The sequence below is a fragment of the Vipera ursinii genome (assembly GCF_947247035.1).
Source record: "Vipera ursinii genome assembly, chromosome: 3".
Lineage (NCBI taxonomy): Eukaryota > Metazoa > Chordata > Lepidosauria > Squamata > Viperidae > Vipera > Vipera ursinii.
The window spans coordinates 171982616-172054704 of record NC_139516.1 but is presented as its reverse complement, the minus strand read 5'-3'; the positions used below and the strand labels follow the sequence as shown (position 1 = coordinate 172054704).

The 72089-nt window shown below is 40.0% G+C and overlaps 1 protein-coding gene across 1 annotated transcript; it reads right to left on the bottom strand.

Annotated features, from left to right (window-relative positions):
• Nucleotides 1–37056: 37056 nt before the first annotated feature.
• Nucleotides 37057–41263, bottom strand: PPDPFL (pancreatic progenitor cell differentiation and proliferation factor like). The gene is made up of 5 exons (XM_083357958.1): nt 41097–41263; nt 39952–40044; nt 38994–39086; nt 38690–38789; nt 37057–38378 (listed from the first exon to the last, which is right to left on the bottom strand). Exons 2-5 carry the CDS (start codon nt 40004–40006, stop codon nt 38366–38368), a joined length of 261 nt encoding a protein of 86 aa, XP_083214084.1. The 5' UTR covers nt 40007–40044; nt 41097–41263; the 3' UTR covers nt 37057–38365.
• Nucleotides 41264–72089: the final 30826 nt, after the last annotated feature.

Sequence of the window (72089 nt, the reverse complement as noted above, 5' to 3'; positions counted from 1 at the left end):
CTTACCATTTAAAAACCAAGTTAACTGCTTCAATACAAGAATGATTCTAAGAATTCTGAGGGGTATCGCTCAATATCTACCCACCTGCAATTTTTGGACTACCTGCAAGAGTTGTCTCATGAAGAATTCATTACAAGTTTGAAATTACCAGAGCATGAAACACTGCATCTCCCAGAATCATCAATGACTCTATCTTGTCCATATTTAGTTTCATTTTTTTTCCAGACGAAAGCCTATAATTTAGAGACCCTCAGTAGGCCCTGAGCTTACAAGGAAGACATATCATTGAATATTATTAGCATACTGAATACAATTAACTCTAAACTTGCAAAAAACTCTTTCCCGTGGTTCATATAAATATGAATCAGTCTAGATTATAGTATTGAAATGGCATTGGTTGCGCTTGTTAATGATTTTGAGAAGATAGGAATTGTTCGTATAACTGCCCTCTTTCACATTTTCAATTATGATAGCTTCCTGAACAAATTGCAGGGATTAGGAGTAGGAAGCAAAGTATTGAGATGGTTCCCTTTTCTCAAGTTAACTACGCTTAATGTTCTTAGGAAAAAGAAGTTGAAGCTGAATTCCTGATATTTGAGTGCCAGAGAGCTCAACATTTACACTCTCCTATTTAATATCAACATTGAACCATTACATGTTATGGACTGGCAAAAGGCAATATCAATATGATGGCGTTATCCAGTTGTACATCTTGTCCCCCAGTCTCACAAAGTGAAGTTCTTGAGATCTTGTCCCAGTGCCTGAAGGATGACAAGAAATTTGAATGGGGAAGAATGGAGGTGTTCCTGATAAGGCCAAGTGGTTATGTGTTTTCAGTTCTACTTCTGAGTATATAAAAGCATACAGTTCTACCCTGAGCAGAACTAATGAGCAATTTGGGGGCTCCTGGACTTGTAACTCCTGCTCAAATAGCAGATGGCAACTGCGGTCTGGGTGCCTTTTGTCTAGATTCATAGGGTGCACCAGATGAAACTTTTCATCTGAGCACCCTGAACCAGGACCCTCTCCTCACTGTAGTCTTCTTGCATATGGACTAATGCAATGTGTTCCACATTGGATTGCCCTTTCGGAACATACAGAAGCTACTGTTGTTCCAGATGCAGTGGCACAAGCGGTTATAGGCAAACCTGAAAATGCTTATGTAACACATCTCCTATGGAAGTTGCCTGGTTTCCAGTAAGCTTCTGGATGGCATTTAAAGAGCTGGTTGAACCTATAAAGCAATTCATGGCATGATGCCTGGTTAAGCTTAATTTTGTTTGAGATTCCTTTGCCTCACAGATTTTCCTGCCTATCGTTCCTTCCAAAATGCAGCCATCATTTAAATTTCTTGTTTTGTCTCTCTCTTTTTTTTTAATTAGACAAACAAAGTTGCTCTAGGAGCTAGAAACTGCCATTATTTGTTCTCATTCCACAGAAGAGCAATACTAACATCTGCACTCAGATTCTGGAAACATGATACAAACTTGGGAAAGTTAAAGAAGGGTGACATTTAAAACAGCATTGTGATCTTCCAAGATACTCAACAGGGCTATCTTTATTCAGACCAAGATACAAAGCTCCATATGATTCCATTGAACACAAAAAAGTGTGCATGTGGAAGGCTTCACCCATTTTGTATTCAGTTCTACTTTGAACAAATACATTATCTTCTGACACTGAAGAAAACAAGAGAGCTTCTGTTTGTGAGGCTACTACTAGCACACTAGAGAGAGTTCAGAAAGCGAAACCTAAGGTCAACTCTTCAGAATATTCTTTTGTTGTTTTCAATTTTTCCTACCTTTTTCCTATCGCCTAGAAGAAAGTTATTTATAAATACAGAACTCTTAAGCCTTTATTGTGTTCACCTCTGCACCCATGATTTATGAAGGCGAAATGGCTAAAAAGAAATCTCAAGCTATTTATAAACTATGCTCAAGATGTGCAACGTCCAGGTTACATCTAAATGCTCTTCATAAAAGTAGTATTGCAATGGAACAGAACTTTATTTATGATCCATTTATTTATTATTTGAATCAGAACACTAAAAGATATATTTAAATACCTTAGAAATGACTTGCAACACATTCAGTCACTGATTAGTAAGGCCAAAAGATTAGATGCATATATATATATGATGAGATGAATAGAAAATATGTGAATTAATTAATTAATGAGAGAGTGAATGAATAAATGTGTTGGGGGTCAGGTATTTGCAATAAAAGACACGTGTACCCTAATATGTTTCCCCAGAATCAGTTCAGATCCCAAATCAAGATATATAATTAAATCAATAAATTTAAAAAGTTTTTAAAAACAGATAGAAGAGACGTTGCACTGGGTAACATCTACCGATGCAACAAGTGCTAGGCAGAGAAATTCTGAAACAAGTAGCAATAAAGTCTAGTTATTTTTTTATAACAGTTCTTATACAATATGATGAGAAATTATTGATTTTAAAAATTCATTCAAACAGAAGGTAAATTTAGAGATATGAATGGGATGTGATTTCTTTCTTTCTGTTGCACTTATTTAGCAGCAAGGTTTCCAAGACCATGTGCTAACACAACCTCCCCAGCTTCTCTTGCTTTATTTAAGGAAAGACACAGCGTTGGGATTCAGCCAGTTCGCACCAGGTCAGCAGAACCGGTAGCTAATTTTTTGTTGCCCAGGCCCAGAATGGACTTCTGGAAATGGCATCCACACAGAGAACCAGTTGTTCACATATTTGAATCCCAACACTGGAAAGACGCCATGAAAAGTTTTGCCCACTGAACTTTTTTTTTCATAATCCTGCCCTTAAGAAATTGTGGGTAAATGTCTCCTTTCCCCTAGAGAAATTCAGAAAAACTGTACAAACATTTCCTCTGCCACAAATTTTCTGAAAGAATTTGGAAGACCACATTTTTAAAAAATAAAACAAAAGAGTTTTGAATAATACTTCAAAAATAGCTGCCCTATTTCTCTTTGTTCATTTTATTCTTAGTAGCTAGCTGAAGTATGTCTCTTTTATTATAAGGGAAGTTCATGGTTATCCATCTTCACCTATTTTTCCAGATTACTTATGAATTTCACATAAATACAGTATCATATGATGCAGAATGCCAGGGTCCTATAAATAATGGCTACAGAAATTTTAATTATAGTAATATAATTTTTAATTTTGTTTAGCATATTTTTCTCTGTTACAATAAGCTTGCTTAAGCTGAATGATTAGCATAGAGATATTTATATAGCAGAACAACAATGCATATAATTTTAAATTTCATTTAGGCAAAGTATCTTTATATATATGTGTGTGTGTGTGTGTAAATTACTAACAAAGAATTAAGGGAGACTAAGATGCATTTCTGACTCTTTAGTCTTCATCAGTCAGTCATACCCTTCTGAGATTCGAACCTCAGAAGGGTATGACTGACTGATGAAGACTAAAGAGTCAGAAATGCATCTTAGTCTCCCTTAATTCTTTGTTAGTAATTTACACAAATATATGAACTGTCCGGTGTGACTACAGCCTGTTCGATGGCCTTTGAGATAAGGCTGAAAACAGGAAATAAAGATTTGCCCTATGTTTGGGGCCTAGCAAGGTAATCTAAATAGTTAACATTTGACATATATATATATATATATATATATATATATATATATATATATATATATATATATATATATATATAAAAGTAAAGGTTCCCCCGCACATGCGTGCTAGCACTTGCGTGCTAGTCATTTCCAACTCTAGGGACCGGTGCTCATCTCCGTTTCAAAGCCGAAGAGCCGTTATCAAATCCCAACCCACAATGATAACGACGCACAACCACAAAACAGAAACCTAACTACAGCTGCAACATCAGCCACTTTAAACCCCTCCAAACCACACAATAAGCAAACTGACACCCACTATAAAAACATGGCACCACCACAAACACGAAGCCGAACAAAAGCAGCACAACTCACCAGCTCAGGTCTAAGGCTGGCAGCTGAGACCAGCCCATCCACTCAAAACACACCCCCACCCAATCAGAACACACCCACCATTCAAAACACACTCCCACCCAATCAGAACACACCTCCACCCACAGAACACACCCCCTTTGGCAGTTTAAAAAAGAGGAACAAACAGCCACTACCACATGCTTCTCCCAGAAGAAGGAAGCTGAAGCCACCAGCCTGATGATGACGGATGGGATTCCGTCGAAACATTGCTCCTACACCTTTAATTCTACGTGGGGAAAAACCCGAATGACCAAAGATAGATATAGATATATATATATATATATATATATATATATATATATATATATATATATATATATATATATATATACTCAAATCACATTTCAAAAATATGCAAGCTTCTACTCATTGTCCTAAAGAAAGTGTCAGCCTTTATTTGGTCCAAAGAATTCTACTTCTATTTGCAGGTCTTTCTTGTTGTTCTTGATAATTATTTTAATACCCAGAAAAGAGGTTTCTTTTTAAAAAAAATGAACAGACAGGCTCCTGCTAAGAATGATTGCTTGTTTCTCCACAGCAGATGTAGACCAAATAAAGAATAAGGTGCTGTTTAATGTTTACTTAAAATCCATCATTTCAGATTATACAGTACTTATGTCTTAATATAGGTGTGGTATTGTTAGAAGGCTTTGGGTTACCTTTTCAAAGAGTTCTTGGGGATAGATATAAATCTTTCTAGGAACAAAAAGCAGCAGTAGTTTTTCATATCTGAAATCTGAATGGCAGTAAAGGATTTGGGAGCTTTGCCTCGGTTGTGTAATATCATTAAAATAGGTAAAATTCCATTATCTTGGATAATGTGCAGTAGGGGACTTGCAGAGAATGTAAGTTAAAATGAAGTTTGTAGAGTAATGTGTATTGCAGAGGGGCTACATTATTATTTTGTTTACTCACCTTAATAGCACATAAGGGTAGAACACAACTGGTGCACACAGTCCCAACTCTTACATTTATTATGTTTTTGGTAAGAGTGAGGCCTCCTATAAACAGCCACAAATGGAGGGAATAGGGGGGCTGGTTACAGCTTGAGTTTCTGAAAGCTTCTGTAGAAGTAATTGTTTATGGCAGTTTATACTGGTGAATAGCACAATCCTCTGTAATTGCAAAGGAGAAGAAAGAGATGTTAGACCCTCTCTTGCCATTCTTATATAAATTTGCCCTTTTGTTACTTGCTCCTAAGGTAGGAGTTTGTACCTGACTGCTGGCAGACTAAACAAAACAAAACAAATGCCACTGCAAATAAAATTAAACCACCACAGTGTTTAAAGCTCAACCTCAGCTTTGCAGGCTTTATTTGTTATGGAAATGCTTGAGGAAGACATTATGTACACGATTTAGAGGGACTTCCTTAAGTATTCAGATTCAGTATGGCTAATTCGTCCTGAAATACTGGGAGAAAAAGGAAGATAAGGAAAATTGCCAGTGACACGAAACAGGCGGAAAGAGGTGCATATTAGCAAATAAAATCCCACATTTGCTGAAAAAAGGAAAAATTCTATATGTGTCTCTTTATAATTATCCATGCAATTTATGCAAATCTGTGTCATTTGATCATGTGCCCTAGAGCAAGAAAGTGATTTAAAAAGCAGGAACTAATGTCATTAGTTATCCTCTGTCCTCTGCCAATTCCTTATTTTGGTGTTCTGGAAGACAGCCAAAGGGGGAAAGAAAAAAAACTCCACTGCCAGCAATTACAATATCACTTTCTACCCTAATCAATGCAAAGTCTATAGATTTCTGAGAAAAGAAGAAACCTGTGGTAGTTGACAGAATTTGAAATCAACTGAGACCCTCAGAAGAGATAACTATCCCTCAGGAAGTTTGAACGATGATAACAGAATACTAGAAATTATCTATCATTTTTAATTTGTTGCATAACAAATGCAAATGTAGTTTAAATAGCATATTCAAGCCCACATTTTATTTATTAGGAAAAGAATTATACTGTATGGTTTACTGCAGTATCAGTTTTTGAAGGTGACCATTTCCTTATTGATAGGTTTGGATGATGGGGAGGAAATATATATCATATCCATTTCTATATACAAAAAGGGTTTTTTTTTAAATTCCATTTATATCCCGCCCTTCTCCGAAGACTCAGGGCGGCTTACAAGCTTAGCAGTAGCCTTCATTCTATGTATATGCCTGCTTATTAGGGCTTTCACATACCCCCCCCAAGCGGCATTATTACAGAGTCAGCTTAATTGCCCCCAACAATCTGGGTCCTCATTTTACCTACCTCGGAAGGAAGGAAGGCTGAGTCAACCTTGAGCCTGGTGGGATGCGAACCTGCACTAATTGCAGGCAGCTGGTGTTACTTAAGGAGGCATTAGCCCCCTGCTCCACCAAGGCTCTTATCCTATACTTTTTACCATATACCTTTAATTTGATGCAGAATTTTATTTTATTTTATTTTGTGTGTGTGTGTGTGAACTGGAAGGCCACCTGTTAAGGCTGAAGTGAGGAATTTGTTCCCGTTGAGGAGGTGCAATTTGCAAAAGATTCAACATCAATTGTAGGTTAATTAACTTAAATTTATTATACACCCTTAAGTGATTTCTATTGAATGGCCAACCCTTAATAAGGTTACTGATGTCATTTAGACGAAATTTTGTTATTTCATACTCCAAAAATTCACTGAATATTATAAGTTATCTTAAGTGGATAACGTATAAATACTATTATAGGATATACACAATACATAATATTAGCAATGAAATACATGCAAAAGAAACAGAATATCTTTCAAGCACAAAATCAGAAAGTGATGAGTTTATATTTTAATTTTATATAGTTGTTCATGAGGTTGATTGCATGAGAAAAACATAAACTGGCAAAAAAGATAATTTTAGAAAATAGGAGCATGGATTGGATTCAATTGTATTCTGAATCCCCAGTCAAATTAGGTTGCTATGGACTGATTTATACGGCAAAGCAGGATCTCTACAAGAGTTACTCAAGTAAAATCTGTAGCCTCCAGGAGGTTTGATGCACAAGTTCAGGCTTCTAAATCCTGCATATAAAAAAGCAGATTTTTTTTTCTGCTAGAAAAAAGCTGCATCCAGAAAACTTACAGTTGTCTTGTAAATACATGGAGAGTGAGAGCAATGGATGTGTAATGAGATGAATGATGAACAGGATACCTTTGAATCACAGAAAATATCAAATGATGATCTCTTTAATCACTGAACTTTCAGAGTTCATTTGCCTCCAGTAAATGACATTTAATTTTGTCAGAAACATTTAATCCTGTTGATCAAATGTAAAGAAATATATCTCTAGGTACAAATTCTATGCACATGTTGCTAAAGGATAGATTGACAAGGTTTTAGTTTACATTGTCATTGTCTACCAAGCGACAACAGAAATTAATGCTTCTCACTTTTAAGATCTCAATTTGTTTGACATTTCCCTCTGGTCCTATCTATTTTGAGATCTGGCAGATTAACCTCCCAAAGAGATCATATGCCAACAGATGTTAACTCGTTTTGTCTAAAACAAAAACTTTAGGTATCTTCTATATATATTTTTTCTAAAAAAAAAAAGTTGGGAGGGAGAATTGAAGACCCAGATCCAAATCTGTGGCTCCTGGTTCTTCCCAGACCTGCTTGTGGTTCAGAACTGACAATTACTTTACATGAAATTATAACATGAGGGAGTTTCTTCCTGTATAGTTAACATATATTCTTTAATAATATATGAATTAATTAAGCTATTTCTTTTTCACTTCTCAAGTTCCAGCCTCATGTTTAGGCTTCCATATTTTCATTTGCATGAATATCAATAACTTCTAGTACATTTTGGACCTGGAGATGGGATAAGGAACAATCCCAGTTCCAACTCAGTATTGACTGAAAGATGGAAAGTTATTTACTAAAGTTCCTGAAGAGCCATGGGCATGAATTGCTGAAGTTGAGAGAATTTTTGCACATTCAAAAATTTCCTTGGCACTGATTGGTCAAGGTTCCTGGAATATTTGCTGAGAAGCAGACCATATGCTCCATTCCTGAGTTACCTTTCCAATGGCAGGAGAAGATAAAGGCCTGCCAACCACCCTTTGAAATTTATCCCTGGAGATCAATCAAAACTTGCAGTTCCCCTGAGTATACCTTCTGTCTTCTGGCTCACTATGCATACAAACATGTATCTGTTTGTAAAACTATTTCCTCCTCTTATTTTGCCTATTGAAACTTTTCATTACCTGCTTCTCATTAACCATCTGGATTATCCATAAAAGAAAGCAGATACTCACTTACAACACTCTAAATTCTCTTTTCGTCCCTCTTGATTGTTTAATGTCTGTTAAACAGGCTCAAGGTTGACTCAGCCTTCCATCCTCCCGAGGTAGGTAAAATGAGGACCCAGATTGTTGGGGGCAATAAGCTGACTTTGTAATAATGCCGCTTGGGGCCCCCCGAAAGCCCTAATAAGCAGGCATATACATAGAATGAAGGCTATTGCTAAGCACATTGATTTGTGCTTTAAATTGTAAGCCGCCCTGAGTCTTCGGAGAAGGGCGGGATATAAATGGGATTTTAAAAAAAAGCTGTATGTGCAGTGTTGGTGTCACTTCATTGCTATGTACTTTGTTAAAGCTATACAAATATTATACATAAGTATTATCCCCCTGACTGTCATCTCCAGTCAGACAGTTGAAGCATGGTCATTCTGCACACTATAGCATAGGATTATATATAATAGAATATATTTACAGATATCCTTATTGTTTCATGTAATTTTGCATTTCTGTCAAAATTGCTTCAGCTCCACAGTGCCATGGCTGACCACCTAGGATGCTGATAGGTAGAGTGGACTGCTTCACTTGGACCTCTGCAGATATGTTCCTTTTTTAAAAGGCAAAATCACACTCTGAATTTCTGCACTGGCTGTCTCTGTGTGAAGTCTCACTTCCACAGATATCACCCCAGAATCCGTAGTTAAAATGATCCATTGTGGCAGTTTTTGTGCTAACAGACAAAATTATCTTGTTGACAAACAAGGGAAGGAGAATGGAATGCAGCAAACAAAATAAAATTGAACCAGTAAAATAGCAGCCTTGTTAATGTTCAACTCTTTTGTGTCTCATTATAAAAACCCCATGCTTGCATATGTTGGCTAATTTTTCTAAAGCCTTCATTTCAACTAATTCAAAGCAGAAAGGGTGCAGAGAAGAGCAACAAAGATGATTAGGGGACTGGAGGCTAAAATATATAAAGAACAGTTGCTGGAATTGCACATCTCTAGTTTAATGAAAAGAAGGATTAGAAGTGACATGATTAATCAGTGGAACAACCTGCCTCCAGAAGTTGTGAATGCTCCAACACTAGAAGTTTTTAAGAAGAGATTGGACAACCATTTGTCTGAAATGGTATAGGGTTTCCTGCCTGAGCAGAGGGTTGGACTAGAAGACCTTCAAGGTCCCTTCCAACTCTGTAATTCTGTTCTATTCTGTTCTGTTCTGTTCAGAATCATCAGGTTTATCTCCCTGATGATTTATGGGGAATAGAAGTGCATTCCGTTTTGTTATCTTCTTCTGTGAACTCTTAGAATGCAATCATAGAAAAGCATGCCAACAGCAAATCAGGAATCTTTAATTTCCTAATCACCAAAGGTTGGTTAATGTTGTCTCTTTCATTCTTGGCTTCTTTCTTCCTTTATTTTGCTTTTTTTTTAAATTGGTTTAACAAATGTCTAGATAATAGTAAAAACTTCAACAGGTGGCAGCACCTCATTGAGTTGGCCTGGATTCAAAAGCTAAGCAATATTAAAAGGTAAATGTAAAGGTTCCCCCACACATGCATGCTAGTCATTTCCGTTTCAAAGCCGAAGAGCCAGCACTTGTCCGAGGACGTCTCCGTGGTCATGTGGCCGGCATGACTAGATGCCAAAGGCGCACGGAACACTGTTACCTTTCCACTGTAGTGGTCCCTATTTTTCTACTTGCATTTTTACGTGCTTTCAAACTGCTAGGTTGGCAGAAGCTGGGATGAGTAACAGGCGCTCACTCTGTTACGCGACACTCGGGATTCGACCCGCCAAATTGCCAACCTTCTGATCAACAAGCTCAGTGTCCTAACCCACTGAGCCACCTCATCCCTTAAGCAATATTAGGTTTTGTTTAATACTGGAATGGGAAATGCTTAGGAAAAAGTAGGGTTGTTGGATAGATTGGGAGATTAAAAAAAAGATTGTTCCCAAAATCCTGCATAGATGTGTCTACCTGGGTACTAGGGGCTGAGCTGAACTGCATGAAGAGCTTATATAATGAAAATCAATAATGGAAGCATGCAGTAGTAAAATAACAAAGTAGTGTGTCTCTCAGTTTCACATATCTTATTTTTTGCTGATGTAAATTCACAAATTACCCACAGTTTTTTACACTGTTTATTATTAAGGATTTAAGTCACCCACGGTCACTTGACATCAAGATGGGCTGCACATAAATTTAATAAATAAATAAAATTGTTGAATTATTTTATATTATTGTATTGTATTTATCATTATGGAGTTCCAAAGAATACCTCTTTATTCTTTCTCAATTTCTCCAAGTTGGATAAAATAAAATATTCCGATAGGAACATGACTGCAACTTTCTTTTCTAGTGGTTATTTTATTGGCTAAAGCTTACTTACTTACTGCTAAGCTTGTAAGCCGCCCTGAGTCTTCGGAGAAGGGCGGGATATAAATGGAATTAAAATAAAAAATGATGCAAGGGTTTGATAGTTCACCCATTTTAGAATTATGCTAATGAGAATGAAAGCTTCTGGGACAGGAAAAATGAAAAACAGTTGACATATGGGTAAAGGTTGATATAACTCTACATGTGTGAGGGAAATCAGGAGAATAAGAAGAATTAGAACAAGGAGCTCCATTATCAAATCCAGAAGACAGAAAACAAAGCACTTTGGTCTTGATGCCATGAAAACTATACAGAGAAAGTTGTAGCATTTAAACAGGTTTGGGTAGAACAGAATGCTATGCTCAAGTCAGAAAGCATTCCTTTAGGATTTCCCCCCCCCCCCCCGCTCTGGAGGTGATATGCTAGATAAAACTGCAACGAAATCTGCTCACTGTCAGTCCTGATGTAGAATGAGAAGTTTCTTACTTACAAGGACATAGTCAGTCAGAATTCAGAATGTGAAAAGCATGAACCAAGAACAACTTGAAAGTGTCAAGGCAAAAATGAAGGGCACTGAATTGGATGTTGTAGGATTAAGTAAATTTAAATGGACCAGAACAGGCTATTTTTACTTAGATGGTTAAATTATGTCTTATATAGGACATTAAGCCACATAAAGGAATGGTGTGGCAATAATATTTAAAAAGGATACCAATCTTCTATAACACATCGTAGATATAATAGGATAACAAACCAAGAAATTTTATGACAAATTATGAAAATTGCCAAATGAAACATGAACATCAAAGATCCTGGAGCACTGGGGAACTACCAGAGGACTGAAAGAGAGCTGATGTAGTTCCCATCTTCAAAAAAGGGAAAAAAATAGATCCAGGAAACTACAGACCTATCAGCCTGACCTCAATACCTGGGAAGATTCTGGAAAAGATAATCAAACAACAAATCAGCGAACACCTTGATGCAAACAAAGTCATCACTAAAAGTCAACATGGGTTTGTCAAAAACAGATCATGCCAGACAAATCTTATTACATTCTTTGACCAAGTGACAAAATTAGTGGACCACAGGAACGCTGTAGATATAATTTACTTGGACTTCAGTAAGGCATTTGATAAAGTAGATCACAACTTACTAGTTGATAAGATAGAAAAATGTGGGTTAGATAGCATTACCACCAGATGGATTCGTAGCTGGCTGACAGGCCGTACTCAGCGTGTGGTCCTCAATGGAACCGCATCTACATGGAAGGAAGTGTGTAGTGGGGTGCCCCAGGGCTCTGTTCTGGGCCCAGTGCTCTTCAATATCTTCATTAATGATTTGGATGAGGGGATAGATGGGGAACTCATCAAATTTGCAGACGACACCAAGCTGGCAGGAATAGCCAATACTCCAGAAGATAGGCTTAAGATACAGAAGGATCTGGACAGACTCGAACACTGGGCACTATCTAACAAAATGAAATTCAATGGTGAAAAAAGTAAGGTTCTACATTTAGGCAGGAAAAATCAAATGCATAGGTATAGTATAGGTGGCACTTTGCTCAATAGTAGTAACTGTGAGAGGGATCTCGGAGTCTTAGTAGACAATCACTTCAATATGAGCCAGCAGTGTGCTGCAGCTGCCAAAAAAGCCAACACAGTGCTAGGCTGCATTAACAGAGGGATAGAATCAAGATCAAGTGAAGTACTAATACCACTTTACAATGCTTTGGTAAGGCCACACCTGGAATACTGCATCCAGTTTTGGTCACTACGATGTAAAAAAGATGTCGAGACTCTAGAAAGGGTACAGAGAAGAGCAACCAAGATGATTAGGGGGCTGGAGGCTAAAACATACAGGGAACGTGTATTATATGTAATAGTTCCATTTAACGTGTTAACTTTAAATTCACTAAAACTATAACGTGAGGTAAAGAGTTTGACAGCCGAAGACGCGGGAGTTTTGACAGCTGTCAAAACTCCCGACAATACGCAGGCGCAACCGGTTGACAGCTCTCAGCTGTCAAAGCAACACAAAGCCGCCCAGCCACGAGGAACCGAGCTGTCAGACGTTTCGCGAAGCTGATTGGAGCGGGAAGCAAAGCGGGAAAAGACCGGCCGCTGATTGGACCAGACGGCCGGGTACAGACTATAAAAAGCCGAACGTCTCTGTTATCTGTTGCTCTGTTCTAAATAAATCTGTTGAAGTTACCAGCTGTCTTGAGTGGTCTGTCCAGCCACTTCACTGGCGACGAAGGTGGGATCCGCTTCCCAGAGTTGAAGTCACGGCCAGGAAGAGAGTTCCAGGCCGGCGGAGCTAGTCACTGGAAGTTTTAACTTCCTTCGCGAAGCGGACCACCAGGCCCAGACAGCATGGCCAATTTTGGACGAGTGAGGGAGTTTGACACCCGCCACCCCGAGCGATGGGAGTCGCATCTGGGGCAGGTCGAGGGATTCCTCCTCGTCAGCAAAGCCGCAGCGCTCCTCTACATCAGCGGTCCACCAGTCTACGATGCTGCTGTAGGGCTCTTCAGCCCCGTGCCGATCACCGAGGTTCCATACACCGAGCTCATCGACCGGCTCAACAAACACTACATGCCGGCCCGCTCGGAACTGTACTGGCGGGTACAGTTTGCCCAGCGAAGACAGCGGCCGGATGAAGCTGCGAACGACTTCATCGCAGGAGTCCAGCACGCCACGCGGAGCTGCAACTTTCCTGACCTGGAAGATCGGATCCGGGACCAAGTGGTCATCGGGTTGAGGGACGAACGCCTCAAGAAAAAAATCACGTCTAAACCTGATATGACTCTCGCTGAGGTCTCCCGGGAGATTTGGCATATGAAGACAACCACAGGAAAACCCTCGCCCGAACTATGGCTGAACCCCAAGGAAGCGTCCATCAGGACGAAGCGTTCTTCAGTGACGAAGAATCCATAGATCTGACAGACACCGATGCAATACAACGCCGGATGGAGAGGAGGCAAAATAGACAAAGTGACAACAATGACCGTCCTAAACCTAGAAATTTCATTCCAGCTCAAAGAGAACAACGCAACTACTGTGCCAGCTGCGGGGGCAACCATGCCTGGGCCAACTGCCGGTTCCGGAGCGCAAAATGCCACAATTGTGGTAAGACTGGCCACATTAAATCCGTCTGCCGAAGCCGTCCCCGCGACAACCTGCATGAAGTGGAGGCTAACCCCCCAGGTACGAACACCCACCGAGCCAGTAAGGGAAAGTCCCCAGAAGGGTTAGTGGAGGCGGTAGACAGGGTGCATCACTTAAGCCCTAAGGTAAAAATTAAAACAAAGCTTAAGGGAGTCTACTGTGACATGGAGGTGGACTCAGGTTCAGCAGTAACCCTAATTTCGTTAAAAACGTACAGGGAAATTTGCCGGCGCAGTAAAAAAGCAATACTGTTAGAACCCCCACAGGTACAGTTAGCAGACTACCAGAAGATGCCAATACAGCTCAAGGGAAAAGCCAAAATTTGGGTGGAGTATAAAAAATTCAAGGGGCCCCTAGAGGTAATAGTCACCCAAGGGGATCGCACTAATCTAATAGGGTTAAATTGGTTTAGCCCCTTAGGCATTGCCATTACCGGCGTCAATGCAGTGCAAACTTCAAACCTCGAGGCCGTCTGCAGAAAATATGCAGACGTCTTCGATGGTTCATTGGGCAAATATACAGGTCCTCCTATCGCCCTTAACTTAAACCCCGCCATACAACCTGTCAAAATTAGGGCCAGGAGGGTTCCCTTCGCCCTCAAACAAAAAATTGAGGATGAGCTGGAACGCCTTGTCAAGCTGGGAGTTTTAGAACCTACTGACGGGGGCAGCTGGGAAACCCCCATCGTAACCCCTGTAAAACCTAACGGGCAAATTAGATTTTGTGCTGATTATAAAGCGACCCTAAACTTAGCGCTCAACGCTCATTCTTACCCCATTCCAGCGGTGAGAGACGTCCTCACCTCCATCCGCTCCGGCGCCATTTTTGCAAAATTAGACCTCACGCAGGCGTACTTGCAATTGCCTGTGACCGATGACACCGCGGTCGCCCAGACAATTGTCACACACCGCGGAGCATTTAAAGTGACAAGACTACAATTCGGCATATCGGCAGCCCCAGGCATATTTCAAAGCATCATGGAAAAAACCTTAAAAGGGATCCCCGGGGTTTCCCCGTACTTTGACGATGTACTCATCGCCGGAGAAACAGAAGCCATTCTAGCTGACAGATTGTCAGCTGTGCTAGAGCGGTTCAGAACAGCTGGGTTTAAACTAAAGAGAGAAAAGTGCTCCATAGGAGTTCCCTCTACGGAATTCCTCGGGTACAAAATTGACGCCCAGGGCATCCATCCTACCAACGACAAACTTAAAGCTATTCAATCAGCCCCCAGCCCCAAGAACAAACAAGAACTCCAGGCGTTTTTGGGGCTATTAAATTTCTATCACGCCTTCCTTCCCCACAAGGCTACAATCGCAGAACCACTACATAGATTATTAGATAAGGGCAAACCCTGGACCTGGACAAGCACACATGAAAATAGCTTCCAGTCACTTAAGAATATCATTTGCAAAAGCTCCACTGTCACCCTATTCAAGGAGGACGCCCCTGTCTGCATCGCTTGCAATGCGTCCCCGTATGGAATAGGAGCTGTCTTGAGCCACCTAGACCAGGACGGCACTCAAAGACCTATCGCATTTTATTCCCGGACCCTGACAAAAACTGAAAGAAATTACGCTCAAATCGATAGGGAGGCACTGGCCATTGTCGCCGGGGTGAAAAAATTTCATGACTACCTGTATGGTAGACCTTTCACTATCTTCACAGACCACAAACCCCTATTAGGCATATTTACCTGGGACAAAACAACCCCTCAAATATTATCCCCTAGAATCCTGCGCTGGTCCACCTTTTTATCAGCATACTCCTACAAATTAGTACACAAGCCAGGCAGGGAACTAGGACATGCAGACTGCTTAAGCAGGCTTCCTATACAACACTACGACCCAGACCCAGACCCCGCTGGCAACATACTTGCTATCGCTGAATTACCAGAATGCCCCCTCACAGCAAAAATCATTGCTGACAACTCCGCTAAGGATAAAACTCTTAGCAGGGTCCTGCGATGGGTCACAACGGGATGGCCACATAAGTGCCCAGAGGAAATGTTCCGGCCCTTCTTTACCAAACAATCAGAACTAACATCACATTTAGGCTGCCTCTTATGGGGAAACAGGGTGGTGATACCACACAAAAACATACAACAAACATTAAAAACCCTTCACGAAGGACACCCGGGAATGGTAAAAATGAAGCTACTTGCTAGAAGCTATGTGTGGTGGCCAGGGATTGATAGGGACATAGAAGAACACGTAGGGGGATGCTACACTTGCCAATTAACCAGAAGCGAGCCGACACACGCCCCAGTCCACAAATGGGAAACTACAAAAAACCCATGGTCCCGCATCCATCTAGACTTCGCCGGACCAATACGAGGGCAAAATTTCTTAATAATTGTCGATAGTTATTCCAAATGGCTCGAGGTGATACCCCTCAATAAAACAACAACGAACTCCACTATACAAGCACTTAGAAAAGTTTTCGCAACACATGGCCTTCCTGACGTCATAGTTTCTGATAATGGCCCACAATTCACTTCTCGTGAATTTCAGATGTTCGCTTCGAGGAACTCTATTAGACTGGTGACGTCAACGCCATTCCACCCATCGACTAATGGCATGGCAGAAATAATGGTAAGGTCCACCAAAGAGGCACTTAAAAATTTTTTAAAAGGAGACTGGCACCGGCGACTCAGCCAATTCCTCCTGGCCCAACACACCACACCTGGCACCACCACAGGTAAAACACCAGCGGAGCTACGGTGGGGCAGGAGGCTAATAACAAGGTTAGATCGATTACACCCAGATAGAACATCAAATGACCAAGAACCACCAACACCATCACCACGAACCTTTTCACCGGGCCAAACCATCTGGGCCAGAAGTTATTCCGGCAAACAAAAATGGATACAAGGGGTCATAATAAAACAAACAGGACCCATTTCATACCTCATTCATTCAGACACGGAAGGACAACTACGGTGACACGTCGATCAGCTACGGAACCGCAAACCGCAAAACACCCCCCCGCCAAACCAACAACACTTTATACCCCCCTTCATACCAGACGACCAGCCCCAACCCACGACGAGGCTAGACCACAACTACCGCAGGAGGAAGGGGAGCCGGAAAATGAGACACCCCCTGGACGATCCAGCCGAACGAAGAAAGCACCTGCCTACCTACAGGACTATGAATGGGGAGGCAGCAACAAACAAACACACGGGGGTGAAAACAATCCGGGGGAAGGGTAAGGGGTGTATTATATGTAATAGTTCCATTTAACGTGTTAACTTTAAATTCACTAAAACTATAACGTGAGGTAAAGAGTTTGACAGCCGAAGACGCGGGAGTTTTGACAGCTGTCAAAACTCCCGACAATACGCAGGCGCAACCGGTTGACAGCTCTCAGCTGTCAAAGCAACACAAAGCCGCCCAGCCACGAGGAACCGAGCTGTCAGACGTTTCGCGAAGCTGATTGGAGCGGGAAGCAAAGCGGGAAAAGACCGGCCGCTGATTGGACCAGACGGCCGGGTACAGACTATAAAAAGCCGAACGTCTCTGTTATCTGTTGCTCTGTTCTAAATAAATCTGTTGAAGTTACCAGCTGTCTTGAGTGGTCTGTCCAGCCACTTCACTGGCGACGAAGGTGGGATCCGCTTCCCAGAGTTGAAGTCACGGCCAGGAAGAGAGTTCCAGGCCGGCGGAGCTAGTCACTGGAAGTTTTAACTTCCTTCGCGAAGCGGACCACCAGGCCCAGACAGCATGGCCAATTTTGGACGAGTGAGGGAGTTTGACACCCGCCACCCCGAGCGATGGGAGTCGCATCTGGGGCAGGTCGAGGGATTCCTCCTCGTCAGCAAAGCCGCAGCGCTCCTCTACATCAGCGGTCCACCAGTCTACGATGCTGCTGTAGGGCTCTTCAGCCCCGTGCCGATCACCGAGGTTCCATACACCGAGCTCATCGACCGGCTCAACAAACACTACATGCCGGCCCGCTCGGAACTGTACTGGCGGGTACAGTTTGCCCAGCGAAGACAGCGGCCGGATGAAGCTGCGAACGACTTCATCGCAGGAGTCCGGCACGCCACGCGGAGCTGCAACTTTCCTGACCTGGAAGATCGGATCCGGGACCAAGTGGTCATCGGGTTGAGGGACGAACGCCTCAAGAAAAAAATCACGTCTAAACCTGATATGACTCTCGCTGAGGTCTCCCGGGAGATTTGGCATATGAAGACAACCACAGGAAAACCCTCGCCCGAACTATGGCTGAACCCCAAGGAAGCGTCCATCAGGACGAAGCGTTCTTCAGTGACGAAGAATCCATAGATCTGACAGACACCGATGCAATACAACGCCGGATGGAGAGGAGGCAAAATAGACAAAGTGACAACAATGACCGTCCTAAACCTAGAAATTTCATTCCAGCTCAAAGAGAACAACGCAACTACTGTGCCAGCTGCGGGGGCAACCATGCCTGGGCCAACTGCCGGTTCCGGAGCGCAAAATGCCACAATTGTGGTAAGACTGGCCACATTAAATCCGTCTGCCGAAGCCGTCCCCGCGACAACCTGCATGAAGTGGAGGCTAACCCCCCAGGTACGAACACCCACCGAGCCAGTAAGGGAAAGTCCCCAGAAGGGTTAGTGGAGGCGGTAGACAGGGTGCATCACTTAAGCCCTAAGGTAAAAATTAAAACAAAGCTTAAGGGAGTCTACTGTGACATGGAGGTGGACTCAGGTTCAGCAGTAACCCTAATTTCGTTAAAAACGTACAGGGAAATTTGCCGGCGCAGTAAAAAAGCAATACTGTTAGAACCCCCACAGGTACAGTTAGCAGACTACCAGAAGATGCCAATACAGCTCAAGGGAAAAGCCAAAATTTGGGTGGAGTATAAAAAATTCAAGGGGCCCCTAGAGGTAATAGTCACCCAAGGGGATCGCACTAATCTAATAGGGTTAAATTGGTTTAGCCCCTTAGGCATTGCCATTACCGGCGTCAATGCAGTGCAAACTTCAAACCTCGAGGCCGTCTGCAGAAAATATGCAGACGTCTTCGATGGTTCATTGGGCAAATATACAGGTCCTCCTATCGCCCTTAACTTAAACCCCGCCATACAACCTGTCAAAATTAGGGCCAGGAGGGTTCCCTTCGCCCTCAAACAAAAAATTGAGGATGAGCTGGAACGCCTTGTCAAGCTGGGAGTTTTAGAACCTACTGACGGGGGCAGCTGGGAAACCCCCATCGTAACCCCTGTAAAACCTAACGGGCAAATTAGATTGTGTGCTGATTATAAAGCGACCCTAAACTTAGCGCTCAACGCTCATTCTTACCCCATTCCAGCGGTGAGAGACGTCCTCACCTCCATCCGCTCCGGCGCCATTTTTGCAAAATTAGACCTCACGCAGGCGTACTTGCAATTGCCTGTGACCGATGACACCGCGGTCGCCCAGACAATTGTCACACACCGCGGAGCATTTAAAGTGACAAGACTACAATTCGGCATATCGGCAGCCCCAGGCATATTTCAAAGCATCATGGAAAAAACCTTAAAAGGGATCCCCGGGGTTTCCCCGTACTTTGACGATGTACTCATCGCCGGAGAAACAGAAGCCATTCTAGCTGACAGATTGTCAGCTGTGCTAGAGCGGTTCAGAACAGCTGGGTTTAAACTAAAGAGAGAAAAGTGCTCCATAGGAGTTCCCTCTACGGAATTCCTCGGGTACAAAATTGACGCCCAGGGCATCCATCCTACCAACGACAAACTTAAAGCTATTCAATCAGCCCCCAGCCCCAAGAACAAACAAGAACTCCAGGCGTTTTTGGGGCTATTAAATTTCTATCACGCCTTCCTTCCCCACAAGGCTACAATCGCAGAACCACTACATAGATTATTAGATAAGGGCAAACCCTGGACCTGGACAAGCACACATGAAAATAGCTTCCAGTCACTTAAGAATATCATTTGCAAAAGCTCCACTGTCACCCTATTCAAGGAGGACGCCCCTGTCTGCATCGCTTGCAATGCGTCCCCGTATGGAATAGGAGCTGTCTTGAGCCACCTAGACCAGGACGGCACTCAAAGACCTATCGCATTTTATTCCCGGACCCTGACAAAAACTGAAAGAAATTACGCTCAAATCGATAGGGAGGCACTGGCCATTGTCGCCGGGGTGAAAAAATTTCATGACTACCTGTATGGTAGACCTTTCACTATCTTCACAGACCACAAACCCCTATTAGGCATATTTACCTGGGACAAAACAACCCCTCAAATATTATCCCCTAGAATCCTGCGCTGGTCCACCTTTTTATCAGCATACTCCTACAAATTAGTACACAAGCCAGGCAGGGAACTAGGACATGCAGACTGCTTAAGCAGGCTTCCTATACAACACTACGACCCAGACCCAGACCCCGCTGGCAACATACTTGCTATTGCTGAATTACCAGAATGCCCCCTCACAGCAAAAATCATTGCTGACAACTCCGCTAAGGATAAAACTCTTAGCAGGGTCCTGCGATGGGTCACAACGGGATGGCCACATAAGTGCCCAGAGGAAATGTTCCGGCCCTTCTTTACCAAACAATCAGAACTAACATCACATTTAGGCTGCCTCTTATGGGGAAACAGGGTGGTGATACCACACAAAAACATACAACAAACATTAAAAACCCTTCACGAAGGACACCCGGGAATGGTAAAAATGAAGCTACTTGCTAGAAGCTATGTGTGGTGGCCAGGGATTGATAGGGACATAGAAGAACACGTAGGGGGATGCTACACTTGCCAATTAACCAGAAGCGAGCCGACACACGCCCCAGTCCACAAATGGGAAACTACAAAAAACCCATGGTCCCGCATCCATCTAGACTTCGCCGGACCAATACGAGGGCAAAATTTCTTAATAATTGTCGATAGTTATTCCAAATGGCTCGAGGTGATACCCCTCAATAAAACAACAACGAACTCCACTATACAAGCACTTAGAAAAGTTTTCGCAACACATGGCCTTCCTGACGTCATAGTTTCTGATAATGGCCCACAATTCACTTCTCGTGAATTTCAGATGTTCGCTTCGAGGAACTCTATTAGACTGGTGACGTCAACGCCATTCCACCCATCGACTAATGGCATGGCAGAAATAATGGTAAGGTCCACCAAAGAGGCACTTAAAAATTTTTTAAAAGGAGACTGGCACCGGCGACTCAGCCAATTCCTCCTGGCCCAACACACCACACCTGGCACCACCACAGGTAAAACACCAGCGGAGCTACGGTGGGGCAGGAGGCTAATAACAAGGTTAGATCGATTACACCCAGATAGAACATCAAATGACCAAGAACCACCAACACCATCACCACGAACCTTTTCACCGGGCCAAACCATCTGGGCCAGAAGTTATTCCGGCAAACAAAAATGGATACAAGGGGTCATAATAAAACAAACAGGACCCATTTCATACCTCATTCATTCAGACACGGAAGGACAACTACGGTGACACGTCGATCAGCTACGGAACCGCAAACCGCAAAACACCCCCCCGCCAAACCAACAACACTTTATACCCCCCTTCATACCAGACGACCAGCCCCAACCCACGACGAGGCTAGACCACAACTACCGCAGGAGGAAGGGGAGCCGGAAAATGAGACACCCCCTGGACGATCCAGCCGAACGAAGAAAGCACCTGCCTACCTACAGGACTATGAATGGGGAGGCAGCAACAAACAAACACACGGGGGTGAAAACAATCCGGGGGAAGGGTAAGGGGTGTATTATATGTAATAGTTCCATTTAACGTGTTAACTTTAAATTCACTAAAACTATAACGTGAGGTAAAGAGTTTGACAGCCGAAGACGCGGGAGTTTTGACAGCTGTCAAAACTCCCGACAATACGCAGGCGCAACCGGTTGACAGATCTCAGCTGTCAAAGCAACACAAAGCCGCCCAGCCACGAGGAACCGAGCTGTCAGACGTTTCGCGAAGCTGATTGGAGCGGGAAGCAAAGCGGGAAAAGACCGGCCGCTGATTGGACCAGACGGCCGGGTACAGACTATAAAAAGCCGAACGTCTCTGTTATCTGTTGCTCTGTTCTAAATAAATCTGTTGAAGTTACCAGCTGTCTTGAGTGGTCTGTCCAGCCACTTCACTGGCGACGAAGGTGGGATCCGCTTCCCAGAGTTGAAGTCACGGCCAGGAAGAGAGTTCCAGGCCGGCGGAGCTAGTCACTGGAAGTTTTAACTTCCTTCGCGAAGCGGACCACCAGGCCCAGACAGCATGGCCAATTTTGGACGAGTGAGGGAGTTTGACACCCGCCACCCCGAGCGATGGGAGTCGCATCTGGGGCAGGTCGAGGGATTCCTCCTCGTCAGCAAAGCCGCAGCGCTCCTCTACATCAGCGGTCCACCAGTCTACGATGCTGCTGTAGGGCTCTTCAGCCCCGTGCCGATCACCGAGGTTCCATACACCGAGCTCATCGACCGGCTCAACAAACACTACATGCCGGCCCGCTCGGAACTGTACTGGCGGGTACAGTTTGCCCAGCGAAGACAGCCGCTGATTGGACCAGACGGCCGGGTACAGACTATAAAAAGCCGAACGTCTCTGTTATCTGTTGCTCTGTTCTAAATAAATCTGTTGAAGTTACCAGCTGTCTTGAGTGGTCTGTCCAGCCACTTCAGAACGGTTGCTGGAATTGGGTACGTGTAGTTTAATGAAGAGAAGGGTGAGGGGTGACATGATAGCAGTGTTCCAATATCTCAGGGGCTGCCACAAAGAAGAGGGAGCCAAGCTATTCTCCAAAGCACCTGAAAGCAGGACAAGAAGCAACGGATGGAAACTAGTCAAGGAGAGAAGCAACCTAGAACTAAGGAGAAACTTCCTGACAGTTAGAACAATTAACCAGTGGAACAACCTGCCTCCAGAGGTGGTGAATGCTCCAACACTGGAGGTTTTTAAGAAGAGACTGGACAGCCATTTGCCTGAAATGGTATAGGGTTTCCTGCCTGAGCAGGGGGTTGGACTAGATGACCTCCAAGGTCCCTTCCAACTTTATATTATTATTATTATTAACATGAACAAAGGACACAGCATTTTTAATAGCCAATTATAATGCAAAACCTTCAAGACATATAGGAACTTGAAATCACACAAGAATATGATAACATAATAGCAATATAACAATAGTGGATTATGAAGATAATTGTATTTATTTTAACAACTACTTAAAACAACACAAACCTAGACTCCATACATGGATATCACCAAATGAAGAATATCAGGTTCAGTTTAAATATATAGAAGGAAATATAATATGGCCATTGAAATCTAACCAAACAGGATTATTCCAGCTGCTGATGGACCAACCATTATTGGTGGATTGGTGAATTATAAAATACATAAGTTAAACCTGAAAACTAAAAAAAATGACATGAGTCAACAGAATATAACTTGAAAAACATACGGTTAAAAATAAAAAATACATGTAAGAAGTAGTTTTATTGAAAAGTTTTAAAATACAGTTTTCCTTTAAAAAAAACCCCTTCCCCCTCCCTGCTCCCCCCCTACCTCCCCCCAACCTCCCTCCCTCCCCCCCTCCCTCCACCCCCCCCTCCCCCCCGACTTCCCAGAGCTAAATACAAGGTATATATATATAAAAAGGCAATCATAAACAACCATATACTAACAACTATAAATTCTAAAATCCATCACTCTCTAGCTTATATAGGATAAGACACACCTTAACAATATTAAATATATATAAAAAAACTAGAAAAAAAAAAGAAAAAAAAACGAAAGAAGACTTATTCGAATGCTACATAAAACTTCTTAACCCTATACTTGTTCTGGATAAACTCAATCCATTTTCTCCATTCCATAATATAACGTTCTTGCGAATGATCTTTCAAATAGGCCGAAATCTTCGCCATCTCTGCCAGGTCGGAAACCTTTAAAGTCCACTCTTCTATGGTCGGCAGTTCCTCTTTCTTCCAATATTGGCCTATCAAAAGTCTTGCCGCCGTAATTAAGTTCAACATCAGCTTGGTGTCCACAACTGTAGCGTCTGCAATTATTCCCAACAAAAAAAGTTGCGGACAAAACTTTATCCTCTGTTTAAAAATCTTCTGCATATTCCACCAGATTTTTATCCAAAAAGCCTTAACCTTCTTACATGTCCACCATATGTGAAAATATGTTGCATCTTCATCACCACACCTCCAACATTTAGGCTGATAATTCGGATACATACTTGCAAGCTTTTTAGGATATAGATGCCATCTATAAAACATTTTGTAAAAGTTCTCTCTTAGATTTTGAGCTTGAGTAAATTTTACGTTCCTCACCCAAATCTTTTCCCACGTGTCCATTGTAATAACTTCCTGGATGTTTTGGGCCCATTTTATCATACAATCCTTAACAAGCTCTGTTTCCGAGTCAATCTCTATCAATGCAAGATATATCCGTTTAATATGTGCTGGTCCCTGATTTCTAATCTGCTTTATCAAATTTTCATCAGTCATTGTAAATCCATTTTTCTGGTCTTCTTTCCACCTGGCCCGTAATTGAATATATTGAAACCAAGTTTGAACAACCTTCTCTTCTCGCAAGAGGCTATATGATTTCAAACACCAAACATTCCTTTCCAGGCTTAAAATTTCCTTGTACGTAGTCACATCATGTTTGAAACCAGCATGTATATTTTCTATTGCGTGTTTTGGAATTGCCCACAATGGTATCTTGCTGCTTAGCTTATGTCTATACTTCTTCCAAACTCTCAGCAATGCCTGTCTTAAAATATGCATCCTAAACACAGTATCTACCTTCTTATCATACAACAAATATGCATGCCAGCCAAACAACAAATCATGGCCCTCAAGATTTAATAACCTCAATTGCGTAAGAAGTAGTTTTAATATGCTTGACTTCTGCAAAAATGAATGTAGGTTTTGTGGAACAAGTAAGAGTTATTATAAAACTGAAGTAGAAAATAATATTCCTAAAAGTTCAAAGAGAAAAAAACTCAAGTTGGTTTCAGAATGAGCAATTATATTCAGGGAAGGTTGGAAGATGAATGCCAGGGCAACAGGAAGATTGTATGACTTCTGAATCCAGATTCGAACATGAAATCTGAAAGGATAAGGAAAGGTATATCTACAAGCATATCAATAAAGGGAAGAATATAACAAGAAAAGGAAAGAGAGGTCCTTTAAGAAAGCCCAAGAAATCATTTAAAAAGTTACAGATAAGGTAGAAATGTTGAGGAGTAATCATGAAAAAGATCTGATAAACATAAATGAAAAGAAGAGGCCTGCCAGTGGTGAGAGATATTCTTCTTCCTAGATTTTCAAAATTATAAAAAAAAATTTTAATCAGTATAAAAGTTCCTCGAATAAAAGAGTTGATTAACATACGGATTAGTAATTGTAGCTCAAATATAGGTAGATTAAATTCTGGATAACTTTGAAAATACATGTTAATTTTGCTGCTTACCTGATTATACCCATTATCTGATAAAGATGTTTAGTCTTTCTTATAAATTCCTAGAATATCTTAAAGTCATGCAGATATTGACAGTAAATAAATTTAATTTGCCACCTACATTTCAAGCACAGAGGTATGCTTTCATCTCATGTCCTATGTCCAGTTGCCTCTGTCTAATGGCTAAGAAATTTTATTGTCTATAAAACAGGAAGGCATTTCTAATTTCCTTCTGACAAATCATTTTATTAGAGCTGCTTTTTATGTTCACAACTGGCCTCCTTTTTGACTTTTTTGACCACACCTTGCAAACAGCCCTGGAGGCCTTCATGAAAATGAACAGTTATAATCTGGAAATGGCTTCACAATTTAATCTTAAGCAACTGCCACTTCCTTCAGAGCCTGAATGAACTCCAATTTTTCATTCACCATGAAATAACAACTGCTTTGAGGCATACTTAGATGTTCAGTGATGACTACAAGTAGCCCTTGACTTACAACAGTTCATTTAGTGACCGTTTAAAGTTACAACATCACTGAAAAAAGTGAGTTATGACCATTTTTCAAAATTACGACCATTGCAGCATCCTCATGGTCACATGATCAAAAATCAGATGTTTGGCAGCTGAACTCATATTTATGATGATTGCAGTGTGATCCCCTTTTTCAACCTTTTTACAGTACAAGCAAAGTCAATGGGGAAACCAGTTTCACTTGACAACCATGTTACTAATTTACCAATTGCAGGGATTCATCTAACAACTGTGGCAAGAAAAGTTATACAATGGGGCAAAACTCACTTAACAAATGTTTCACTTAGCAACAGAAATTTTGGGCTCAATTGTAAGTTGAGGATTACCTGTATTAACTCAAAAAATATGAATTAAGCAAACATTTTTGACTTATTCAAATAGTCATATGCACATTTTCATAACAGTGATGACAACAAACAGGAAGTAATTCATAATAAATCAGAAAAAAATATTTCAATATAACGCACAGTCACTCATGCGCTCGTGACCTCCCGTTTAGACTACTGCAACGCTCTCTACATGGGGCTGCCCTTGAGGACCACTCGGAGGCTTCAGCTGGTGCAGAATGCAGCCGCGCGAGTTGTGATGGGGGTTTCCCAATACTCCCATGTAACACCTCTACTCTGCGAGCTGCATTGGCTTCCGGTTGACCTCCGGGTGAGATTCAAGGTGCTGGTGATGACCTATAAAGCCCTAAATGGCTTGGGTCCGGGATATCTGAGGGAACACCTGCTGCCAGCATCAAGTTCCCTTCGTCCAGTGCGCTCCCATAGGGAGGGTCTTCTCAGGGTGCCACCGGTAAGAGATTGCCGGCGGGTAACACCCAGGGATAGGGCCTTCTCAGTGGGGGCGCCTGCCCTTTGGAACCAGCTGCCAGTGGAGCTGAGGACTGCCCCCGACCTCCGGTCATTCCGCCGGGGCCTGAAGACCTGGCTCTTCGAGCTCTGGCCCAGGCTGAGGATTAATCTTATTTTAACTGGGGTTTTATTTATGCAGGGACAAATATAATTTTTTTAAAATTTGTTTTTAACTTTTGTATCTTGGTTTTTTAATCACCCTGTAAACTGCCCTGAGTCCTTTGGGAAAGGGCGGTATATAAATGTAATAAAAATAATTAAAAAATAATGAAATTTATTTTACTGCACTTTGCATGATGCTGCTCATCCCAAAGGAACAGCGTGTTGTTTGTGCAGAAATGAATTTCAGAAGAAGAAAAAACAAAGAAAGAAAAGCTATTCATCAAGAGGCAAAAAAACTGTTAGTAATACTTTGCAAGGCTAATCCTGTTAAGTAGGAGCAGAGGACAGAGAGAATGCACTGCAACCAAGATGGAAATGATGCAGTCAAACTCTTAACAGCAAGGGAGGGAGGGAAGGAAGGATTTCATATACTATTGCTACACTTCTGTACTAAATGGGGATTGTTATGAAGTCCACCGAGCCCAGATAGTGACTATTAATAACTTTTAATAATAAAAGTTGGCAAAAGTGAAAGTGAAATTAATTCCATGCTGAATCAGGAACTGTGTCTACGCTTATGCCTTTTAGCTTCTTTCCTGTGAGATGCTTACTATACCCAAGAGAACCAACTATATTAGGGCCTTATTGTTATATTAAGAGGTGTCTAGATTTTGATAACTCTATGGCTCTTTACTTATTACTTCTTTACTGATATTTATTTAAGATACTTTCTACTTTTTACTTATACTGGCATAAGATACTTTCCGCCCTAGTTGCTTGAAGACGAGGGAGGGGTTATAACCTGAAGGTTTTATGAAAAACGAAACGGGCTTATTAAACCCTGTACCAAATTGTTTATAAAGAGTGGATCGAATAAAAGGGGAGTGAGAAATTAAGTGGGAAGATTTCTTTTAAAAAATTCTCTGCAGAAGACAGGAAGAGAAATCACCTTACTTTGAAGGAAGAGTCTAAAAGGAGAAATATTTTCCTTTAATTAAAAAAAATGATGGATTTGCTCACTTATATTAGTGATGGAGACAAAGGTTCTCCTCATTCTTGCAGATGTTTCTGAAAATGATTACATGGTAAATAAGCATGGAATTGCTATTGTTGCCTTTTAAATAAGCTCCCACACTGGCCATCTTCTATAAAAGAAAAAAATCCTCTCATCTTCTCATCCAATTTGTAAACACCTTCTTTGAGGCCATCAAAAAATCATGTCTTTTTTTGTGAAGAGCAAAGTGTTTCCTCAGGACAGGCAGGATTGAGATCAGTACTAGCTTAAAAAGAATTGAAAGCATCTCTTCTTTGTTCTTGTAGAATAGATTTTCTGTACAGCTGAATAAATAGGACAATATGAGAAAAGCATTGAGAGAAACTATTCCCCGATTTGTTACAGGGTTTTTTCTTTTGGATTTGCTTTTCCCTGCATTTTATTTTTAATCATTTTAGTCATGTAGCTTAGGAATTAAAATGAGGAAAATCTGAATCATGTATCTAAATAACTTTTTAATAAGCGTTTTTTTGAAAGGAAACCCTATTTTGGCAGGGAATTTGTTATCTGAATTCTTTAAAATTAACTGAGAAAATATCTGTTCAGAAACGATTCAAGTCTGCACCAGAACAACACTGATTCTCAAGCTGAGCAAGGTTAAGACATTGAGTAACAGGTGAGTAGAAATGCATTATTTCACAGCCAGAGTGGATCAGCCTAATAGTTTTTAAATGTAATGGAAAATTTACCAGCCATATTTGAAGAAACTCTTGATGTTGCATATAGCAGAGTCAAGAAAAATGAACACAGTACTTAATCTGCAGGTACTTTGCCAAAATGCATACAGTGATGTGTCATCATTTCTATATGGTGCATATATGCATATATTTGAATAAATAATTGTATGTCAGCACTGCTTCTCCCTTAAATACAGTTTGGGAAAGATCTATCCAACTCTTTCCACATTCATATATGAGTCTATAGGATAGAAATATCATCTTTATTGGATTCTATGCTATTAGGTATGAATATGATGAAGGCAGAATATAGAAGTCATGCTGTGTAGCAAATTTTATTTGCATGACATAAAATAAGTAAAAGGAACTTTTGACCTCCAGGTGTTACTTCAGCCAGAATGTAAGCAACATATGGAGAATTAAAGGTTGACATGCTTGATATAAACACTTACAATTAGCATGTTGCATTTTATAGGGAAAGTCAACATGGAATTGTTCCATGCTTACCAAAGACTCCCAGTTTAGGTTTCAAACTACTAAACAAATAAATGGGAACTACATTTATCAGCCTGATTTTAATGTGCATTGAAACGAATGAAATGTACTCAAGCGGATTAGACCTCTCATTTGCAAAACAGCAGCAAACAATTTTCTGATACCCAGAGCCTTTACATATTTTTCTAATCTATACTTGTTCTGTTGCTGAGAAAGAATGCTGTACAACACACTTTATTAAAAACAAAAATAAAAGTGAAATTGCTATAGGCATTCCACTTCCTCAGTGAATTATACTGAGTAAGCACTATTGTCAATATTATGTTTATATGGTTAGGGGGGAAAAATTGCAGTTCAACCATTATTTAGTTTCATAAGCTGGATCTTATTTAAAGTACAACATTTAAAGACGCATGGTTTATAAACCTAGAATTTCAAAAATAGTAATTAAAAAATAATAATTACAATCTCAAATGATATTATTGCTTGTTTTAAGCATATTTCTATTTCATAAAGCTACATTTACCTCCACCGAAAAACACTGTTTGAGAGACATAACAAATAGTTTACACAAGCTATATCCACATGATAAATTCTACGGGGAAGAAGCAGAATAACAAATAGAGATCCTCTTAAAAGCATCATAAAACTGCCAAAAGACATTATCAAGCAGCTACAGCTTAATTGTAGAAACCTAAAGCAAAAATTTTAAATGCATCCAGTATTAAACAATAACGGCAACAAGAGAATTGCAAGAAATAACACAAACTGCTATGCTTGGTAATTTTTTTTTGTCCCTGCAGCACTTATGCGGGATTCTGTACCCTGCTCTGTGCAGTAGCACTGCTTTCTGTTCTTTGCTATAGAAAGACAGGCAACATTACATCACTATGCAATGCAACTGTGATTTTCTGAGAAAGATAAAGGCTGAGCTCTTCTCCTGGGGACTACGTGGACGCCTCTTTTCAAAAAAAAAATTAGTAATAATATGGCAATCATTTGTCATTCTCTTCCCCCTCCCCTTGAAGTCTAGCCTATGAACATGCATACCGTCTTTGGTGGTGAATATTAGTCACTTTATTCATTTCCCCAAATGGAAAGTGACTGACCTTGTCAATGCCATTAAAATAAAGTTGAAATACTATGTATGGTTCATATCCATTCACATTGCTAAAGAGAAGAGTGCAAATTGATGCTGCTTTTGCTCCCAGTGCTGAGGTATTTTCAGATTTTCTTTTCTGCCCGAGTTCCTAGAAGTCATTGGTGATACAAAACCATTCTAGCTGCAGCACCAACATGTTTATTGTAGCACACGTTTTATGAGCCATAGATCACTTCCTTAGTTGAATACAATAATTTAATGTTAATTATCTTTTGAAATTATAGGGTTGTTTTTCTTCAGTAAAGCCATATTGTAAAAAGAAACAGTGCAGAAGTCATGAACAGCACAGCCAAATAATTGGATCTTAACTTCTTAAATACAATTAAAACATGATTTTTATACATGGTTTAAGCATTGTAATATTAGTTCTTTTTGCCTTGTACTACACACTGAACTTCAGTAAAAACCATCTCCAGCATTGTTTTAACTGTAGCAAACAATCCATTATTACAGAGATTAGTCAAAGCCACAGGAACCTTGGGGGGAAGTGATCATGCAATATTGGAATTCAACATTATGGAAGTAAAAGCAATAGAATACAGCCAAACTAGAGTCTTGGATTTTAAAAGAGCTAATTTCAATAAACTTAGAGAGACCTTGGGAAGAATTACATGGATGAGAATCCTAAAGGGGAAAAGAACTCAAGAAGCTTGGGAAATTTTGAAAAATGAGATAATAAAGGCCCAGTCCAGCACAATACCAACAAAGAAGAAAAATAACAGCTTTCAAAGGAAACCAGCATGGCTGCATAAAGAACTCTCTGATAAACTGAAAGATAAAAGGGACAAGTATAGGAAGTGGAAAGAGGGGCACATAACTAAGGCAGAATATCAGCAAACAGCCCGTGCCTGCAAAGATGAAGTGAGGGAAGCTAAGGCTCAAAACGAACTAAGGCTTAAAATCAAAGTCAAAAATAATAAAAAAGCTTCTTTCAACATATAAGAAACAAGAAAAAAGTTAAGGAAATGATTGGTCCATAAGTGGGGGAAAGTGGCAAGAAGGTGACAAGCAACAGGGAGAAAGCAGAACTATTTAACTCTTTTTTGCATCTGTCTTTACACAAAGGGAAAAAACAGTCCAACCTACCAAAACCAGTGCCATAAAAAACAGAATAGAAACACAAGTTAAGATAGGCAAGAAAATGGTAAGTGAGCACCTGTCCAGCCTAGACAAGTTCAAATTACCAGGACCAGATGGATTATTTATTTTTTATTTTACCCCAAGGTTCTCAAGGAACTGGCAGATGTGATCTCAGAACCACTGAACTATATTTTTCAAAGATCCTGGAGCACTGGGGAACTACCAGAGGACTGGAAGAAAGCTGATATAGTTCCCATCTTCAAAAAAGGGAAAAAAACAGATCCAGGAAACTACAGACCTATCAGCCTGACCTCAATACTGGAAAAGATAATCAAACAACAAATCAGCGAACACCTTGATACGAACAAAGTTATCACTAAAAGCCAACATGGGTTTGTCAAAAACAGATCGTGCCAGACAAACCTTATTGCATTCTTTGACCAAGTGACAAAACTAGTGGACCTGAGGAACGCTGTAGATTTAATTTACTTGGATTTCAGTAAGGCATTTGATAAAGTAGGTCACAACCTACTACTTGATAAGATAGAAAAATGTGGGTTAGACAGCATCACCACCAGATGGATTCGTAGCTGGCTGACAGGCCATACTCAGCGTGTGGTCCTCAATGGAACTGCATCTACATGGAAGGAAGTGTGTAGTGGGGTGCCCCAGGGCTCTGTTCTGGGCCCAGTGCTCTTCAACATCTTCATCAACGATTTGGATGAGGGGATAGATGGGCAACTCATCAAATTTGCAGATGACACCAAGCTGGCAGGAATAGCCAATACTCCAGAAGATAGGATTAAGATACAGGAGTATCTGGACAGACTCAAACACTGGGCACTATCTAATTCAATTGTGAAAAAAGTAAGGTTCTGCATTTAGGCAGGAAAAATCAAATGCACAGGTATAGCATAGGTCACGGGTCGGCAACTTCGAACGGGCAGTGGTGCACGCGCACCTCTCCAAATGGAGAGTGGCACCGCCCATTTGGAGAGGTGCGTGCGCACCTCCCCGAATGGGCGGAGGTGCACGCGCACCTCCCCAAACCTTTGGAGAGGTGCGTGCATACCTCCGCGCGAAGGGGCAGCGGCGCCACTCTTTGAGGAAGCTGCTGCAGACGGGCCGCGGCAGCTTCCTCAAAGAGCGGCGCCCCTGCCCATTCCGCGACGTGCGCGCGCACCTCTCCGAACGACCGGAGGTGCGCGCGCACCTCCCCAAAACTTTGGAGAGGTGCGCGCGTACCTCCGTGCGAACGGGCAGCGGTGCCGCTCTTTGAGGAAGCTGCCGCGGCCCGTCTGCGAAGCTGCCACTTTCGGCAGCTTCGCAGACGGGCCGCGGCAGCTTCCTCAAAGAGCGGCGCCCCTGCCCATTCCGAGAAGTGCGCACGCACCTCTCCGAACGACCGGAGGTGCGCACACACCTCCCCAAACCTTTGGAGAGGTGCATGCGTACCTCCGCTTTCGGCAGCTTTGCAGACGGGCCGCAGCAGCTTCCTCAAAGAGCGGCACCACCGACCCTTCGCGCGGAGGTACGCGCGCACCTCTCCAAAGGTTTGTGGAGGTGTGCGCGCACCTCCGGTCGTTCGGAGAGGTGCGCGCGCACCTCTCGGAATGGGCAGGGGCGCCGCTCTTTGAGGAAGCTGCCGTGGCCCGTCTGCAAAGCTGCCGAAAGCGGCAGCTTTGCAGATGGGCCGTGGCCGTCGGGCAACCGGGAACCGGTTCCATCTCACTTTTTAAAAAATGGCAGCCGCGTGCATCCGCGCATGCGCAAAAAACCATTTTGCGCATGCGCAAAATGTTTTTTGCACATGCGCGTGCCTGGACACACGCACGCGGCTCCCACTTTTTTTAATTTGTGATGGAACCGGTTCCCAGTGGCTCTTTTCCTTTTTTAGGTTGCCGACCCCTGGTATAGGTGGTACCTTGCTCGATAGTAGTAACTGTGAGAGGGATCTTGGAGTCCTAGTAGACAATCACTTAAATATGAGCCAGCAGTGTGCTGCAGCTGCCAAAATAGCCAACACAGTGCTAGGCTGCATTAACAGAAGGATAGAATCAAGATCAAGTGAAGTACTAATACCACTTTACAATGCCTTGGTAAGGCCACACATGGAATACTGCATCCAGTTTTGGTCACCATGATGTAAAAAAGATGTCAAGACTCTAGAAAGAGTACAGAGAAGAGCAACAAAGATGATTGGGGGACTGGAGGCTAAAACATATAGGGAACGGTTGCTGGAATTGGGTATGTGTAGTTTAATGAAGAGAAGGGTGAGGGGTGACATGATAGCAGTGTTCCAATATCTCAGGGGCCGCCACAAAGAAGAGGGAGCCAAGCTATTCTCCAAAGCACCTGAAAGCAGGACAAGAAGCAATGGATGGAAACTAGTCAAGGAGAGAAGCAACCTAGAACTAAGGAGAAACTTCCTGACAGTTAGAACAATTAACCAGTGGAACAACCTGCCTCCAGAAGTGGTGAATGCTCCAACACTAAGTTTTTAAGAAGAGACTGGACAGCCATTTGTCTGAAATGGTATAGGGTTTCCTGCCTTAGCAGGGGGTTGGACTAGATGACCTCCAAGGTCCCTTCCAACTTATTATTATTATTATTATTATTAGTAGTAGCACATTAGTATGCAGTGTAATTCCATATGTACAAGAAGATAATGATTTAACATCGCATTTTCTGACTTTTGGAGGCATGCTGCCTAATTATTTGAGAAGTTACTTGAGATAAATTGTCAGTTAATCCAGTTGTTTAAATTGAAAACTCAATTAAATTGACTTATATATGTATTAAAATGATGTTTATTCTATTTATTGCAAATTCCTCTATGTTGCTTCATAGAACTCAAAGAACTTGCAACATAATATGGAATATATTGAGTAAATCAAAATTCATCAAACAGCATTAATTACAATAAATAGTAACATCTTTGCCACCACCACCACTATCAGTGATCCTTATAACATGAGTCTCTCTCTCTCTCTCTCTCTCTCTCTCTCTCTCTCTCTCTCTCTCTCTCTCTCTCTCTCTCTCTCTCTCTCTCTCTCTCTCTCTCTCTTCCAACAAAGTTGGAAGGGACCTTGGAGGTCATCTAGTCCAACCCCCTGCTCAGGCAGGAAACCTTATACCATTTCAGGCAAATGGCTGTCCAGTCTCTTCTTAAAAACCTCCAGTGTTGGAGCATTCACCACCTCTGGAGGCAGGTTGTTCCACTGGTTAATTGTTCTCCTTAGTTCTAGGTTGCTTCTCTCCTTGACTAGTTTCCATCCATTGCTTCTTGTCCTGCTTTCAGATGCTTTGGAGAATAGCTTGACTCCCTCTTATTTGTGGCAGCCCCTGAGATATTGGAACACTGCTATCATGTCACCCCTCACCCTTCTCTTCATTAAACTACACATACCCAATTCCAGCAACTGTTCCCTATATGTTTTAGCCTCCAGCCCCCTAATCATCTTTGTTTCTCTTCTCTGTACCCTTTCTAGAGTCTCGACATCTTTTTTACATTGTGGTGACCAGAATAGGTACCCACAATCATTTGTCGCAAGCTGTCTTCACAACATGGGGAGAAACAAGGCCAATCACATGGCACACCCTGCCATACATCAAAAACATTTCAGAAGTTGTAGAATGCAGCTTCTGAGATCTGCAAGTGGGCGTTGCACACCACCCACAGGCTACCATACAAGGACAAATTATGCATTGTAAAGATCGCTTGGAGGCAGGAGATACTTCCCATGCAGTCTACCAAATCTGCATGGACTTCCCCTGTGACTATGTAGGACAGACGGGGAGGAAGCTAACCACCAGATTCCAAAAACACAAGCGAGTGGTCAGATGAGGAGACCCGGACTCATTGGTAGCCTCACATTGCAATGAACAAGAACACACATTTAATTTTGCAGCTACTAAGATTTTTGGACGAGCAGGCACAAAAACAGCCAGGGAAGTGATTGAAGACTGGGAAACAGGTCCCACATCAACCAACAGGATTGCTGATTTACCACCAGCCTATCAAGTACTTAGAAGGTGAGGGCAGGGCAATAGAAGCAAATGACAGCTAATGATTTAAAAGCCAGCCATCAATAAACCACATGCAACAGGGACTATAAATACCATACACAGAACAGCACACACTCTGCTAGAGGGAAGTTCCCTGAGGATGGGCTCCAGCACGAAAGCTTGGAAGACCAAACCTCTGGCTGACAAAACTGACCCAAATTGTATCCTGCATTTAAACTTTTATTTATTGTGACAACCCAGTTATTATATAAGTTTAATATTGTAGGAGATGCATTGACTATTTATTTCCAGGCACAATTCAAGGCATTTTGTCATCACCTTTAAGGCTACAAAATGGTAGAATCTGTTCACCCAAAGCATATCTTTGGAGAGTTATTTGTTTACTTGTTTCAATCAATATATATGATGATATATATATATTTAACAGTAATTCTGGGTAGATACATAGAATGAAAACTCACTAAAAATAACCAATAACAAGAGTAATAAATATATAGTGTCAACAAAGGCCAACTATCACTACAAATAAATATTCATCTCACCAATCCCATTAACTTGCCAATTACCACGCTGGGGAGAACATGGGCACAGGGATGTTTTTAAGGATCTATGAAATATTATCTGAATTTCAGGGCAAATGGTGTTCCAGAGGACAAGGTCTGCTTTCTATGTCCCACCAGATAATATTCTCTGATAGAAACAACTGAGGTCATGGCCCTGCTGTTGGACGTAAGTAGAAACAAGAGAGAGAGAGAGGGGGGGGGGGAGGGAGGGAGGGAGGGAGGGAGGGAGGGAGGGAGGAGGGAAGAGAGAGAGAGAGATGTGGTGGTGGTGGTGGCAAAGATGTTACTATTTATTGTATTTAATGCTGTTTGATGAATTTTGATTTACTCAATATATTCCATATTATGTTGCAAGTTCTTTGAGTTCTATGAAGCAACATAGAGGAATTTGCAATAAATAGAATAAACATCATTTTTAATACATATGTAAGTCAATTTAATTGAGTTTTCAATTTAAACAACTGGATTAACTGACAATTTATCTCAAGTAACTTCTCAAATAATTAGGCAGCATGCCTCCAAAAGTCAGAAAATGCGATGTTAAATCATTATCTTCTTGTACATATGGAGTTACACTGCATACTAATGTGCTACTAATCTCTGTAATAATGGATTGTTTGCTACAGTTAAAACAATGCTGGAGATGGTTTTTACTGAAGTTCAGCGTGTAGTACAAGTCAAAAAGAACTAATATTACAATGCTTAAACCATGTATAAAAATCATGTTTTAATTGTATTTAAGAAGTTAAGATCCAATTATTTGGCTGTGCTGTTCATGACTTCTGCACTGTTTCTTTTTACAATATGGCTTTACTGAAGAAAAACAACCCTATAATTTCAAAAGATAATTAACATTAAATTATTGTATTCAAGTAAGGAAGTGATCTATGGCTCATAAAACTTGTGCTATAATAAACATGTTGTGTTTTTTCCCTTCTTGCCTGCAAGGTGACCTTTCCTAAACTGAGGCTTTGACTACAAATCAGGAGAACTGTAGTCTGGTTTTACAGAAGAGCAAGAACTAATTGGAAACTAATGCTTAAAGCTGGCAAAGGTACAGCACCGATTAATACACATTGTCAATAATGTATTATTTCTCAGGAAAATTTTCATGGGGCATTGGACACTATGTACAGATCTATCAGGGCAAAGAAAAAGCATTTACTAGATTTGTGTACACAAAATTGCCTACAGCTTCACTTCACTGCCACAGCGTTTTAGAGATATTTAATGCAAATCTTGTTCAAAAGAAATAACCAGAAGACACGTTTATCAATTTTTATTAATACAAAATTTCATAAAAAAACAAGTTATTTACATTAACACATGACTTGGCTGATATTATAAACAGGCTTCTATGTACAAAAAAGATAATACCCACAGGAAGCAGACTTTTAAGGATAGGCTTATTGGGTGTTTTTTTTTAATTGTGCTATATTTATCTTTTTCCACTAGAGGGGTCTCTGTGTGTGTGTGTGTGTGTGTGTGTGTGTGTGTGTGTGTGTGTGTTTTAAAGCATTATGCATCCAGGTATGCAGTCGGCAATAATGCATCCAGGTAAGTTACAATTTGACAAAGCATGCATGTTAAAACTTGAAGTTACTATTCATACTACAGAACCTTGTGTAAAATTAATCAGAAAAATAAAAGGATGACAAAGGAACATTAGAAACTTTATCAGTATATTAAAAATTCAATTTAGAATATTCAGCACTCACAGATTTCCTCATGTGATACAAATATATATTCCTTAGTGTAAGTAAATAAAACGTACAACTCTTGCAAAGCAGAATGCTGTACTATTATTTTTTCTGTGCTTTAAAACAGAATGATAATATATCAAAAATAAAACAAAAATCAATCCAGAGTTCTTAAATTATCTCTAATTTGAAGAGATATCAATATTACACTATTTGATGTCAAAGGAGTAATATACAATAGTAACACAACTATGGAAGAAAGCTGCAAGGAAAATAGTAGAATTAGAAACCAGAGAAGGAGTCTAATACTATGTTCCATTTTTGTTTTTTAACTGAATCATCCATAAATAATGCCTTAACCAGTTTTCCTCTAGCTGTTGATAAATAAGAGAAACTTGTATTTGGCATTTAAGTAAATTATTCATGAAGTAGAAGGTTACCATAGTTAACATTCCAAACTTAAATCCTGTGGAAAGCGGTGGTCTGTTTTGCGGGGGGGGGAGGCATCACTGTATAAAAGGCATGATAACCTTAAAACATTTTTACCCAAGCAATCTACAGCTTTTCAATTTAATGAAGGATATCCCAAACAATCAGATACGCCATATCCCACTAGACTTTGCATTTGCATTTTATTTTGTCAAACACAAAAATTATTATAAAATATAGAACACCTGTTCATTATCAAGAATTCTTGCAGCAGACACTGAAAAGATGGTTGCTTGATGAATAAGCTCTGATTAAATTCTTGATAATTTGTGTTTCTTCTACAACTGAATTCTCAAGCAGTTCATTTTCTTCACAGAAGTGAATTCATTTCAAGAGATGACTGTCTATAATGTCCCGGCAGGAACTTTCAACTTGATATCCCAATCAGCTGTTAGTACTATCAAGAGAGAAATTATGATTTATGACCAAGATTAGTGTCATGAATTACTGCCAAGCTTTCAGGAGAAACTAATGCAGCTGTTTTAGGAGACATGGCAAAAGGAATAATAATAGACAAAGTCTACCTTTGTCCAGAATAAGCAGATTTAAGCTCTATTTTAAGCTCTATTCTGGGTTGAGCACATCTATATAAACTACAGTTACAATTAGCATCAGAATGAACCTCAAGTAGCACATTAGCTTGAGACTAAATTCTAAAGAACATTAATTCAAATAAATTGTGCACTCCAGGAGAAAAACAGTTCTTACCTGCTGGCTGATAAGGTTTTTCTGCCTACATTTGGAGGTGTTGGCTCACAATGAAAAAAGCTTTTTATCCACCAGCATTTTTCAAATATTTCAGGTAGACCTATAAATGGATGATGCAAAATATATATTGTATAATAAAGCTTTCAAAGCAAAAATAAAATGATTACTTTTAATGAAGTAGCAATATTAGAGAAAGATCAAGCTTAAATTTCACTGAAAACATATAGAGATTAAGTGGATAAAAGACAGTGGAATATTTTTTTATACTTTTTTTGGACTAAAAACTTTGATAAAGATACAATACCGTGGTGATTTTTTTCCTGGTCTGAGAATGGCATGGGATCAGAACAGCAAGACGAACTGCTTGAAGAAACACTGGACTCAGAATTCAATCGTGCTATATGTGAAAATAGAAATATTACATTCTATTTCAGAAAGTGGGGAGCATTTTGTATTTATTATTAAAAAGTAAAGTAGTATTTAACTAGTTTTTCTTGAAGTCCAACATTTTATGTATTTTTGTACAAAACCTGAAGTACCTTTGATAATACAGATGATCGGATAACATGTATACTATGCCCATTTTATAAATCAGATTGTAATCCTATCTGAAGAGTGTAGCAGTTTTATGTATGGAAGGCTAGATCATATGATTGTCAACTAAGAATGAAAGGAGAACAGTGCTTTCACATTTTTTAAATAAATAGAATGCAAACCTGATATTTGTTTTGTTCAGTTTTGCATAACTCAAGAAATAAAGGCCAGGTGACCTAACCAACATCAGGATGGACAGACTGTTTGTCAATAACACACTCACTAGCTGGAGTTAGCACTATAATTGTTCGTATTCCTTTCTCATGTTTGCATATTGGCCTTCGTGGCCAACAGGGAGCTGCTGGCTTATTTTTATTCATGAACATATAACATTAGTATCGTATCAATTAATAGTGCTCTAAGTCACCGACTTTCATTAGGTTCAAGTGCACAAATTTTTCATAGTCTGTGATAAGACTAGATCACATCCAAAGATTGTACATCAAAGACATGAGAGGGATTGCAATCAGTAGAAAATTAAATTATTCACAAATTGAATCAAGGAGGAGACTGAAGAAACTCCTGGTTGTTGCTAGGCTAGCTAAGAAAGTGAAGCATCAAATTCTGTTGCAATGTAAACACTATACAGACCTCTCTGTTTTATACAGAAGCAAATCAGTTTTAAGATCATGTCAATCTTCGGAACAGAAAACATCTAAAATACTTACTTCTGTAGTACTGGTTCTTGGCTAAAAGGCAGCCAGCTGAAGGTACAGTTGCCATTGTTATAGTGTTGCAGAGTAACAAACTGCCAAGGCACCCTTCAGGATGAAATAAAATGAAAAAGCTCTATATTACTTTTCCACAGCCTATGGATAGATTATATTACCTTATTTGCATTAACAATACTAACTGTACCTCTGAAAGGCTGAGTTCTGTAGAGGGAATATATTTAACATGCCACATATGTGAAATTATTTATTTGATTTATACCTTGGCTTTTTCATGCCCAAAGCCTTAAGTTATTCTTGTTATATAAAAATAAACCCGTCCAATTTTTTTCTACTTCTATAAAAATGTAAGATGGGGACAGCAACTTGATACCCTCCTGCTATTTTTGACTGCAATTCCCACAATCCCTTACCACTGATCCTGCTAGCTGTCCTCCTCAATTTGTCTTTGAAGCAAATAAACACACTTGTAATTGGAAGAATTCTTTGAAAGTTTCATGAATGGTTTACAGCAGTTTTCCTCAACCTGCTTGGGAATTTTTGGGAATTAAAAGTCCATGCATCTTCAAGTTGCCAAAGTTGAGAAACACTGATTCAGAAGATTCGTCTGTCTCAGTTCTTCTGTCTCTTCTGACTGAGTCTACTAGGTTTCATCTCTTTTTCCAGTATCTGAAGATGCTCCTAAGTGTGGGCTGAGACTATACTTCCAGAATACAAGGTATGCTCCATGTGCTGCTAACAGATTACCTGTTTGAACAAGCAGTAGTTTCTTGGCTGAGGGACCATTCTGTGTATAGACACTCACATAGTCACAGTCAGGATATGTGCTTAAAATTCCTCAAAAGCCTTAAGAAACTAAAGGCCAAGCGGCTTTTATAACTTCTTTTTCTAACTTACTGTACAGTACTAAGGAGCCATGTCTCTATTTAACTAGTCCCAACACGCAACGCGCGTCCAGTCTCCGTGAAATCTCTGCAGAAGAACTTTCTAGCCTCCCCACTGCTTTTAAACGAAAAAAGTAACGTATGAAGTCGCTTGCTTAAGTCACTTCGAAAGAAAACTTCAGGAAAGAATTTGTCTAATCGAAAGTGTGGATTTGCATTCCTAGCATCCCAAAAAAACATAAACAGAGCTCGGATTACCTGTTACCGTCTCTCGCCGCGGTGTCCTGGGATACCTTTTCGCTTTCTTCGGGCAACCAAAGGAGGATCCTACCAAACCCGCATACGTCCCGGGAGAACAATAAAGCTCAGTCGCAAAAACGTAGCAGGAACGCACCGCGTCCGAGTTTGCCAAAGTACCGCTCACAAGTGCGCCCTTAACTTCCCACGCCTGACTCCAGGGCTGGCTTTATATAGAAGAGCGAGAGACATTGAAACTTGATCAGGCGTCTGAAAGGGGTGGGGTGAGCGAAGTCTCCTCGCCTCTGGAGGTTTTCCTTTGCTCAATAGGGTAAAGTTTGCTCCCTTTTTCCTCCGCCCGCCCTGCTGGACTGGTTGATCGTACGATGAGAAGGGCAACAACAAAAACAAACAGAGGCCACACTGTGCACACGCGCTAGGCGATTGACTCGTTGGGGAAGAGTTCGCGCCCTTGGATCGGGAAACGTTTGGCAATTTCGGGAGAACTGACGAAACGGTCTGCTTCCTGGACTGTTCCTGTGAAATGGAGAGGAGCAGGTTAATTTTGTGAATGGCCTTTATGATTTAGCCCAGCATGTCTCAATCTCAGCAACTTTAAGGTGTGTGGACTTGCTGCCTGGGGAATTCTGGGAATTGAAGTTCACACATCTTAAAGTTGCTGAGGTTGACAAACACGGGTTTAGCTATCACTTGTTTGGTTTGGTTTTCTTAAACCAGGGATAGGTAACCTGTTGCCCTCCAATGTTTGAATTTAGCAAATTTAGGCTACTCTATTATGTAATGAACTGGATTATCAATATTAATAAATGGAAATAAAGATGTCTTTGGGCTGTTATCTAATATTCAGTTGGCTTTTGTAGCCTAGGGGGAAGATTGTTGGTGGTGTAAGGCAATTCTGCAGTGCCAGCCAAGATATGTGTCTCCTCTGCTTCACCCAGCTTGAAATTAAGCCAGGAGACAGAATTGTATTTCTGTTGGCTCTTCCAGTATGGCAATAATGCTGGCTGGGCATTTGGTTTGGACTACAGTTAGAGCAAGTCTTGATTGGTGGATACCTTTCTTTTGCACCCCTCCTATCCACACTGAGATAGAATTAAGATAAGATAAGATAATCTTTATTGTTATTTTTTTTACTGTGGGCACAATGGCGCACATCAAAAATGAAATTTAGTTGCCCGCTTTCAAAGTGAGACACGTACATGACACCCCCCCAAAACATACTACATACAACATATGTGTAGACCCACACTCCTACATGCACATAACAATAAAATGTTAAATACTGCCCAACTTGAATATATAACGGAAGGAGGAAGCCTGAGAGTTCACAAGATTAATGCTGTATGGAATGAAACTATGGTTGTTAGGGTTAATGTGGAATATGCATGGTGCAAGTGACCAGGAACTTGCTTTTTTGGAAGGAAGCAAGAAATACAAACTTTGCTGAATCTTCTTCTGGCCCCAGGAAACATGGCTTTGGGGCAGGGCCCTGATGCCAGGTTGACTGCCCTCTATCAGAGGTGACATGGGAGCTCAGGGCAAACAGTTCCCCCAAACCATGAAACATGACTGGAACAAAAGCAAACACACCAAAATGTTTCTCCCAGCTTATATGGGATTATGGGAGAAGCTCCTGCATTAGTTTCCTTTTTTCCATAGGCAGCGGTGCAACACAGATCCGCACATTGCATGCCTTAGCAGGCCTCCTTTATTTCGCTTCATTTATGTTCTCTGGCTTCTGGTCAAGGGGCTGGGAGAGAGAGGTTTGTTGCCTTCAGTCTAAAGCAAGGACATTCCAGCATAGACTGGATAAGAGCCAAGTCAAGGAACAGGGCAGAGAGTCAGAATTAGCAGTCTTACACCTATCATCGTAGAAGCAGTTCCTGTCTACAGGATCAGCAAGTGCAAATAATAATGCTCATATGCAGCATGTATATTCTTAGTAGGGAATTTGGGAGTACTTTGGGTACTGTGGCATGGTGATGTCTCCTTTCACCTGATCCTTCACTGGAAGCTTAAAGGCAGGAGAAGGGCCAACTAGAGTGCTGCATAGGAAAATCACAATTGATCATGCACCTAACTAAATGAGTCCCTAGGGTCTGAGAGAAAAATAACTCTCCATCCTGGCATAAGCCATAGGGACCACCATGTCACATGGCCCAAACCCACATTCAGGCATATGCACAAGCAGTGATACTGTCAGCTCAAGGGCTTAGGTGCAGCAGGTCAACTGTGAAAAGCCATTCCACCTCCACATCCTCCTACCAACACTCCATCATCATCCAAACCATCAGAGTCACATGGTCCAAGCATCCTACTTAGGATGCAGATACTATGGAGGTCATGGCACTAGTCAGAGGACACATTGAAGTTAGCTGCCCGGCACGCTGCCATAACAGGTCAGTGGCAGCTGATGGGGATGCCATGCTAGCATATCAGTGATGATATGGAGGCAAGACTAGAAGGGACATATTGCTGATACATTTAGAGACTAGGAGCTGTATGGCACTACCCACTTATACTTTATGGGAAATGTTTTGGTCTTAGTCTAGATGTCATGGCAGTGAGGTATGAGTCAAAAATGATTTGCAGGCATGTAATCAAACAAAGTCACAGATGGTCTTTGCAAAAAGTGTCTAGATTCTGGCGACTGCCCTGGAATTCCAGGCAACATAGAATGTTGGACCTCCCTCTCTCTACAATACTAGGGTTAGGAGAAGAATGCCAAATGAGGCATCACTCTGGAAGTTGGATGGTAGCAGAATATCTCCTGATAATTATTGTGTTTGCACAGCATGGCAACTAATTGTTAATGTGGTTTTTCTTAATTACACCAATTTTCAGTGTTCCTATAAATACATAAGTCTTTAAATCAATGTTTCTCAACCTTAGCAATTTTATGATGTCTAGACCTCAGCTCCCAGAATTCCCCAGCTAGTGTTCTGGGAGTTGAAGTAAACACATCTTAAAAGTTGCTGAGGTTGAAAAATACTGCTCTAAACTAACAACACTCACAACACACTAGGGCAAAACATACTTCCTTGTCATAGTTGCTGATTCATATCAATTTACCATTGTGTATCAAAAGAAAGGATTATTTTCTTTAGGAAAAAAAAGTAATTGCAGTTGCAATTTCCAGAATTCTCAATGCACAACCCCAAAGCATTTGGATAAAATTACTTATTTGAAGACCAATGAAGGTTAACTACAGCATGCTTTTGCATCAAAAATAGCAAGGTGTTGGGCCCATAAGGTCACGTTGAGCAATAATAAGGTTTATTTTATTTTATTTATCATTTGTAAATCATAATTAACTTTAAAATATCATGTTAACCCATCCAATTGTGATTCATCCCAACCACTTCCCCCCTTCCTGTATTATCTAACACAATTTTTGTAGCATGATGTATCATGGGCCTAAATCCTTTCATTACACATTTTAAAATTATAACTATACTGAGATGGGATAGGTTACCTCTTGATGTATTAGTCAGATCATATTACTCAGCTTTGCAACAGCTTGAATGGCATGTCCTGTGCCTTTCCTGAAACCTCTGAAAGTAATAATGTCTCTTTCACAACATTACACAAAAGTATAGAAGCATTCCTGAAACTTTAGATTTGTTTCTCAATTTAAACAAGAACCATTTACGCAATACTGGTAGTATTTTACATGAACCTTCTGTCAGAGTTTCAAATGGCAAGTTATAAACTTTCCAGAGTGGAAAATTGGAGACTTGCCCCAGGTTAGCATAGTAGAGCGGGCAAAGTATCTTGAAGTAAGGTCTGTGCTAAAATTAGTAGGTTGAATTAATTCAGGTTTTATCTCTTAATTTTATTTATACTCTTGGAGATATTGTGTCTGCTGGGTAATGTAACCAGTGGAAATTGCTAACACAATCAGGTATCTTACTTTGCATTTAAACTGAAGCTTAATTCACGCACTGTCTGTTGAATGTTCCTAGGTAGCAAAAATAAATCTGCACTAATTTTATCTGAGTTTTGGCTTGGTATTTCAGCCACCTGCCATATAATCCTTCTTCATTCTGAGGGGAAATTACTTTTGGGGGAACTTTGAATCTTGGTGATATGGCAGGGATCAGTTCAGTCAGAAAGAAATATATCAGGTTTTTGTTCAGAAGGGCTAGCCCAGGGGTAGGCAACCTTGGCTCTTTTATGACTTGTGGACTTCAACTCCCAGAATTCCTGAGGGATTTGAAGTCCATGAGTAATAAAAGAGCCAAGGTTGCCTACCCCTGGGCTAGAGTACCCAGGACCCAGATTGTTGGGGGCAATAAGCTGACTTTGTAATAATGCCGCTTGGGGGGGCCCAAAAGCCCTAATAAGCAGGCATATACATAGAATGAAGGCTATTGCTAAGCACATTGGTTTGTGGTTAAATTGTAAGCCACCCTGAGTCTTCGGAGAAGGGCGGGATATAAATGGGATTAAAATAAAAAATAAAAATAATAAAATAGAGTAAGAAGCTGAAGAAACTGGGCCAGTTTGTGAGGGAGCACTTGCCACTCAGAAAATGGTGGTTTGTTTCTACTTTCATGAGAGGGGAGCATCTATAATTTTCTCTATAACAGAGAGAGTAAAATTATTGTCCAATAGGTTTGTGCAAGGTGGCCAAGTTTAGCTTTGGTGACAGAGGTATACATAAAGTGTCAAAATCTGCAAAATGATAGGTGCAGTATTATGATCAAATTAAACACACACAAACACATCCTTTTGTATGGGTATGCCTCATAAAAGTGATGAGGCTTTGGTCACGGTGCTAGGCCAGATATTTTGCAAATTTCTACCTTCTCCCCAGTCACCCCACTTTAATGAGGAACTATCTCCATCAGAAGCTATGCAGTACTCCAATTCTAATATCCAAGAAGGCTATTAGATATTCATACATACATAGAAATCTTCTGGGATAATAGAATTGGAAAGATTTTTCCCTTTAAGAGCAGGGGAAGCATTATTTTATGAAGCAGCTTTGTAAGGATGTTTTTCACAAATTAGTCAAAGCTAAATATGCCATGTAAGCTTTGCATAGTTCTACTGTCAAAGATCACTCACATGGATTTGTGTGTACATGATGGAGAATTTTAGCAGAATTGGGAAATTACACTAAAAACATTCCCTATCCACAGTGCAATTCTTCTCAGTTAATTTGGTCAAGAAAGAATAGAAAAATGAAGCATGGGGTGTTATTGTTGCTGCTGCATCTGTTATTGTTTTGATAAGTACACAGCCATGGAATTCTCAGCCTTCATTAATCTAATACAGTTTTCCACAACTTTATCCTATATTGACAACCACAATTCTATCATTTTTGTAAAGCACTAGAATAGAGTAAACTATTCTACATTTCTGATATTGGCAAGCAGCTCTCTAGTCCTCCTGACAACACTGCTTAAACAAAACTTTGAGCCTAAATACAAGACTACAAAAACAGTGTGATAAATAGATAGGTACGGTCATTTTAATGATAAGCCATTTCCCCAAAGTCTCTACAAAAAAAGCCCAAAAATCTTATCATAGTTTAACTCAGGATTCGTACAACTCGCTAAATATTTACATTCAAGAAGAATTGAGAGGAAAGTTCATCCACATTTATAAATACATCGAGATGTCAACAGCTTTATCTGATGAGACCCTTCTTGGAAATGTTATCTGAGGCATAAGTAACTACTGCATAACAATGTTTAATTAAAACGAACTTGTTATTTGCTATATTTGTTTCCATAGGGCATTTTAAGGCCAATGAAACTGAATCTACTATTAATATATAAATTATAAAATCAAAATTGATTAAACACATTGAGAACACTATAACATATCTTCTTTGTTCTTTTCTAGGACAGCACATGCAGAGCTTACAGTATTGCCTGGAATTATTTGAGTCTACATATCTCAAATGTTTTTTTTTAAATAAGTAGCCTTAAGCAACAGAAATGAGTATAATAAATTGGAATGTGACCAGTAGAATACAAAATTAATAAAACTTAATATAGGAGAATGAGGAAGAGTACATTGACTGCATTACAGCCATCTTTTGGTGGTCCAGCCTGTTGCAATCCAAATAAGTAGCACCAACAGTTTATAATTGTTGAGAATAGTTAATTAGCCCAGTCTAGTCCATGGCCAGTTTAAAACTCCAAAATTAGTTTATCATAACTCTTACCTTAGATAGCTAAGTAAAGTAACTCCTATGAAAAACATTGTATTTGATGTGGAATGGGATTAAGGTGCCATGAAATCTCCATTCAGATCTGTAATATGGCAAATTATCACATGCTGTGCAGGTAATGATAAGCAAGCCTGTACGAATGCTACTTCTCATTTATGTTGTTAGAAAAACATATTTGGACATTCAGTATTCTTTTTATATGTTTTCCTACATTTTTCATCTTTTGATCTATATATTGTAAATATTTTTATACAGTTGTGAGGCAGAGAGATGTTCTATACTAGCACCTAAGCCCATTGCAATGCTTTATGCAGGTTTATAATTTTACTCTTGTTTAATATAAAACAATTCATTTATACTTAGTTTAATATTGCACTGGAATCTAAATAATGTATATGAAGTAAGGAATAATCAAAACAAATAATTAATGAATGAAGAGAGGGTCTATTTAAGGGAACACCTGCTGCCAGCGTCAACTTCCCTTTGTCCTGTGCGCTCTCACAGAGAGGGTCTCCTCAGGGTGCCATCGGTCAGGGAGTGCCGGCTGGCGGCCCCCAGGGGGAGAGCATTCTCTGTGGCCGCGCCTGCCCTTTGGAATCAGCTGCCTGTAGAGCTCCGGATGGCTCCCGACCTTCGCTCTTTTCGCCGTGACCTGAAAACCTGGCTATTTGAACAGGCCGGCCTGGGTTTGGGGTTTACTTTTAACTTAATTTTATTGGTTAGGGCTAATTAATTTAATTTATTTTTAACTTTTGTATTTTATATTTTAATTGCCCTGTATATCGCCCTGAGTCCTTCGGGAGAAGGGCGGTATATAAATCAAATAAATAAATAAATAAATAAATAAATAAATAAATAAATAAATAAATAAATAAATAAATAAATAAATAAGAGGCCTAATTTAAACAAAGTTGGATCAGATCAAAAGCTATTCATGTTCAGTTCTCCCATTAGTTGATACTGAAAGAAATACAAGCCCTCCAAAAAGCAAGGAAGCATATGACATCATAACTACTCAGCATATTATAGATATTCTTTGCTTCCAATGAAGCAAGTATAAACCTTAATGGCTGCTGGTTAATGATAATCATGGTTATTGAATAAACCATTATATCTAGGTTCAAGCAATACAATCAGAGACTAACAAACTACATTTTGGATTAATGAGCTACAGTCAGTTTGGCCTTTTTTTTATATGAGTTGATCTGCCCTACTAAAATGAGCCAATAATGTCGGGTATTTTTCTAGAATTAGGGCTAAGGTTAAGATCTCCCTGCATTTTTCTTTACTGGCAAGAAACTGAAACCAAATCCAAATAATCATAGATCAAGCCAAGGTAAGCTTGAATTCTAGCAAACAGTTGTCAATACTACAGTAATCATTCCCTCCAGTTTGCTGTTATCCAATGGTTCTCCAGATTTTTATTCAGTTCATAAGCTACCTCCATGATTAGAAAAATAAGAGACAAAAGTAGTGTCAGCTTATAACTCTTTTCTAATTGTAAAGATGCAATCTTCATATGTTTTTCAGAGACACCAAAGAATTCATTACTTTGTAGTAACACAGAAAACATCAAATTCTCAAGAATCTTACACATAATGGGATAAGATAATTGTTTGAGACATCATCATATTCAACATATTGTACTGTGACAACAGTGGCCAGTAATCTATAAACCAAATATGTCACAATAAATGTGCCGGTCTTTAAAATAATGCTAAATATTTATTTATGTATACATGCATAAATGCTGCAACAGTCTGAAAGTTAAGATTTTATTATCTTAGTGAGAATCTTTTGACAGATATCAAATATTTGACAAAGAGGTAGTAAAAGTAACATATCATCTTTTATGCTATAGCAGAAAATGAGGATAGTATGGTAATAGTATTTTCTGAAAATCCATAATTCTTGACCCTCCTGTATAGATTCTGTGACTTGAATGTGTAAATAACAGCAGATTAAATGAAGTAAATGAAATATTAAGATTCTTGAAAAATTATTGTTCTAAAATTTATGTCCACTCTTTATTTTGATTAATCATAATTTCATAAACATATGTTTCATACACTTTTATTTCCAAACTTATTTTCAGAATGGTTCTGCCCTTCACATTAAGCAGCATGTTCCTCCTCATATATGGAGCACACTTTGCTTTTTAGTGTATATTGGAAAGAAAATACAGTGATGGGAACAATTCTTTTCTCTTGTTACGTGCCATCCAGAATCCCCTTTGGGGGAGACGGGCATCTATACAAATCTGCTTAATAAATAAACTAAATGTTCTATATAAGGACGTTAAAAGTTGCAATCTGACTCCATTTTTGGAGAAGATCGATTGTGCATCCTTATTTTCAATTGTTAATTTTTATTTCTTCTTAATTAACATTATTTAATTTGATAACAACAACTTTTATTGATTAGCCCTTGGGCCATATCAAAGTACAAAGTTCCAGCAACAAACCGTCACCAAAACTAGATAAAAGCAATCCGAAATGGAATTTGATAAAATACAATTTAAAATGGAATTAAAATACAATTTAAGTTAAAATAGTAATAAAATGCAAATTTTAGATATAGATAAAATATGGAAACATTATATTTCGGAGTCGCCCTTACAATCTACCCCAATCAGTCCCACATATGCAGATCTTAACTGGATCATTTTGTTCAAATATTGTGCTACGTTGGATGTTATTTTCAAGTTCTGGCCGGACATAAGGTAAGTTATTTTGATATGGGGATCCCAATGGGTCATTTGTTTGGTATATAGACCAAGATACCTGTCTCTCACCCTCTTATACAAACAACAGTCAAATAGGATGTGAGCCAGGTCCTCTGCCGCTCCGCAAATGCAGAGACGCTAATTAACATTATTGAATTCTTTATTACCCAAATAGGATAGAATACGATATTAACTAAAGAGAATAATAGGGAGAATTTATCTACATAATTTGTTGCCAATTAAAGATAAGAGATCCATTCATTCAACATCAATTCCTGATAACTTCATAAGGTAAAGGTAAAGGTTCCCCCGCACATGCGTGCTAGTCGTTTCCAACTCTAGGGGCCGGTGCTCATCTCTGTTTCAAAGCCGAAGAGCCAGCACTTGTCCAAGGACGTCTCCGTGGTTATGTGGCCGGCATGACTAGATGCCAAAGGCACATGGAACGCTGTTACCTTCCCACCGTAGTGGTCCCTATTTTTTACATGCTTTCGAACTGCTAGGTTGGCAGAAACTGGGACGAGTAACAGGCGCTCACTCTGCTACATGGCACTCGGGATTTGACCCACCAAACTGCTGATCTTCTGATCGACAAGCTCAGCATCCTAACCCACTGAGCCACCATGTCCCTCCTGATAACTTCATAGCCATGTCCATATAGTTTTCTTGGCAGTACAACACAAGTTGTTTACATTTTCATCTTCCAGTGTGACTCTATGTGTGTTTTATTTTTTCAGATCCCAGCCTAACACGCAGATATAACAGGAGCTTAATATTATATATTTCTGAACAGTAAGGGTTCTAATTTCCTGTTCCAATGCAATACAAGAGCACATAGTAATTTTATTTCTTGACTCTTATCTGGATTCTTCAAAAAAATTATCTGAAAAATCATCATCCATGCCTGATGCTGTCTCCTTTGATTGATTATATATTATGAAATGCTTTCTTTCTATATTTCTTTTTTTTAAAAAGACAGATGGCTATCTTTAGACTGTATTTGATTGAATAGACTATACCTAGACATAACTTTCTTACAGCATTGCTGAAATATAAGCAACATATGTACATATTTATACTTATAGTTGGCTATAGTTATCAGTAATCCATGTATCTTTCTGTAATGAACTTTATCTCTTTACAGTGAAATTTAAGTTCATTCCTCTATTCACACTTTTTGTTCATAGTCAAAGTATTAGGAGGTTTTAACACCTCTTTATTCACAAAACTGTCATCTCATGTTCCATAGGAATTGTGCCAATACATTCCTTGCACCAAAAGTCTTTCCTAATGTTTCAGAGTTGAGTCACATCTAACATTATAAACTCATTTATGAAAGCATGCTTAAAATGAGTGACTTCTTTTGACATAAAAAGCAGCCTAGCAGATAAGAGCACACAAAGGAAAGCTAACGTCTATCTATCTATCTATCTATCTATCTATCTATCTATCTATCTATCTATCTATCTATCTATCTATCATCTGTCATCAAATACATATTTATGCAGACTCATTTATCAATGGAGTAACTATGTAACTGATCAAAATCTGAAAGTTATTTCAATGTCCATTTTCTCTTCTCTTCTTCATTTTCTCTACTCTCTTTCTCTTTCAAGGATATTATAATTGGCTGTTTTGTTTTGTTATTTTTTTTGTACTCAATAGTTCCCAACCCATATACACAACGTAAGAAATATTCTAATCATTTTTGTTTTTATTCTGTTACAGCAGTCTTTCTCTGTGGTATATTTGATTATTGAGCTATTGTTCCCCACATTAAATAAAGTCTCCCTTAAGGTAAGCTTGACTCCTGATAATTTCAAGGATGTTTCCTTATAGTTTTCTCGACAATGTTACAATAGTAGCTATTCTTCCAGTATAATTTAAATCACAGTTGTTCTTTGTACAGTTTTTATATATACACATGGGAATTTACATGTGCATGAATAAAGAAAACTTGGGATATCTCTTGGCTAGTAAAATTACAACAGTTCCTGTCCTTTTAAGTTATCTCAAATCACAAGAGCAACCTCAGTGGATGAATGCAAGCAACACACTAGGTTGAATTAAAATGGAGTTGGGTAACTTGCATTTCAGCCTGTTGTGAAATCTCATTTATTTTTTGCATGATTTCATAAAAAATCCTGATTATCTTGATATTTCTATATAAATAAATATATTTAACTTTGCTCACCAAGGACTTTTACAGACCCTTGATGAAAGCTCTTGGCTGTGTGGGCCATGTTCCTGCTCTACCCCTATCATCCATGCTTGGAATACTTGATCATTCCATCAGGTTCCAATCTCGGTGGCCATTCAGGGGAAGAGAGCAAGATAAATGTGCTAATTGCTTCTCATGATGCTACTTTTTGTTCTGAGAGAGAGTAGGGTTAGTGTAGGCCAAACCATTTTTCTTGCATGACTTGAATCCTCTTCCTCTACCTTTTCTGTCACATGCACAGGAAAAGCCTTAGAAATTGCCATATGTGACAAATAGTTACTGAAATGTTTCAACTACATCCCAAAAAATGCACATAAGACAAATTTTATAAGAACTCTGTCATATTCTGAGAGATCAATTTTATGGTAAAATACATTGTAGCCCCTCCTCTTAATAATGTTATTTTTTTTTAAATTGGGAAGGGGGAGAAGAGGAAATAATTTTTACTGTTCCAATGTTTTAATTGGGTTTTTAATTTTAAGTGACATTATTTTTTAAAAGATTGGGAGCTTCCCAGAGTTGTTTGAAAGATGAGTGGTTATATAAAAATAATAATAACAATAATTAAAATAAATAGTTCAAAAATATTTTACATTGCAGGAATGAAGAAGGAGTTGCCCATGATTGCTTGGTCTTGCCAATGGGGATGAAGGCAGATATTGCAGGGGTTCAGCTTAATCTCATGCAACTGAAGTCAGTTAAGAGAATGCCAGAGGAAGACCTGGGAAAAGCTGGACTGACACATTTTTACCTTGTGGCATTTATCACTCTAATCTCCCACAAACAACAGGAAAGAGAAAGTGAGAGAAACAGGATCCTCTTTATTTCCACAGTACCAAGTAAAGGTGTTATTTTCCCCCTTTTCCCTCCATATGTATCTGATGAGCCCCTTATTTTCAAATTGGCAGCCCACCCCAGATTTTACCTTCCAAACACCAAAATGTTCCACAGGTAAAGTAGAATGTATTATGTAAATAAGCAGCACTATATTCTACTACCTAAATGATACTTTTGGGCCAAATTAAACAATACTTGGTAAGGAAAGGAGGACAATCCTTTCTGAGTAATTCTGAGAAATGTGGTAACAAGGTCAAATATAAACCAGATACCTTTGTTCTCAGAACACAATTCTAGAGTGTGACCAGATTTGTCCATCCAGAATCTTCCAAATGATTAAATGTTCTCCAGTGAAAGAAGTTTGCTAAAACTGCACCTGAAAACAAATGCAAAAGAAAAGATGGAAATTTATAGCCCTCAAATACTGAGCTATATTTCCCCCTCAGTCCAGCTTCTATTTTCTGACTTTCCTGGAGACATTACATTTAACATCACAAACATTATTGACCTGCTACACTTACAGAGGGACATGTCCAACAAGCTGAAAGAGAAAATGAAGTTTGTGGAACCATTTTTTCCCCACAAATCCAAGAACAATTCTACACATATTTTTAATTCACACCCTTACCATGAGGCCCACATAATTTTTGACTCCTGTAACATTCAAATTTCATGCTAGTTAAGGTGATGGAATCCAGCACTTTACTTTATCTGGTCTCACAAAGCAGCATTCATTGAGATGGCCACTACAGTCTATAGATGGTTGTCAAAATAAATACATGAAAGTGTCCAGGGGTCTTATGAAGGACCAACATTCTATGCTTTCAAGGTTCAAATTGATTGCAGCCTACTTTGAGGCCACTATATTTAGACAGGGCTTTGTATACTTTTTCATTTTTGCATGTAGAGAATCTTTGTCTTGAATCCATGCTCAAATCATGTTCCATGATTTAGTTTATTTAAAAAATTAATATGTATGGGAGTACTTTCTGACTGTGCCGAGTTCAGCACTGAGATTTTCCATTTTCTCCCTGCACAGTCAAGCTGTTTCTGGGCCAGCAGTGAACTTCGACCCAGTTTTCAGTAGCCTCTTAAAATAGGCTGGTGCAAAGTGTTCCTCTGTTTTTGGCATGTTATATCTGCATTGACGGCAGCCTCTGGTAACCAATAGGATTTTTTGTAGGGCAAAAGTGACTTGTGTGTGCTGAAAAACTCAGAAAACAGTTGCATTCTAGTATTAATCCCACAGATAAATATCTTACAACTGATATCTAGACTATCCTACATTTTCAACAGAAAATAATTGGTCTATAGATTAAAAAGAATGTCTAGAGTCTGATCCAATATAAGATCAAAGTGTTAATTAAAGCTGGGGATCTTTATTGCCAAGCTCATGGAAGAAAACACAAACAATTCAGTGGTTGGATTTTACAGTTTTTAACATTAAACACATTAAAAGCAATCATTTGCTTTACTGTAGAACTTACACAAAAGGGACAGAGAAATAACTTGTATTTATTGGGGCAATAGGTACATGCACCAGATTTAACTACATTAAATGGAGGACCTTATATATATTGCTTCGATTATTATTCTACAAGTGTCATATAATAACTATATTTTTTTCTACCATCATCCGCCTTTCAACCCTGTAAAGTATTTTTGATTAGGCCATATTGACTAGTCCAAGAACTGGATATAGATTTGAACTCAGAACTCCCTTAGAATAATTGATTTTGCCTTCTAAGCACTAATCCATATTGTTATAATAATCACAATGATTCCAGTGCATCTTTATTTTTACTTAAAAAGCTATGGTCCTGTAACCATTTATCTAGGACCAGTGACCAATACAGTGCCAAGATAAAAGCTCACAATGTAAGTATTTTCTTTTTGAGATATTCAGTTCCCAAAATGTAAAGGATTTTATAGGTGACCTTGTTATGGAAAAACTCTTAAGGAGGAATTTGGAGAAGCAATTGCCTTGTTAGAGGTTGAAGCAAGTGTGAGAAAGAAACTCAATGACCAGGCTTTGATTTTGCTGTATAAAGAAGATAGAGAAAAGTCAATGTAAATTTCTTTATGCACAGTGTTATTCCAAACCTTTGTTGACAAAAATTACTGCCCTTCTCTGCTTAGGGTGAGATCTTAATCAACATAAAAATAAACACCATTTACTTTTATGGCAAGTGTTAAAAAATCAATGCAATTTTGCAAATTAACATAGCATAATTTCACAATTCCTGTTATTATATAGCATAAATTAATTCTTATTCATTCAATAATATGATTATATTGTCTTAATGGCATAACGTAATCTCACAAGATAAATGGATTTCTATGAGTCTAAATTCTAAAAGGTAGTGCTGTTTTTGCCTTCTCAATTGGTTCTTACCATTTGGCTGGCTAAACTATCCCACAGTTTTCTATTTTGCTAATCATAGATACAGCAAATCAAGTGATAAAAGCAAGATTTAGCAAGTTTTTCAGCAACTTATGCAAATAGAAGTCTTTTGAAATTTATATTAAGAATGGATTTTATTAAGATAATGACACAAATAAAAGTGATTTCATTTTATTAAAAATGCTATTGTTTCTGTTACAATAATTTTATGTTCCCTGTTATATTCTTATTGTTCTGTATATCACCGCATCACAGTACTGCTGTACAGGAAGCAGTTAAAAACCAAAAAATATTGTGAAAACTCTTAAATACTAGGACTAACAAATGGATACTATTGTAAATCATGGCTCTGCCACTGACAAGATCTACACTATCAACTCTTTTCCAGTATTTTTTTTCCTGGTTTATACTGAGCTTGGCACAATGTTTTGCTGTATGATAAATACAACAAAGTGATTTAACTGGGTGCAACTGAAAGTCCTAGATATACTGTTATTTCTGGGAAAAGAGCAGATTGATAATGATTTGTGCTTGATGACTCATGTTACTGTCAGCGAGTACCCAAAACATATGATAAAAACAAGAAGCTTGGTCATATGCTATGATATAAACCAAAGTGTTCAGAGCTTATGGAATTGTAGTCCAATATATCCGGGGGATGCTAGGAAAGACTGGATTGGATTAATCTAGCAATCTAGCAATCAGCAGGAAATTCTCTCTCTCCAGGAGGGCATACTGGCATATCATTCAAGTACTATACAGTGGGAGTTACTTCTATTCAAACCATGATAAACTTGATTCAATCTTCATCCTTTGTATAAACTCTCGAACTTTCTGAGGGAGATGTGTCTCATCCAGAAAGCAGTGTACAGTAATATCTTCCTGGTAAGTTTGTGCCGTGCAGTTAAGCTACATACTTCAAGGCTTTAGATCTTCAAAAGAGAACATGCAAGGCTCATGGTATGGGAGGGAAAAGAGACTGAGTAAGGCATATCATAGTTTGAATATACAGCTACTCCATAATCCATCTTTCCAATCTTATATTCACTCAAAACAACTTCAAAATATGAAAGAGAAAACAGTCACAGTTCATTGATTATAAGCAGACACTGAAATAGTGTATATCCCTCCTGGCAAGTACTTATAGAAGTACTTGTATTGTCCTTTGGGTTCTCAAGTTAACATTTCCAATTACCCACTTTTGACTTTTACAAATAATTACTAAAGTTTGTTTAAACTGACTCATTTACAAACATTTACACAGAAACCATCTTGGTTCAAAGACAGAAAGTCAATCTTTGTCTTCTTGTAAACCATGACTGTGATCTATAAGTTATTGAACAGAAATATTTCTGTCAGGTAAATATTTGACTTCCTAGTTATTGAATTTGGTCTGCTATGCAATACAGCAATGGTGTCAAATGACAGTGAATCCCCATTGTTCTTCACAATGACAATTAGTAAGAAACAGATGTATCTTTACAAGCAAGCTAAGCTGTAGAGAGATTCAAAGAGAAGGCAAGAAGGCAACAGGGTGTGTCAGAACTATGGCTTCAGCTGATGACTAACATTGTACTCTGTGTGCCAGATGGAAATAAGCCTTAGTGTTACTGCCCCTGAAGCAACCATACAGAAAGGAAGTAAAGACTGGAGTGTGTGAGACAAAATGTCTCACTGTTAAGAAATAGTATACCCTTGCTAAGTAGACACAGTCCCTCTATTAGCATGCTGTAGGACTTTGTAGAGTAGCACTGAACTAGCACTGATGAGAAAGTATCAAGGTTACTTAAGAGATATGCACCAGCTGTGGTAAAAGAAATATCAATCTATCACAAATTTGTTTAAGGTAGAAATTGCCACAGAAGGTAGGCCAATAGAGAAGGATCAATTGTGTGAAACAGAATATTCTTGCAGATGCTGGAAATAGCCCACATGAGGGGTAAACAGTAAATTCATCAAAGGCAAATACGGTATGTATTTGTTCTGTGAATTGCACCTGATTTTGTCTCTCACAGACTCTCCTACTTCTCTACACGACAAGGGCTGTCTGATTTTAGACTTGAGGGCACATTTGGAATTCTGAATATGTTGTGGAAACTCTAGCACAGACATGTCAAACACAAGGCCCGGGGGCCGGATGCGGCCCGCAAAGTAGTTTCATGCGGCCCGCGAAGCCATCCTGGAAACAGTGAGGGAACGGCCTCCACTGCCTTGGCCCTGGCCCAGAGACCCTCCTTCTGCCAGAGACCCTCAGATCTGTCCCACTCCTGCCCAGGCCCCCATAGGCACCCTTGATGCGAACGATGTAGAGCTGGCCATGCCCACCCAGTAGGCCATACACACTCTAGCCACGCCCATCCTGGTCATACCCGCCCGGCCCCTTGAGGGTAACTGAAATGCTGATGCGGCCCTCAATGAAATTGAGTTTGACACCCCTGCTCTAGCACAATGACTACTAGGAACTCTTTTTTAAAAAAAATATTTTATTGATTTTTTTGCAATAACAATCTTTGGTGCTTAGTAAACAGCACGTTTGGGTTCATACATTTGAAAAAACAATAATAATTAATTTCTATAATTCCATGATCAATATATTAATTAATAGTATGTTTCCTTGATCTTCCCTTCTTCCAATTGTATTCTTCTTTGTCAACATTAAATAAATATAATAATATTTTCAATGTATACAAGGTTAGATATAAACATTTTTGGTGTTTGTACAAATAACAATGACATTCATATATAACATATTTTCTCATTAACTTATGTTTCAATTGGATTTGTAAAAGTCATCTTGTTAGGTCACTATGTGTCCTGTTTTCAAAATTCTTATTTATATAAGAATTCTTAAGTACTACACTACTTATATATCCTAGAACATCCATGCATAACATCTTTTCTGAGCAGCTTATATTTCAAATATATTTGTAAAAGTCATATTGTTAGGTCACTATGAGTCCTGTTTTCAAAATTCTTATTTAAGCTTAATTTTCTCTCAGTATTCAAATCAGTCTTCTCGGTCATAATTCTCTCACGATTAATTACCTTTAAATGTCCAAACTTTCCATTCACATACATCATCCCAGTATTTTAACATTTCATGTATTGTAAAAAATACTATACTACTTCTATCTCTTATCCCTCTTACTATAGGGCCCCTTTATATCCAAAATTATCTATTTTTTTAACCATATTCAAAGAAATGTTTAACCATGTAGTACTCCATCTGGTAAGTTGTAACAAATCTCTTAGATCTAATTGTCTTGTCTTGGAGTATTACTCCTGCAGATCTCTGGAGTTCTAGGCTAGATCTTTCAGAAGGGAATACTAGGTGTAGTTTCCTCTCCCTTTTAGATAAATATGCAATATCCATTTCATCTCCCCCCTCCAGATAGTCTTTCACCAGTACCATAGTCTCTGTAATTAGCCTTATCAAACCAGCCAATCTCAAAATCCAAACAACCAAATCTTATATAGTTCTTATCTTTATATATGGTTTTTGTAATCCAATGCATTTCCAACTGTCAAGGCATCAGTGAAAGCAGTATTTTATAACAATTCTTCTATTCAGGGGTCAATTATCAACCAGTCAGAGTTGCAATCCAGAATGTTTAGCCACCTTGAAGCCTTCTAGTAAATTCCCCCCTAGAATATTAGCCAAGAGTCAAAGTTTTTCTTTTTCTGCAAACAATTCTTAAGCTTAGACAAGTTTTCTTTTTCTGCAGACACTTTTTAAGCTTATAGATTGCCCAGTATGTTTTCTTTCTTTGTTCCCAGCTATTTTCTATTTGGCTGAAGGTTATTAAAATTCAAGGGGACAGATTATTCTTTGTTTCTGGGCATCTTGCCAATTTCTGAGTCAGAGTTGCTGTTGTTCTATGCTCTGATTCTCCACTAGATGTCAGTAGTTATTTATTTTCCAACTTTTTCAAACAAAATTTTATTGTTGTTGTTGTTGTTGTTGTTATTTGGAATACTGCATCCAGTTTTGGTCACCATGATGTAAAAAAGATGTTGAAACTCTAGAAAGAGTACAGAGAAGAGCAACAAAGCTGATTGGGGAACTGGAGGCTAAAACATATAAGGAACGGTTGCTGGAATTGGGTATGTCTAGTTTAATAAAGAGAAGGATGAGGAGGGACAAGATAGCAGTGTTCCAATATCTCAGGGGCTGCCACAAAGAGGAGGGACTCAAGCTATTCTCCAAAGTGCCCAAAGGGAAGACAAGAAGCAATGGATGGAAACTAATCAAGGAGAGAAGCAACCTAGAACTAAGGAGAAACTTCCTGACAGTTAGAACAACTAACCAGTGGAACAACCTGCCTCCAGAGGCTGTGAATGCTCCAACACTGGAAATTTTCAAGAAGAGACTGGACAGCCATTTGCCTGAAATGGTATAGGGATTCCTGCCTGAGTAAGAGTTGGATTAGATGACCTCCAAAGTCCCTTCCAACATTATTATTATTATTATTATTATTATTATTATTATTATTATTATTATTATTATTATTATTATTATTATTATTATTATTATAGCAAAGTCATCCAGATGTTCAGACTGGATTTGGCATTTTTGTCTACCTATCCAGTCCTTATCAAAATGTGGATGTTTGATGGTATTATAGATATCGTTGCAGGATGGAAGCAGTTCTTAGTAAGGCCGCCTTTTGCAATTGACTAATGGCAAATTTGTCAATGCCAATGGTGTTCAAGTGGTGCTCCAGTTGTTTTGGGATTGCACCCAAGGCACCTATTACTATTGATGCTATCCTTGCTGGCCTTTGCCACAATCTTTCTATTTCTATTTGTAGGTCTTTGTATTTTGTTATCTTCTCCAGTTCCTTCTCATCTGTTCTGCTGTCTCCAGGCACTGCCATGTCCACTATCCAGACTTTTTTGTCTTTCTTATCGACAATTGTTAAGTCTGCGGTGTTATGTTGCAGGTGCTTGTCTGTTTGAATTCTAAAATCCTGGAACAGAGACTAGCAGATCAATGCCGATTTATAATACAAAATAAAGTATTCACAGAAACAGAATTGGACGAACTGCAAAGGTTTACCCAGGGCAAAAAAATTAAAGCCTTGCCAGAAGTAATTCAGAATGTAGAGGCAAGCCAGGGGGAATGGGCAGTGAAGGAATCCAGCAGAGATATACAACTGTTCTCATTTGGAAAATTATTATTATTGTTGTTATTATTATTATTTCTTCAAAACTCTTTAGGATGTAAAATCTTAATAGTTTTCTTAATTTTCAGATTTATCCAGACTATAAATAATAAACCTTTATTGTCAAAGTACAACATGTGTACATTGAGATTAGCTGAGCCTTCCCCGTGCTCTCTCTCCCCCCAACACACAGTGACAACAAACCCTCCATCCTACCACACCATGTGAACCAACTACACCACACACCGGCCTCCCAAGTCAATTCTGCATACATTCACAGAGATTATGTCCCATTTAAAAGCCTAGCAGCCCACGGATAAAAGCTATTTTTCAGCCTATTGGTACAGCTGGCTATATTCCTATATCTCCTACCAGATGGTAGGAGAGTAAAGAGATACCGTCCAGGGTGTGAGACATCCCTGAAAATCTTCCTCACTCTTCCAAGGCAACGAGCCCTGGCGATGTCATTAATGTAGTGTTATTAATTTCATTTTAGTATATTTCTTTCCCCCTTAGAAGTTAATTCACTGTTTCGGTCTATGGAGGGGTGGGGATTTAGTCCCCTTCCTCACTTTTGGAGGATTTCTTGCTTTGGGGATTTTTTTTCCAGGGAATCAGTTACAAAATAAAAGAGAAGATCTATATTCTCACCCAGTTTCAAGCACTGTTCACCAATGTTCTGGTTCATGCTTTTGGACTTCGGCTGCTGGTAGCTTGGGCTAGACACTGATGTGCAGCTACTCTTTCTCCTGTTGGGTTGGAGGGATTCCCCCAGATTGAGCAGATTGACTATTGTCCTTCCACGATCATCGGGGCACCCGTCCTTCTTTGTCGTCTATCCGGGGCAACTTTTTTTTTAATTAAAAAGTTTTACAATACATTTTATATTAAACAAAACACAACACCTCCCAACCCCCTCCCCACTCCGCAACCCTCCCCAACCCGTCCCTTCCCTCCCCCTCCCCCCTCCCCGACTTCCCAGAGCTAAATACAGGGCGTAAAAATACAAACAATCATAATCAACCTTATGCAAACAACAATAAACTATTAAATCTATCGCACTTTAACTCTTATAAAATAACTACAAGCAGTATAAATATCACATCAGTACTTATTCAAATGCTAAATGAAACTTTTTAGTCCCATATTTAGAATATAATCAATCCATTTTGTCCATCCATTATATCTCTGTTGCGAATAGCCTTTCAGGTACGCTGAGATCTTACAATCTTTTCTTCTCTTAAAATATTATACAGCTGCAAATGCCATACATTCCTTTCCAAACTTAAAATTTCCTTATATGTAATCACATCATATTTAACCCCAACACTTATATTTTCTATTGCGTGTTTCGATATTGTCCATATAGGTATCTTACAATTTAACTTATATCTATACTTTTCCCAAACTCGCAACAGAGCATGTCTTAAAATATGTACCTTAAACACATTATCCACCTTCGTACAATAAATATGCATACCAGCCAAATAACAAATCATAACCTTTAAAATTTAATAATCTCATTTGTGTTAAATTAATCCAATCACTTATCACTGACAAGGCAGCCGCTTCATAATATAGTTTAAAATTAGGCATTTTAAGACCACCTCTCTCACACATATCCTGCATAATCTTAACTTTAACTCGTGGCCTTTTCCCTACCCAAACAAATTACCAACTATCCAATTCTTTTTGAGCTTTTCCCCATAAGTTTTCATAATTATTTTCATATAACTTTACATTTGAAAGTGACAAATATATCCCCAAATATTATCCCTTTTAACAATTTCAAATCATCCAGAAACTTTCCCATATTGCGTTATTATCTCCTTCAGTTCTACAACTGAGTCTTCAGGCTCGTCTCATTCGTCTCAAAGCAGCACGCGTCATCCTCTGGTCTCTGGCCTCCTCCGATGATACTGAAATTTGATCCACTCCTGTAACTTTCTCATCTATCTGCGTTATTCCTCCAGCACCTTGTAAATTCTCACTGCGTCGTTGAAACTCTCCCTCACCATTCTTCTTTGTAGCTTCCAAAAGTGGTATGGGGGCAGCTTTTAAAACATTACTATAAAAATCACATGCCTGCAACATTGTAGTAAGACGATGTCTCATACCTCCATACATCACCACCATACCCAATGGTATCTCCCATCTGAACTTAATATCACGTCGTCTTAATTCTTGTGCCAAAAAGGCAAATTCCTTCCTTCTCCTTAGGATTCTTGGAGGGATCTCTTTTAAAATCAAGACTTCTTGCTCAGCAATTGCAAATTTAGTATTGTAGGAGGCTTGAATAACCTCATTTCTAATTGCTTTCTTTGTAAAGTAAACCATCACATCTCTGGGTAGTTTCCTTTGTCTTGCAATCCACGAATTAACACGGAAAATTTTATCTATATCTTCCATAATTGCATCTGCTGGTCGCCCCAGCACCCCTTCCAAAGCTTCAGAAACTATTTTCTTCAAATTTTCTTTAAAATCCTCTTTTAAGCCTCTAATTCTCACAGAAAACTCCATCTCATGATACTGTACCAAGGTCAAATCACTATCAATTTTCTCCACCACATTTTCAGTCTCTGTCATTTTTGCATCTAATCTAATATTATTTTGGCTGAGATCTTCCACTCTCTCGTCCAAGCGCTCAATACATATAGCCATGCCTTGAAATGCAGATAAGATGTCTGCCCTTATTTCTGTTAACTTCTCATCCAGAAGCTCTGTGAACTTTTCATTCATAAGCTCAGCTAATTGTTGTGATTGCTTTTCCATGGCCTCTTGTAACACATTCTGCAAGTCTTTAACTGTAAAAGTTGATACAGGTACAGATGCGGGTGCAGGGGAAGGAGGCAATAAAGCTTGTAACGAAAACTGCTGCACCGGAAAAGCCCCCGCACTTCTAAGAGCTTTAGAGGATTTGGCAGCCATTTTCACCCACTATTGCCTGCTACGCACTTTCACTTTCAAACTCCACAAAATCCATTGAGTTAAAGATCATAAATTCACTTACACCTAAATCTCCTGTATCGCTCTGCCTGCATCCAGGTTCTCAAAAGTTCTCTCTTGCTGGCAGGGATGGTTGCTGACGCCCTGCTCTGCTCCAAAAAGCCTGGGGCAGAGGCGCCCCGCAGTCCAGAGCATACCCAGGCTTCGGGGGGGGCTCAATCCTTCAGCCGCCAAAACTTTTAGCTCTGGTGGCCCCAGAGAGCTCTACCCCTACCTGGGCGCTCACCCCCTCCTCTTCTCCTGAGGAGGGGGCTTCCGAGCCGCCAAAACAGCTGATCGGCACTGCTTCAAGCGGCTCTACAGAGCCGGCGGGGCTGACAGCCAGAATGGCTGCCTGCGGCGACGCCTTACCACCCGGAAGTCCTATCCGGGGCAACTTTTGACCCAGGGCAAAATCAGCCATGAGGTGCAGAGCCCCATGATCCCTCAGCCATGCCGCTACAGGGCAAAACCAGAAATTGACTACTAGGCACTCTTAACAATGCCCAGAATGACTACAAAGGAGTCTACTAAAAACAATTATAAAGCATCAATCTCCCACCTGTCATTTCCTTCTATTCCTGCCCTTTTCCAGCAAGCACTCCAGTACTCTAGCTTTCTCTTTTTTAATGGGTGGATGATTGATGACCATGAAAGCTGATTCAGGCATCCCTTTTCCATATGTATTTCCTTGAAAATAACTGCTGATAGCTTTAACAGAACTTGACTGCTAAATTAGAAGTCAAAGGCTAAGTTATTTGTCATCAAGAGACAAACTCCATACTATCCAGACAAAATATCTGAATTTCTAATATACAGGTATGTTACTGTCGTATTATGAAAATTCAGTACTAATGAGCAACTAGAAAAGAAGCCTGTTGAACAAAAAAGAAGAAGGTGTAGAAAGGATGAATACAAGGAACATGAATTATTTCAGAACCTCTAGAATCTCATAATCAAGACTGGAGAATAAAATAAATAATTCCTACAAAGCTTCAAAGAAACAAATCTGAAATTATTCCGTGATACATAGACAAAAGAATCAAGATTTAGTTCAAAGAGACAAAAAGTCATGATTCTTCTTTTTTTTCTTTCATAAAAGAGTGCATTTTTGGTTATATTTGTGCTTTCCTTCCTGGGTCTCATGTAATAAAATGAAGGAGAAGGTGGGATTTTCACATTTCTCAGTTTAACTGAAACAATCAGATAAACAAAATTCCATTCAAATTAAATGCAAAGCTAAGAATTATTTTCTGGCCAAGCCAATTTAGAAAAAATAGTATTTGCAGTTACTGAAACAAAGAGACTAAAATCAATTAAGGTATACGTAGGAGGGAAAGAATATGTTTGCTTCATTCTTTTCAGTTTTAAAAAAAGTATTTTTATACTCAGCTGAATGAAAGCTTCATGCTGGCACTTACGTATTTAAATGTGGGTAATAGTTGGGGAGAAAAGACTGTTGTAATGTCAACATCTATTTCAAAACACGACATTTGTTCAATTGGCCATGGTTTACAAACTATAAATCAGATTCTGTTCCATGAACAAACCTCCAATCCATAAAACCTATATTTTTATATAGCAATCATCATTATTTGTTGAAATCTAGCCTCCTTAGCATTTACTTAGCAATATTTATATAGCTTTTGTTTCAATATTAGTGCAGTGTGGTGTTTTGGACTCAGAGATTGAGATGTGCTGTGAACATAACAGTTATTTCCAGCTCCTTAAAGCAGATAATGACTTTTCCAAAGTCATACAATGCATTCCATTCAGCTACTAATGAATAGATTTTTAAAATCTAAGTCACTTAGATTTCATATTTAGGAGTTAGAAACACACATACTGCTTCAAACAAAGTATGCTGTATCAATGCAGGATTAGCAACCTTTGAAACATGTGCTTCTGAAGAAATATGCTGCTATTATAGGAAATTATAGTGAAGTGGCTGGAACAAACCACTCAAGACAGCTGGTAACCTTAACAGATTTATTAGAACAGAGCAACAATAACAGGAGCCTTTCGGCTTTTTATAGTCTGGCGCCGGTCGTCTGGTCCAATCACCGGCCGGTCTTTTTCCCGCTTTGCTTCCGCTCCAATCAGCTCCGCGGAACGCCTGACAGTTCGGTGCCTTGTGCTGGCGGCATGTGTTGCTTTGACAGCTGAGAGCTGTCAACTAGTGCGCCTGCGTAAGTCGGGAGTTTTGACAGCTGTCAAAACTCCCTCGTGTTCAGCTGTCAAATGCTTTACCTCATGGCCGGCTGTCAAACGCTTTTACCTTATGTTATGAACCACTTAATGAACTATATACATATAATACACCCCTTACCCTTCCCCTGGATCGTTTCCACCCCCGTGTGTTTGTTTGTTGCTTCCCCCCCCATTCATAGTCCTGTAAGTAAGCCGGTGGTTTCCTCAATCGGCTGGACCGTCGCGGGGGAGTCTCATTTCCGAGTTCTCCTTCCTCCTGCGGTTGTTGTGGCTGTGCCTCTTCGGGGGGCGGGATACTTGGTATGAAGGGGGGTAAAAGGGGTTGTTGAGATGGTGGGGGCGTGTTTTGTGGTTTGCGAATGCGTAGTTGGTCGAGGTGTCGCCGTAGTTGGCCTTGTGTGTCTGAATGAATTAAGTATGAGACGGGTCCAGTTTGTTTTATTATGACCCCTTGAATCCATTTTTGGTTGCTGGTGTAATTTCTTGCCCAGATAGTTTGGCCTGGAGAGAAGGTTCGTGGTACAGATGTTGGAAGTTCTTGGTCGTTAGGAGTTCTGTCAGGGTGCAGTCTGTCTAATCTCGTTATTAGCCTCCTGCCCTATCGTAGCTCAGCTGGTGATTTTCCGGTGGTGGTGCCGGGTGTGGTGTGTTGGGCCAGGAGGAATTGGCTGAGTCGTCGGTGCCAGTTCCCTTTTATGAATTTATTAAGTGCCTCTTTTGTTGACCTCACCATTATTTCTGCCATACCATTAGTCGATGGGTGGAATGGCGCTGACGTCACCAGTCTAATACAGTTCCTCGAAGCGAACATCTGAAATTCACGAGAAGTGAATTGTGGGCCGTTATCAGAAACTATGACGTCTGGGAGGCCATGTGTCGCGAAAACTTTTCTAAGTGCTTGTATAGTGGAGTATGTTGTTATTTTATTTAGGGGTATCACCTCGAGCCATTTAGAAAAACTATCAACAATTATTAAGAAATTCTGTCCTCGGATTGGTCCCGCAAAATCTAGGTGGATACGGGACCATGGGTTTTTTGTTGTTTCCCATTTATGGACTGGGGCATGGGGTGGTTCGCTTCTTGTTAGTTGGCAAGTATAGCATCCCCCTACGTGTTGTTCTATGTCCTTATCAATTCCTGGCCACCATACATAACTTCTTGCAAGTAGCTTCATTTTCACCATCCCCGGGTGCCCTTCGTGAAGGGTTTTTAATGTTTGTTGTATGTTTATGTGTGGTATCACCACTCTATTTCCCCATAGCAGGCAGCCCAAGTGAGAGGTTAGTTCTAGTTGTTTGGAAAAAAAGGGGCGGAACGTTTCCTCTGGGCATTTGTGAGGCCATCCTGTTGTGACCCATCGCAGGACCCTGCTGAGTGTTTTATCCTTAGCGGAGTTGTCAGCAATGATTTTTGCTGTGAGGGGGCATTCTGGTAATTCATTGATAGCCAATATGTCGCCAGCGGGGGCTGGGTCTGGGTCGTGGCGTTGTATAGGGAGCCTGCTTAGACAGTCTGCATGTCCTAGTTCCCTGCCTGGCTTGTATACTAATTTGTAGGAGTATGCTGATAAAAAGGTAGACCAGTGTAGGATTCTAGGGGATAATATTTGTGGGGTTGTTTTGTCCCAGGTAAATATGCCTAATAGGGGTTTGTGGTCTGTGAAGATAGTGAAAGGTCTGCCATACAGATAGTCATGAAATTTTTTAACCCCGGCGACGATGGCCAGAGCCTCCCTGTCAATTTGAGCGTAATTTCTTTCTGTTTTAGTCAGGGTCCGAGAATAAAATGCGATGGGTCTTTGGGTGTCGTCCTGGTCCAGGTGGCTCAAGACGGCTCCTATCCCGTATGGGGATGCATCGCAAGCGATGCAGACAGGGGTGTCCTCCTGGAATAAGGTGATAGTGGAGCTTTTACAAATGATGCTCTTAAGTGACTGAAAACTATTTTCATGCACTCTTGTCCAGGTCCAGGGGTTGCCCTTGTCTAATAACCTATGAAGTGGCTCTGCAATTGTAGCCTTGTGCGGGAGGAAGGCGTGATAAAAATTTAATAGTCCTAAAAACGCCTGAAGTTCCTGTTTGTTTTTGGGGCTGGGGGCTGCTTGGATGGCTTTTAGTTTGTCGTTTGTAGGGTGGATGCCCTGGGCGTCAATTTTGTACCCGAGGAATTCCGTAGAGGGAACTCCTATAGAGCACTTTTCTCTTTTTAGTTTAAATCCGGCAGTTCGGAATCGTTCTAGTACAGCTGACAGCCTGTCAGCTAGAATGGCTTCTGTTTCTCCGGCGATGAGTACATCGTCAAAGTAAGGGGAGACCCCAGGAATTCCTTTTAATGTTTTTTCCATAATGCTTTGGAAAATGCCTGGGGCGGTCGAAATACCAAATTGCAGTCTTGTCACTTTAAATGCTCCGCGGTGTGTGACAATTGTCTGAGCGACCTCGGTGTCATCGGTCACAGGCAATTGCAAATACGCCTGCGTGAGGTCTAATTTCGCAAAAATGACGCCGGAGCGAATAGAAGCTAGGACGTCCCTTACTGCTGGAATGGGGTAAGAGTGGGCATTGAGCGCTAAGTTTAGAGTCCCCTTATAGTCAGCGCATATTCTAATTTGCCCGTTAGGTTTCACTGGTGTTACAATGGGGGTTTCCCAACTGCCCCCGTCAGTAGGTTCTAAAACTCCCAGCTTGACAAGGCGTTCCAGTTCGTCCTCAATTTTTTGTTTGAGAGCAAAGGGGACCCTCCTGGCCCTAATTTTGATAGGTTGTATGGCGGGGTTTAAGTTAAGGGCGATCGGAGGGCCTGTATATTTGCCTAAGGAACCGTCGAAAACGTCTGCATATTTTCTGCAGACGGTCTCGAGGTTTGAGGTTTGTACAGCATTGACGCCGGTAATGGCAATTCCTAAGGGGCTAAACCAGTTTAACCCTATTAGATTAGTGCGATCCCTTTGGGTGACTATTACTTCTAGAGGTCCCTTGAACTTTTTGTACTCCACCCAGACCTTAGCCTTGCCCTTGAGTTGAATCGGTGTTCTCTGGTAGTCTGCTAACTGAACCTGTGTTGTTTTTTTACTGCGCCTGCAGATTTCCCTATACGTCTTTAACGAAATTAGGGTTACAGCTGAACCTGAGTCCACCTCCATGTCACAATAAACTCCCTGCAGCTTAGTTTTAATTTTTACCTTAGGGCTCAAATTGTGCACCCCATCAACTGTCTCCACTAACTCCTCTGGGGGCTTTCCCTTACTGGCTCGGTGGGTGATCGTACCTGGGGGGGTAGCCTCCACTTCATGCAGGTTGTCGTGGGGACGGCTTCTGCAGATGGGTTTAATGTGGCCGGTCTTGCCACAATTATGGCATTTAGCGCTCCGGAACCGGCAATTTGCCCGGCCATGGTTGCCCCCGCAGCTGGCGCAGGAGTTTCGTTGTTCTCTTTGAGCTGAGGTGAAGTTTCTTGGGTTGGGACGATCATTGTTGTCACTTCGTCTATTTTGCCTTCTCACCATTCGGCGTTGTATCGCGTCGGTGTCTGTCAGATCTATGGACTCTTCGTCGCTGAAAGACGCTTCGTCCTGATGGACGCTGCCTTGGGGTTCCATTGCTGTTCGGTTGAGGGACTTCTTGTGGTTATCTTCATATGCCAAGATCTCCCGGGAGACCTGGGCGAGCATCATCTCGGGTTTTGACGTGATTTTTTTCTTGAGGCGTTCGTCTCTCAGCCCGATGACCACTTGGTCCCGGATCCGGTCTTCTAAGTCAGGAAAGTTGCAGCTCCGCGCAGCGTGCCGGACTCCCGCGATGAAGTCGTTTGCGGCTTCATCCGGCCGCTGCCTTCGCTGGGCGAACTGTACCCGCCAGTACAGTTCTGAGCGGGCCGGCATGTAGTGCTTGCTGAGCCGGTCGACGAGTTCGGAATATGGAACCTCTGTGATCGGCACGGGGCTGAATAGCCCGACAGCAGCATCGTAGACGGGTGGACCGCTGATGTATAGAAGTGCTGCTGCTTTGGCTCTGTCATCTGTAATTTTGCTGACGAGGAGGAACCCCTCGACCTGCCCCAGATGCGACTCCCATCGCTCGGGGTGGCGAGTGTCGAATTCCCTCACTCGTCCGAAATTTGCCATGCTGTCTGGGCTCGGTGGTCCGCTTCGCTGTGGAAGTTAAAACTCCCAGTGACTAGCTCTGCCGGCCGAGGACTCTTACTGGCCGTGACTTCAGCTCTGGAAGCGGATCCCACCTTCATCGCCAGTGAAGTGGCTGGAACAGACCACTCAAGACAGCTGGTAACCTTAACAGATTTATTAGAACAGAGCAACAATAACAGGAGCCTTTCGGCTTTTTATAGTCTGGCGCCGGTCGTCTGGTCCAATCACCGGCCGGTCTTTTTCCCGCTTTGCTTCCGCTCCAATCAGCTCCGCGGAACGCCTGACAGTTCGGTTCCTCGTGCTGGCGGCATGTGTTGCTTTGACAGCTGAGAGCTGTCAACTAGTGCACCTGCGTAAGTCGGGAGTTTTGACAGCTGTCAAAACTCCCTCGTGTTCGGCTGTCAAACGCTTTACCTCATGGCCGGCTGTCAAATGCTTTTACCTTATGTTATGAACCACTTAATGAACTATATACATATAATACATATAGCATTTCGAATAAGCTTTTTATCTGATTTGAACAGATTTTAAATTTATCTTCATTAAGTGTAAACACTATGCTGCAAATCAAGTCCTGCGCATCAACTATCTCTGACAAAGATAACCATATTTAAAAGACTTTTCATAAATGGTCTACATAACTCAAGGATCCTTCTATATTTTTGAAAAGATGGATATGGTTCTGTTATTAATATTACTAATAGTTCTTTTAAGTTATATAGTTTTTATAAGAGGACTAATAGATACAGTGTGAATTAAATTATAAAAGTGATTGTTGTAATTAACAGCAAGAATAACATTTACTTGATAATGAATGATAAAAAAATGGTCCCATGAAATAAGAAATAGCTATATGCAATCTTCATATTTAAAACTTCAAACTGCAAATTTGCTGTGTTCCACAAATATACAATTTCTGAAACGATGATGGTGTAAACAGATATACTTAATAGATTAGTTGCAGATCTTCACAATATATGGATTTTCACACAAACATTAGTAAAGATCTGTAGAAGGCATTACTTAAAGTACTAGTTGTGATCTACCATGGGTTGGTTAAAAAAAATCACATTGTTTCATAAGTTTAACATTAAAGGTAAAGGTAAAGTTTCCCCAGCACATGCGTGCTAGTCGTTTCCAACTCTAGGGGCCGGTGCTCATCTCCGTTTCAAAGCCGAAGAGCCAGCGCTTGTCTGAGGATGACTCCATGGTCATGTGGCCAGCATGACTAGATGCCAAAGGCACATGGAACGCTGTTACCTTCCCACCGTAGTGGTCCCTATTTTTCTACTTGCATTTTTACGTGCTTTCGAACTGCTAGGTTAACAGAAGCTGGGACGAGTAACAGGTGCTTACTCTGTTACGCGGCACTCAGGATTCGACCCGCCAAACTCCCGACCATCTGATCGACAAGCTCAGCGTCCTAACCCACTGAGCCACCGCGTCCCTTAGTTTAACATTATGACCATTCAAATATGTGCCAAGCCCTTCAAAATTGCTAAGCACATTGATTTGTGCTTTAAATTGTAAGCCGCCTTGAGTCTTCGGAGAAGGGCGGAATATAAATGGGATTAAAAAAAAATCAAGTCTGAAGCAAGTGCCCAAAAAAGACATCATCTACATAAAGTGTGATTTCAATATAAAAGTTGGCAGTCAAGCAGAAACAGCCATCATTAACAGCTTTGGGCTAGAACAGGGATGATGTAGGTGATTTTTTTATTCAATTTTGCCATGAAAATGTGTTTCAAATCATGAATAGGCATGTTTAGAAACTGCACATAAAATTATGTTTCTAGATTGGACATATTATTCATTTTGCTGTGGTCAACTGATTTGATTGGCTTTGTCTGATAAGCCAGTCTGCAATAATAATAAGAAATAATCAAATAAGCTAATGGTTTGAAGCTTTTTTATTTGTTTTTTTGTTTGTTTAATCTATTCATAAAACAGAATCAATCCACTACCTTTTTCCAACAGAAAATGACTTTTGGGGAAACTTCATCACACTTCGTTCAAAGGCACAGCAAAGAGACCCTCATTTACTAAAAACTTAGCCACCATATATGAGGTTTTTATCTAATTTTCAAGTATTTCTACAGCATGATCTGTTAGAT

Excerpts from the sequence above, each read along its gene's own strand:
- PPDPFL (XM_083357958.1), bottom strand. The coding sequence starts at position 40,006 with ATGGCAACTGTACCTTCAGCTGGCTGCCTTTTAGCCAAGAACCAGTAC. Across the intron at positions 39,087-39,951 it reads CAAGAACCAGTACTACAGAA|CACGATTGAATTCTGAGTCC; the intron begins GTAAGTATTTTA and ends TTTCACATATAG. Across the intron at positions 38,790-38,993 it reads CCAGGAAAAAAATCACCACG|GTCTACCTGAAATATTTGAA; the intron begins GTATTGTATCTT and ends ATCCATTTATAG.